The sequence below is a fragment of the Talpa europaea genome (assembly GCF_964194135.1).
Source record: "Talpa europaea genome assembly, chromosome: 10".
Taxonomy (NCBI): Eukaryota; Metazoa; Chordata; class Mammalia; order Eulipotyphla; family Talpidae; genus Talpa; species Talpa europaea.
The window spans coordinates 9,474,163-9,546,251 of NC_140077.1; the positions used below are offsets into that span (position 1 = coordinate 9,474,163).

The window sequence follows — 72,089 nt, forward strand, 5'->3', positions numbered from 1 at the left end:
TAAGTTGGATATCTTGTCTTTTGCAAGTAAAAGTATTGAGTTTTAAACAGTTTTATTTAACCTATTTTAAAACCTCAGATATATACTTTTCTCAGGAGTCCGCAGATGCAAAATTTTTGATGTTTCATCATGCACCTATTTTGTTCATTTCACAAATTGCCAAACGTAAGATTAGTGGTGTATTGTACAGGAATGCTTTGTCCACTTCTGTTCAAAGAAGGCTATGCATTTTGTTCATGTTCTGAACAAAAAGATTCAAGGCCATGTTAAAGAACTCATTATATCTATATTAGGCTATTAGAATCAGCCCTTACATTGATCATTATGATATCATTCTTCTTGACAAGCACCAGGAAACAATTCCTATTCTTAATTTATAACCAAAAGATTTGCATAATCTGTACCACATTCAAAAGCACAATTTACGACTAGAGATTAGAGCACTGCCAACTCATGATGACATGATTTCACTCTTTTGCAATATCATATTACACATCTATTGAATTAGACTTCTCAACTTACCTTGTGAAATTTTGATGTTGCAACTTTTCTATACACAAAGCCTCATTTTTGTTTCTTAACATAATCCAAACATAGTTCTGCTTTAAGCCATCTTATTTCCAGTGCACCTTTCCTTTTTATTGGAAATCCAAAATTTGTATACTAGGTTTTATGACAAAAAATATAAAAAAGGTAGCAACTAGTTTTTATTACAACTTACAGTCTAAATTAACTTTAGCATTTGCTAAAATGCACTAATAGATTCATGACACTGGTGCTCAACTTATATTTGTACTTGGGATCCTGCTAAATTTAAACATTGTATCTCATTTAATCTTAAAATAACCAAACTTGAAGCAAAGGAAAACATATGTAGGCCTTACTTTAACTGTAATCTTGCCTCAATTTCTCAGTCATAGTACCCATGGCCCCCCAAAAGTCCGTAATAGCTCTAGATGCTCTAGCACAATGAATAATAAATGAAAACTGAAGTTAGATTTTGGCACTGAAAGTTCACTTGATAAGCAGACCTCATGGACTCCCAATCAAGATTGTTAGTATAGCCCAATGAAAAACAGGGCCTGTAAGGATAAAAACTTACTATATTAAATATAATTAAGAAGGGCTAATCATTAAAACTGCTTCTCCATTTAACTACCCAATTTTGCCTGCTCTTAAATCTGGAAAAAATACAGAGCACCCCAAGGTGTGTTACTTTAACCTTAACATCTTGGTCCCATCCCTTAAGGCCCCATTCCCAATAGCTATTCTGATTAAAATTACCAAGCACATCCAGTCAACAACTCTAAAGGTTTGCTCTTGATCTGGCTAACGTGCCTCACAGAGCACCTCAAAGGCCCACGCCACCTCTGCCAGGTTGTTCAGGCGGTACTTCCACAACTTTGTCATCGCACACAACCTTTGCAGACTTAACGACATTCACCTTACTCCAGGAACACAGGCATGAGATTACATTGATGATGTCCTCCTCCTCCGAGATTAATCTGACACAATCACCTTTCTTTAATGAGAGACGTGATTGTTTTGGCTGCTGTGAGAGGCCAAATTCAGGTCAGGATCCCAGGGCCACAGCTGGCTACTGCTGCAGAAGCAAGGACGTTAGCCATGTTTTATTCTTCCCTATTATAAGGAACAAAAAAAATCCTCATTCCTGGCTTATGATCATAACCTTATTCCAGGTTATGATCCTTAGAGTAGCTCCCAATTAAAGTAGCCATTTATCTTCACTTATCTATGGCATGGGGAAGGGGAGGTCAAAGAAAGAATATGTCATGCCTTAATAGTTTGTAGAGTTTCTAGCATAGCATCATATTTATTTATTCAGTCATTTTTGTGCATTCATTTGTTTATATATAATCATTCACCGAGCGCTTTAGTCAACTGGTGAAACAATTGTTGGCTTGGCCATCCATGTACTGATATTTTCTGCCGATGTCATCTGGACACAGATCCGCGCCATGAATCCCACTGGGCCCGTTAGTGAGCACTTTCATTCTAAAAACTCATGTTCTCTAATTCTTGAACATTTTCTCTTCTGTTTTTCTCTGCTCTCGCCCTTTCTAAGCTCCCATTATTTAGAAGTGGGACAAAGTGAAAGGATTCCCTAATCTTACCTTTCTTCTCCATTTCTTCTCTTTTTGCTCTACTTTCTGAAAGACTTCTTCAACTTTAACTTTTCTTTTTTGAAAAAAAAAAATTCTTACTTTTTTTTTAATTTCGTGTTTGCATCCTTTAATAGTAAACGTCCTTAAAGATAGCAATGATTTTTAAGAATGTTTTCATACCCTTGCCAAATCCCAAGTTGCTCCCCCCCCAATTTGTCTGGATGGGCTCACTTCATGCTAACGGATTGTTGGCGTGGGTGGAGGTAAAGGTGTGTGTTCAATCGGGTCACCTTTAAGCGGAAGTTGCAAAAGTCTTTGGTACCTAACATACCGTGTTCCCAGACACTAACTATATCTCAGAATATAAAACAAATAGGATTTTCTTGAAAGCAACTGAACCATCCCCAAGAGTTCCATTAGGTTGTTCAGTTTCATGGCTTCAGACTGCAACTCCCCCAAAGCCAATTGTGACTTGGTCTGGGATACAAGTTCACATATGAAATTCTGGTGACTCAAAGCAAGAAATCAAAGTATATGAAGCTGTAAGTTCATCTCTGTGTATAAGGAGCACTGCTAAAAACATTACTTCCTTGCTATAGTGTTGATTTATTCTATGCTTCTGCCCAACAACAACTCAAATGTCTAGGAGTAGCTGAGCACACACCAAGTGTCAGAATTACACACACTCCCTTTTATACACCATCTCACAGAACCTTACAACAATAAAAAAAAATCAGGTATTTTATTCTTTCATTACTCATTAAGACACTGTAATCCAAAAGAGTTAAGTAACTAGTCTAAGGCCACACAGGAAGGTAGAGATAGAACAGGGTTACAGATATGCTTCATTCTAAAGCAACTGCATAGCCATTTTGAAATAAGGAGAGTTGAAAGTGAATAAATATATATTTTGAACACAAAACTCAAGCTGATTTCATTATGCAATAGAGGGTACTTAAATTTTTTACAGATTTGGATGACATTTTCTTTAAGTGTGACCAACATAGTATCTAGTAGAACAAACCCCCAAGAAGATGGGGGTTTAGATAGAAGACTGTTATATCCAGCTACCCTGAATAATGTCACGAGAACAGTTCATTCTAGATGATTGCAGGTATGTGTGGTTAAGTCACTAGCTGGGTTTCTGCCAAGGAATCAATAGGACAGAAAACCCTTCAAAGCCACATGGAAATTGTTACTTAACATTACTTTGCAACATCTTCTGTCTTTTTATATAAGAGCAAATTCTAAACATTTGAACCAAGAAGGTCGTTTTCCCAGAGGATACTTGGAGGGCTGATATTTGTGATATTTTTGTGTTTGTTTATGTAGGTCATGTTGAGCTTTTATATTCTTTAGGGAAACTTCCAAATGAAGATTTTTACAAGAAAGGGGAGACTCCACCAGGGAGTCCACATTAAGTTCAGACTTTAAAAATCTGCAAAGCAAAGGGAATACACTTTACTTACTAGCCAAGAGTGAAAGTAACCAGTGAAATAGAAAGACAAGATAAGGTGGGCAGCAAGAGGTGAAAAATAAGAGAAAATTTTACAAAAGTGTATCTGGGAGAAGTTCATAAAAGGAAAAGCAGAGATTTAACAATTAGGACAAGAGGGAGAAAAAGTACTGACCTAACTGTGCCCATGAAATGTCTTTGTTGTCAGGATAATATTTCCTGAGAGGAAAAACATCACTCATTGACATTATATTCTCATTCTGTTGCAGGTCAGGAGAATCATAAAAAGTAGAATGTCATTAACCAAGACTGAATTTTCCACTCAAGTTAAAAGGACATGGGAAGAAAACTAACACAAAAATGCACCACACATTGTAGAAGGCAGTCAAGCCTGTTTTGGGAACACAAATATTCCATCAATGCAGAAGGCAGAACAATGCTCTCCTCAAAGATGGCCACACCCTAAACTCAAAAACCTATGATTAAGTTCAATTACATGGCAAAGAGCATGAAATAAAGTTGCTGAGAGAATTAAGTCTGTTGATCAGGTGACCTTGAGGTGAGAAATTCTTCTGATTTGGTGGGCCCCAAATCACCACGGTCCTTAGACATGGAAGAGGAAGGCAGAAGAATGAATCAGAGACACGCAGATATTTTTACTACATGCTTCTTCCACTCCTTTTGAATTGTTTCCATATTAGGGAGTGTTCCCAATTTTCCTTTCGGCACCATCCAAGGGGCTACTATGAAAGGCAAATGTCAACTGGTTATATTGAGTGAACATCTGACTTTGGAGGGAAAAAATTGCCAGAATAAGCATTTGAAAAAGCAATAAAGGTAGGGCCTCAGTGTTTAAAAGTTAATATTAATTAAGCTGTTTAAATCTCAGAATAACTTCTTACCCAAGATATTGAAAATAATCTATAAAACATATTCAATCCATTAGGTATATAAAACAGAAGTTAATCACATGTGTGGATTCTTCCACATTTATTGGGTATCTGCTCTGTGCAAAGCACTCAGTGTGGATTCAAAAGGCAAAGATAAATTAATGAAAATTCTTGTCCTCATGTAGTCACAATTATACCTCTGCTGGATAATACTGTAACACACATGCAGAAAAGAGTTCTGTGGGGATGGGGGTGTGCTCCATTCATCTGGTGATACCAGAAGACATCTAGCAGAGGAGGGAACACTTGCGCAAAATCTGAAGGGAATGAAAATTCCTGTCCGATGACCTCTGCACTTGCACACGTGATGAGAAGGAAAAGTAGAGGCTTTCATTGGGGAAGGGAAGGAAGTTTAAACATCCTGACACTTAGAAAACTGCTCTCTCCATCAATGAGAGAAATGGCTCTTGGCTGCGCATCTAAACCCAAGCAATTCAGTCTTTATGTATTCTGAAATGGGTATTGCAGCATTTATGCGCAAGCACTGAGTTCAGGTAGCCCTGGGTTCCATCTGTTTGGAAACTGATGTTGCATTTATTATCTTGGTTATTTGCTTAGCTGTACAGCCTCTGCTTCCTTGGCTGTAAAACAATCATCAATATTCCCATCTTTTAGGACAATGGTGAAGATGTGAGATGATTCATACAAAGCACCTACCATGAGAGGCTGGGGTTAGAATTCTGAATTTGGACTCTCTAACACCAATACACATACAAGTCATGTGTTTACCAAACAGGAAATGTACAGAACTCCTTAGAATCACTGCCCACTTTCACTGATGTCCTCAAAAAAATTAAGCAAAATGCAACCAAACTGTCATTGAAGAAAAAACCAACATCTCTGGGTCTGAAATGTTTTGTCATTTCATAACAACTCCTTGGGGAGGAGAAGTATAAGTGTTGCAAATCCAAGAGCTATGTCCTAGGCTCCATGGCGCCCACACCATGGCTATGATATCCTGTTTGGTTGGTGCTCATTTTTCACCTTCAAAAATAATGAGATATAGTCAAACTGAGTGTATTAAATGATGGCAAGATTATACTTATTTGGACATCATAATTTAGAGTTGACAGAAGCACCAAGAATATGTCCTTAACAATATGATTTATAAAATATTTTATTTAAGAAAAAGGACAATCACTCAAAGCAAACCCATCCAGTTAAGAAATGTTATTTGAATACACGCTATGCATCAGGCACTGTTCTAGGCACTGGGAAGACAGCAGTGAAAAAGAGACAAAAATCCTTGCCCTTATGACGGAAGTTCATATTCTAGTCTGAAGGATAGATAGCAAATATAACTAAATTGGTAAGTAAAATGTATAGGTAAGTGCTAGGAAGTAAACAAAGCAGAAAAGAGAGAAAGGAAGTGTCAGGGACTCGCCCCAGGCAGTAGTCATGCTGTGGTAAGTAGAGTTTCCATATCCTGCTTCTATTTCAAAGCAGAAACAGCAAGTTTTGCTGAGGGATTGCCCATGTAAGGGACAGACAATTCATTCAACCATTAGGATATTGTTGGAGTCAACACAGATTCACCTCAACTTCATGTACAGAATTGCTAGAAAATACTTTGATCACTTAACTCACAAAGCAACATAAATTCCATAGATGTCATATGCTAAAAATATAGGGATTTTAAGTAAGGAAAGCTTTAAAGGAAACAAATATCTGGTGATCAAGCTGATTGGCAGGGCAATTACAAAAGATTCTAAGCAGAGTGACCTTGCTTGATTTGATTCAGGAATGAGTCTTTGAAAACTAAAGACAAACACTAGGTAATCAAGGTTAACACACTCAGACATTATATAATCAACAACTTGAAGTGACACTACTATTTCATGTGGTCTCATGTCAGAAGTCTCTAACTTATGGTCATTAATTCACAAAAAAGGAAAACATACTGATTAAATCAGTCAGGCTCTTTTAAATTTAGTAAAAGTAGAAACAAGGCTATAATATTTCTAATATTATAAAAATATCTAGATATAAAAGATATAAAAATATCTATAATATTTTAAACTTATTTCTTCCTCAGATATATGTGATGCTATTTGAAAATTAGTATTAAATACATAATTAAAAACTACATAGGGAACAGTTGAAATTTATATAGAGACAGGGGAAGGAAGGAAGTCCTGATATTTTATAGCCATTTGTCGTTCACAAATTCGCTTTCATTTTGTCTATCAGGTTCAATGGCATACCAGAGAAATCCAGCAGATGGCACTCAGATGGTACTGAATAAAAGGATTGCTGAAACTTTGTATTTCGGGCCAGAAAATCCAAATAAATCAGAGTCAGAAGCAAATGCATTTCAAAATTTTCTATTACCATGGAGAAATAATGCTTTTAAGCTACTCTAATGTGCATTCATAGCTTGCAAGCAACTTACAATTTTCACTTCCTATTCTAGCAGCTGGTGGAAAGTAAGCATGCATAACCATTACCTGCCAATCAGCAGTCTGATAATAGAAAGCTGTCAGTGACCACCGCCAAGAGAGCCACGGACTTTTTCCATGATGGAAGATGGGATCATTATTTTTCTTCACTTTCTTTGCAATGCTTTTATTGGTTGATCTACATAGGCTGAAACAATTAACAAACATTACTACGATTTTTCAGCCAACTAAACAGAGGCTTAAGAGTAAGAAAGGGGAGAACAGAGTAATTCACCAAGAAAGAGAATCAACAATAAATGGATCCAGTTTCTTTAAGTAGAGAATAATTTATACTTGAATCCTCATTGAATATGGGTTAAATGAACAAGTTAATTCAAGCCGTATTTCAACACACATTTATTGAATACTTTTTATATGTTGATGCAAAAAGAATAATGCATCAGACACATCGCTCCTCTCATGGAACTAGGTTTTAGTGGTGATAAACAGAAAAGGCAAAGAAACAAGAAAGATATCAGGAATAAGGAGTCTGAAGATTAAACTAGAATGCGTGACAATGTGACAACTGTAAATTGACTGTAAGAAGGCTCCCCAGAGGAGGTGATCTTTCAGCTGATACCTGAAGGACACCAGCAGGCAGCCATGCAGAGCTTAGGAAGAGGAGCATCCCAGGGAGAGGGAAAGCAGCTGGAGAAATGAGACCGGAGCCAGTCAGACCTATTTGGAGACAGGGTGGCTGGAGGGTAGGATAATGGTAGTTTTGGGAGGTAGACTGGAGTCAGGATGGCAGGACAGATGGCTGGATGAAAGGATAAGGTGGGGGGGCCTCCCTGGTAGCAAATGGGCTATGAAGTTATCAGCAGTGGCTATGAAGTTATCAGCAGCCACTGCAGCATGAGTTTGATCTCTGGCCAGGGAGCTACCCACATGGTGCAGCAGACCTCTCCTGACTCGCCCGCTGTTCCCCTCAGCAGTGTATTTCAGTGAGTTTGCCTGTTCTGTTCCCCACTCTGTCTCACCACCAAGCCCTCCCCCCCAACCTCTGGCCTACACCCCAGTTCTTGTATGCATAAATAAATAAAAATCTTTAAAAAAAAAAAGAAAGTATGAGTGGCAGGAAGAACAGAGAGAGGAAAGAAAGAAATGAGCAAGAGTGTTAATTTCAGATTAACTAGAGATTATTCTATATGTTGATGCATCTGGAAATGTTCCATTAGTCCATAGTCCTGCCTTAGCAAGTACTGAAGAATGAACATAACTTTTATTATTTGATATTTTAAGAAGATGCCATCCTTCAGGTTATCATCTCACATGTCAATGACCACAGGGCAGTAATGAAAAAAATACATCTGTATAAAGCATAGCAAAGTGGGATGAACAGGAATTAATTTCAAGAGATACCCAGAAGGTGAATATTCAACGGTACTTGATTTGAGTCTATTTTGTGCTGATTTGCCCCTTTTCCACTCAAGGAGTATATAAAAGATACTCTTAGCTAATTAAAGATTCACATTCACTGATTCTAATTAATCAGTGTTTTCTGGTACCAAAAGGGTGATTTCAATTATTCCCAAATTTCTCCTATTTTCTAATATTTACCTGTTGTGAAAGATTTTATTATAAGCAAATTTTCAAAAGAAATATATCTTTAAGGTTGATATAACTGAGGCCCAAGCAACAGAATTGTAAATAAAGAGGCCGACTGCCCTCTGTGACCTCACAGGAATCAGAATGTTGATCAAAAGCTCAGCATCTCTTGCAAAAACTAGGGCAAATGCTTGATCTCCAACCATAAACTCAATAAAGAACTTTGATTTTATTGGATAAAAATATGTTCATAAATATAACCTTGCTATTTTATAAACTCTAATTGCCCCCAGATTTTAGAGCTGACATCATACTCCCTCTATGACATCCCCAAGTCACCCATTCCCAATCAGGGGTTGCTTTGTCCACAGTTCCAACCCCCAAATTGTCAACATCTACACCATTAAATGGTGGCTTGAATTTGCAAATACTTTCAGCAATCACAAAGTCATATCCAGAAGAATTCATTAGTAATTGTATTTGCATCTATTAACAGTAGATTAAGAAGATTTTATTTTAACAAGATTTTATTTACCAACTAATTAGAATGACAATTTATTACAAGTATGAAATAATTAATTCAGAATAGCTGAGGAGCCTAAGCTCCTCTGGTTGTAAGTAAAAACTGAAATCATTTTCTCCCACTCTGTGAGCCTCATTTTGCACAGCTTCTTATATCAGTCATTGTTACTAATTTCACATTTTTACTTACTCTTTATTTTCCCAGACACTAGAATTCTGGAGCTGTCAATTTCATAAAGGCCTTTTAAAGACAACTTTTCTGTGTATCAAAAGCAGTTGTTTAAATAAGCATTCGGTTCTGACAGCTTTGCTCTTGACATTTTTCATAGCAGCTAAGGGAGCATTTTACCATCCATCATGGCTTTGTCATTCTCTCTTTTTTTCCCTCCAATCAAAGTAAATATGTTCTTACACCAAGCATTAACTTGCACGTTTTCTCTGATGTTTGTGAAATGTGACCCTCAGTATACTGAATAACAGCAAACAAATGAAATCCTGATTCTTCCTAAAAATCATGGAGAATGTATTACATTCTTTCCTTCCTATCTGATCAATGCTGTCACAATATTATTTTATGTCAAATGTCAGTAAAATAAATAAGAAAATAAACCTTCTTCACTGGTATGATGACTTGATCATTAGTAGATTAAGCAAAAACTTAAGAGTAATGTAATATTTGGAAAGCCCAAATGCAACGATACACTCCTACCTCCACATTTTTCAAAGATAACTATATTCTTCCCATGCTTCCATTTAAAAAAAAAAATCTGTTGTCTTAAGATAAAAGGGACACAAAACTCCAAGACTTAATCCCTGCTTCAGGCTAATGACAAAAAATTTATATATATATATATATATATATATATATATATATTTCATTTTTACTTCACATTCTGAAAATAGTCCCTTGACAGAAAATGTTCTGAACTAGACTCTGAAAGGCAAATAAATGTATTTGCTTCACTTAAGTTTGCAGGATGACAAACGAGAGAAAAGCAGTCAAAAAGAAACATAAAAGTTGACCTAAAATAGATAGGCTTCGAATGTTTTAAAACACTTCCTAGTGCACTGAACAACTTCTAATTTTTTGCTATGCTATTTTTATTTTTTAAAGAAGTAACAAAAATTTTACAAATTTTGAATGATAGAACACCTTGCCCTCCTACACTTCTGATTAAAAATTGCATCATAGGGGCCTCCCCGGTGGTGCAGCGGTTTAGCGCTGGGTTGCGAAGCTGCCCGTAGCCTCTGCAGTGCCAGTTCGATCCCTGGCTGCTCCCCAGCCACCGGAAGAGGGTCCCACATGGCGCGCAGATCTCTCCTGCCGCCCGCTGTTCCCCTCAGCAGTGTACTTCGGTCCTTCTGCCTGCTCTGCTCCCCGCTCTGGCTCTGGTGAATTCTCTCACCCGCGCTTCTGACTATACCCAGTGCTTGTATAATTAAATAAATAAATCTTAAAAAAAAATTGCATCATATTAATTTCTAATCATGTCACTGAACGTCTGCTTTCTGAAATGTAGATAAATGCAGATAATACACAGTAATGTATGATTGATTGGTATGAAACAGAAAGAGACTGTCCTCAGCCTAAGCTTAGCACAAGCCCTGTCCAACACATGCTGCCTGTCCATCTGCAGCCGGCCAGCTGAATTACTGACTGCCCTTCTGGTAAGAGACTCGACAGATTTTTCACAGCTTAATTTCTATTCTACAATAAATTACCAATTCCCGTTGACTAAGTCTTAAGACATTTCTAGATTTCAATTCAATACAAAACAATGACTTCAACCTTATCTTGGGCTTCAAGAAATCTCATCATGATTTTTCAAACTTCAAGGGAAAAAAAAAGACAAAGCACTTCAATTTCTGTTTCCTTTATAGAAGAAAACACTACTACTGACAAAACAATGACTAGCATAGGCGTCTTCCTGACTAGGCCTACCTTACAGTGTCTCCTTTTCTTTGCTTTTCCTTCTCATCTCAGTAACTAGGCCTGCGAAGGAGGAGAGAATTGATAGCCCAACAGTCACACTGCACTTTCTCTAGCTTTATTGCGCTTTCTCCCCTAGTCAAACAGTCCTGTTAAGCAGCAGGAAAAAACATGCAGCCAACAAGCTTAACATCCCAATCTTTCCCTAACAGAGAGCTGAGAATGCAAAAATTGCTTCTGAAGGAACTTCTGTCCGGTAAGGACAATGGGGCCTGGCCAGGAAGCTCAGGGCAGTGTCAGCAATATTGTGGGTTAGTCTGAGCTGTGGTTATATATAGGTACAGGGAAAATTTAGTGATGGTTCATGAATGAGCCTTCATTTAAAAATTGCCTTTCTAAAATAAATAAATAAATAAATAAATAATAAAATAAAAATTGCCTTTCTGTATAACCAAAGTCTTACTTTTAGAGTAACTGAGGTCAGTCTGAAGCACATTTCTACCCAGATAGTTCCAGTTATTTTTCCTACTGAAATTTTTATGTATTATTTATTCTTAAAAAAAACTAAAAGTAGACTGAATCCACCACTGGCACTCTTTGTTGACAGGTTCACACACTGATTTCTATTGATTGTTTTATTTCCTTTGTTTGGTGAACTTGTGCTTTTGATTACATGGGTTCTAACAGTTCCTTATTTTGATTGGTATCATATGGGTAGTGCCTGTATTATTTTATCATGCAGTGCTAAAATAATCATTCATTAACTGCTTGAAAACTAGTTTAAATCTTAAAATATGCATTTTGAAATAAAGAAACTACTGAACCTTATGTTTTTTTCCAATTCAATTCCCATGAATCCTGATTCCATTACTGAATAGTTTATCCAGATACTCTACATGACCTACACACGAAAAGACAGTTGTATCAGTAAGAATTTATCCTGCATATATGCCATTGTGTGCTATTTATGCAATTAAGTGGCAGACCTCCAGATCACATTAATATTTTACCTACAAAACAAATAATAAACAAAAATTACTGGTAAGTGAAAAAGGCTTTATGTGTAAACTTAATCTGCATATTAATGATACGATACACTGTAATAGTCAAAAAAACTTAGAACTTAGCATGTGAGTAGATAAATGGAGTAAAATAAGGCAGAACTGAAGTTGTGACTAATCCCAATAACTATTTCCCACTTTGTATTTGCATATAAAATAGATTACAATTCCCTGGTACCATTAATTTCTTCCTTCTTAAGCAAAAATAATTTACTATTATATATTTAAATAATCAAAATAGAAATCTCTTCTGAAAATGCAAATTATTTAAACAGATGGAACTGCTACACATCTCAAAGGAGATATTTAACTTTGCTAATTTTTTAAAAATAAGGGTATAAAACAACACATACAAAAAAAGCTATGCAAAACCAGACTTGCTCTGAAAATAGACCTAAACACTCTTCCTTAACATTCACAGATACATTTGTAAACATCTCATATTTGATGTTAAACTAATTCAACTGCAACCACAAAAGAAAACATGATTTTAACATTTGCATTCAGTACTTTAAAATACTTCCCTAAATAGTTCTTGTTCTCCTCTCCCACCTGCCACGACCTAGGGCCTCGATGAACAGTTTTAATACACTTTTTAAGAAACTAGTGAAAATACAATCTTTCCTCCTAATCAGGATTGCAAACAGCAGAAAGGTACACAATGTTGGAAATTCAGTGGCAGTGCCAAGTTTGATCCAAACATAAACCCACACTTGCAATGTTTCAGGCCACCAGTGGCAATGAATACTGATGGCTGTGAGAAGATTATGTGCTCTCCAAGTGGAAGACTTATTTCATTCTAACCAACACTGGCATTAAGAAAACTGGCAGGCACCAACTGCTGCAAATGGCTAAAGGTATCCCAGACTTAAGTCTAGAGACACACCCAGAGAAAGTGAAAAAAACTGGCTTTTGCAAAAGGAAGGCCTCAAAGGACCCCCGTCAACAAATACCTTGTAGTTAGAAAAAGAGTGAAATGAAAGTAAGCATCTTTGTTGGTAAAAATGGCACTGAAAAAATGGGGTCAATCATCTAAGCATTTCTTTCTACATGTGTTTGGCTGAAACCAAGGTAAGCTGAAACAAAGAATGAACAACATCAGAAAGCATAGATCAACTTAAGGGTCAGGGGGCTGAAGGAACCGGAGAACACACTATCTATTCCTTTCTATTCCTTTTGAAAGAAAATCGAAGAACCTTAAAGTAACATGGAAGAACCTTAAAGTAACAGCAAGCAGCAAGAAAAAAAATATATTATCTTTTAGTGCGAATAAACCAGTTCTAGGTATCAACGACTTTAAACATTCTGGACCTCACATTTTCCACAAGAATCTGTTGCAATGGATATCACAAAGATTTGATTCCAAGATGTTCTGATCAGATCTCGGCTAATGAATCAATTCTCTGCAAATTATTTGTTTTACTGAAGATCTTTGTGTGCCAATGTCTGAAAAGAAGATGTACAGTAATTATTCATGAGGAAAATAAAATTCTTGATAAAGAAATTACATAAAATGTATATAAATTTAGTGTGATAACTGGTTATTTAGAAATCTTATTTTTGAAAGTTTTTAAAATATAAATCCTAATATAACCTATTGAAACACATATATGTATACATACATACATATATATAATTGGAATTTGCAAAAACAAAAATCTTGGTTGGCTAAGGAACAAAAATATTTACAGAATAAAAGTATGAAAAAATGTATTACACTGAAATTATATTTTAACATACCTTAAAGCTAGCTACATAAGTCTTCAATTAAAATAGAGCAAGGCTAGTACTGTGTTCATTTTATAAACAACCAAATTAAGAGGTTAAAAGTAATTTAAAGAGCTCCCACAGAATATGGAAGTAAATTTCCAATAATTTAATCCATAGTTCTTGAGATCATAAAAATCTGTAATAACAAAGTTTTAGGATAAAACTAATAAAAGTATAATTTATACCTATCAAAAACAAAAAGCTTTTAAACATTACGATAGTTAAAATCCTTCAAGGCCAATCCATTAATAACTGTTTCAGTCAAGGGAAGGTTGTAAAGTCAGTTTTTGAATGTTGTTTTTTTTAGCTATGTTTGAAATTATTTTTGAATATGACTTGCTTGATGCAGCACCTAACTCTTCAGGAACTCAAAAACACTTTGCGGATTTATATCTTGTTTTAGTTTTGTTCACTGTACCTGCTTTGCTTTTTGTGCAAATCCCTGTGAAGGGCAAAATACTTGCTCAATGATATATTTACAGTAAAACTAGCCATTCTTACCAGTCTGTAAAATAATGTTGAACAGAAAGGAAAGAATCAATATGCTTACCAACTCCAAAAACTCTATTTCTGTTTGGAGAGCTTCATAAACACTTTGCATGTCATCTTCCTTGTAAAGTTCTAATTCTTTTTTCAGTCTATTTCAAAGGAAATATTAACCCCATTAATTAGTCAGCAATAAATGTTTATAATTTAAATTTTTTATTACATGGATAGAGGCAGGTTTGCAACTTCTATCATCAGAATTTCAAGTAAACACTAAAGAATTTGTAATATATTTTGATTCCTCTTTGAATCAATTTTTTAATGTGTCAAACTAATAGAACTACATATTTAAAAGGGGGAATTTTATTATAAATTTATACTTCAACAAGTCCTTTGTAATCCAGGTTCCTATAGGGTAATGCCAACCACCTAAATAAAAACATTTTTCAATTAGAAGATTCTAATCTTCAATTAGAAGATTGAATACCTATAAGCTATACTTACAAAAAACTCAGAAACAGAGGATATTATAAATTTGAAGTTATATGTAGGAGAACCATTGCTGGCATGGAGAAAGTTTTCAAAGAACTGTACTATCAATAAAAGAGAAAAGACACTTTCAGAGATCAGATAACCTCAATACTATTTAAGTTAACTCAGCATATAAAAAATAAGAAAACAGTCAATCTATTTTCTAACTCGACAATAACACTGATTAACTAAACCTGATAAAGAAACTGCATGCACACACATCAATCTACAAATACTGGTACTGTATTCCTAAGTAAAATACTACCAAAAAGAATCCCATATCAGCTTAAGTAAATAATATATTACAGCCAATTAGGATCTACTCTAGGAATTAATGTATAGTTCAATATTAGAAATTCATTAATGTAAATTGAGCATATTAATATTTCCAAGGAGAAAAAAATATGATTATCTCCAGAGGTGCTGAACGGAGCTTTGAAATATTCAAAACTTACTCCTTCATAAAAATCAAAATAATAGATATACCTCTTCCCTTATAAAATACAAACGTCCATCTTTAGGTAAGCATTTTGCTATTGAGGTAACTCTAGAGTTAATTCCCTTAAGATCAAAAACAAGACTGTCTGCCATCTCTATTACTACTTAATATACCAATGTAGGAAATAGTCATTGGAACAGGAATTTGAAGTAAGAAATAAAGCTACTTCACTGTTCAAGTTGTTCAAGTGATTTGACAATATACCTGGAAAATCTGCATATCTATAATAAAATCAACCCAAACAATACAATAATTTAATAGGGTAACAAGATACAAAATTAGCAAACAAAAAACACTGTTATTTAATTATCCCCAAATTAAATAAATGAAATTTGATCCTCATAAACATATTAACACTCCTACCCCTGGTTTTGATAAAACTGATTGTAAAGTTCATATTAAAAAACAATAAACATTATAGGACGGTCCTTGAATAGTTTTTCTTTTTTGGGAAAATCCCTGAAAGAAGAAAATCCAAAGAAGAGTGGCTAGTCTTACCAGATAGTAAATCATACGATTAATCCTTCATAACTCAAACAGTGTAATGAGGTTCTGTAAGATCTTTCAAGACTATCAAAAAGAGATGGCGATCCCTTTTACTTTGCTTACAATAAGAATGAGAGCCTAGTGAAACGAAGGAGGGCATTTAGAGAGAATTTTAGGAAGTATTTCTCTATTCAGCACATAATCAAGCTATAGAATTTAGATTTGTACTTAAATAACATTTTTGCTAGCTTTGAAAGAGGCTAGAGGATAATGGTATGAATATTAATCTACTTGCTGTTACCCAAAACTACATACTGGTAAGCAGAGCTCATGTTTCAGTGCATAGACTGATTGCCTACAGGAGTTAAGAAGGACTGCCTTCCCCTACTGTTTGATAACTAAGGGCAGTTTGCTTTGGTCGTTGTTACCTGTCCCTGATTCACCAAATCACAAGAAAGATGGGCCGGGCCTCCCCGGTGGCGCAGCGGTTGAGCGCTGGGTTGCGAAGCTGCCGGCGACCTCTGTGGCGCCGGTTCGATCCCCAGCTGCTCCCCGGCCACCAGAGGAGGGTCCCACATGGCGCGCAGACCTCTCCTGCCGCCCGCTGCTCCCCTCAGCAGTGTACTTCGGTCCTTCTGCCTGCTCTGCTCCCCGCTCTGGCTCTGGTGAATTCTCTCACCCTCCCGCGCTTCTGACTGTACCCAGTGCTTGTATAAACAAAACAAACAAACAAACAAATAAATAAATAAAAACATGCCTCTATAAATTAAAAAAAAAAAAAAAAGAAAGATGGGCCAACATTGCCAGTTAGTTTAGCAAAACTTATTCCCGTGCGTTTGTATGATTTTCTGCAGCATTCCAATTTTTTCCCATTACTTCTTTGTGCCACAGAAAAGCCTTAACTGAAATAACACTCTTTTAAACTATATAAGTATACAACATAGAAAGAACAAAAAATTTCACCTGAAGTTCTAGTGAGTGCAAAAAATAAAATACTACTATAATTTAGGTATATTTCATTGCAATCTTTTGTCTCCATATCATAGATTATTCAATTTTGCCTCCTAGTATTTTCTTTGCTAGTGCTATTCCACACAGTTCTGTCAGTTAACCACAGCTGGACAGCTGCCAATTAATATCAATTAAGATGAATACATGATTATACCACAACTTAATCATTTATGGTACAGCCTTTGTTCCTACTTTCTTCTAGCACAAATAATCTCATTATGAACACCTTTGTGCATAATTTCTTCTCTACTTAGAATTACTTTCCCTGGGATAATGCTCCTAAGTGGAAATGGCACAAACATTTTTTTAAGAAGCTTACTATAAATTTATATATTACTAAATGTCATTCCAAATAGATGCACCGTTTACTGCCACCAGCAATGTAGGAACCATCTCTGCACTACAAACTTGCCAATTTCTATTATGGTTATTAAGAATGTCTCTCAAATTTTGTTTAAAAATTGATATTCAGTGGTTTTAATTTGCATTTCAGCAGCAAGTAATATAGGTGAACGATCTTGTTTATTCATCCCGGTGTCCCTAGCGGCTAAGTACATGGCACAAGGCAGGCTTTTACTGTATGTTGGTTGGACAAATACATGAATAAAAAATTATTGATTTGAATGTTTTCTTACTGATTTTTAATTAGTTGATTATTTAATAAACTAGTCCTTTATTTGTCTTAATTACTGCAAATTTCTCTCATTTGTCACTTCATGTTGATGACATTTTGATGCATGGAATTTTAAATCTTACATGTTAATCATCCTTTTTGATTTCCTTAATCACACAAGAGGTTTGAGAAGTAGTCCTTTCCATTTTCTAGTTCTCTCATACATTTCTTAATATTATTTCTAAGTTTTAATTCATATGAAAATTATTTTAGTGCCATCTAAATACAAAAATAGTATTTTTTAAAGACATATAGGTCACCCTCTTTCCTATACTGCTTATTTATAAGTGGGTTTGAAAGTTTAATGTGTGAAAATAGAATTATCAGTTTTCTAATTATGCTTTCTTCAGCCTAGAGCACCCACAGACAGACAGGCAGGAACCTTTACAGATTAAGTAAAGGCTGAACCAGAGACACGTGCTGAGAAGAAGGAAGACTAGAGAGGGGTCACATCAGCATTTTTGTTACTCCAAATATGGGGTTGGTTTAGTTATATTAACTTCTACCACATATTTACTATCAACTTACCATCTCCAAAGCAAAAGGGGCTGTTTATAAAGGTAAATATGTAAAATGGAAAAAAAACCCTGTATGATGATAGCAAAGATACCAATGAATTTTGGAAATCATTAATATTATATATGGCTTGCACAATAAATAAAATTATTTCAAAGTTCAGGACACAAATAGGCACGTTTACATCAGCATAGAACTTTTATGATAATCAATTGATACCACCATCAAAATTTCCCCTGTATTTACTTAGAAGCTTTAATAACTATAGTACGTGCCAAGAATTCACAAAACAGGGGATTTCTATTAGCTCAAAGGCTACACAATCGATGCTGCAGAGACACTTCTGTTAGTGAATAAATGATGAAGTTTTACCAGAAAAGATGCAGAGTCAACAGAAATACTCAAAAAATGCATAACTAAGAACAACCCTGGAATTAAATGGGGATTTTCATATTTTATAAATGTTAAAAAAGGAGAGATACTATGGATCGGGCACAAATGTATAATTAATTTCTAGTATTCTCCAGAAACTCTAAAACTGAGATCTTGTTACACTGGCCCACTTTAGTTCATTTTGTTGATTACACAGAGAACTGCAAAGAGAATGTGGATTATTTTCTCAATACAGTCTCGATAATGCCTATTATTTTACTAGATGATGTTTATTCTAAATAATGTTTCAGAAACACTCCCACAAGTATTTAAGACACGTTTATAAAAATGCTTTTTACTATGAATATTTAGAAACTCTTGTACATTGGTGAATGGGAGAAAGCTTACATAAATATGGGATTTCCACACATTAGCATTTAAGAGAATGGAGTTAATCAGTACAAACTAACATGGGGAATGTCTAATATTTTGCTAAGTAATAAAGCAAATTACAGACCAGTATGTATTATCCTATGATTATAATTTTCATCAAACACACACATACACACATACACAGATAAATAAACTCTAAATAAATAAGTAAACATGTCAAATTTCTAAGAATGTCACACAGAGAGTTTCTGGAGTGGGGTGATAAAGGGAGAATTTGATGTTCTACATTTTCATAGTACTTAAATTTTTTTTAAATCACCATAGCATACTCTCATAATTCAAAAATATCTGCATATTTGGTAAAATGAAAATATACATGTATAAATATATACATTTGTGTATCTTTTAGAGAGGTTAGAAATATTTTAATACCATCTTATTTATAACTTCTTATAAATCTAAGGGCCATCAATGTGACCTCTGTGACCAACTAACTGAATGACTTTTTCAAGTAAGAGGCAACAGCACTGATTTACTTCATATAAATACATTTAGTCTCTCAGTAAGAGATGTGTATTAACTTCTGTGCAGTTTCTATTGCAAATATGCTCTGCACAAAACCACGCTATCTTCAAAAGTTCAAAGGAAACCCCCGTGTTGTTGACTATGCAGCTTCATTTCTGAAACAAACCTCCTGTTGTAGTAAATACATATTGGTTATAAAAAATTTAAAGCATTCTAGAAGGAAGGTGTGTGGGTAATGGAAATGCCTGAAAGATTTCAAGATGTCTATTGTTACGACTTAGAATAAATAAAAAGTCATGCTCAACAACTGTATTTCGGTGACCCTGTTGTTGGATAATAAAAAATAATATGTGCTGAGTTTGAAGGGGACTGATAAGACACACGTTTCTTTTCTGTCTGAATTCTTCCCGATTGAGGAATTAGAAGGCAGAGGGAGGTCAAGATGTTACACTTACTACTGTTGTAGCAGATGATAGGGAATGTGATTTATATTGGTAGGCCAGGAGATTACTAATACTGGCCCCCAGAATTAGACTAATTTAACTCATACCATTATAGGTAGAAGGGCATACCATAAGCTTTCTCTCATGGAGTCAAATCTCTGTAAAAATTCAGGAATGGGGGAGCATTATGGAACACTTGCTATCTGAGGCAGGTCAACTTCCAAAGCGATCGGCAAGAGGAAAGGGGTAGACTCCAGCAACCCGTCCACACTCGCCAATCATACTGAGGATGAAATGGGGGTGCAGAGGGAAAGTGAGAGCTTTTTCTATATAGAAGAAAAATTTGGATTGGAAATTAAGAATTCTACCAGGTTATCTAAATGGCATTGAAAATGTGAAGAACTTTTGTCTTCTTTGTAGTAAAAATAAAATTGTATGTAGACTCAATCACTGGGTCAAAGGTTTATTGAACTTATGTGCCCATGACTGTGCTCAATGTAGAGGTTGATTTTTTAAAAAATCAAGAAGTAGAGAGAGATGATCAAGAGTCTGGTGGGATAAACTGATAGACATAACTACCACAGGATATGATGAATGATACAGCAGAATCACAAACATATTCTATGCGAATACAGAGAAAGGAACCATAGAGGAAATAATTTCTTAAATCTACTTTTTCCTCCACTTATTTATTCAACACCTACTATATGCCAAGCTCTGCAACAAAGTATTAAACCATGAGTATACAATGGCAGACAAAGAAGACAAGCTCCCTCCTCTCATTGAGCATTCCTCTTTCTGTTGAGGCAGAAATGGACCAAAAAGTACATAAGTACATAATTACAAACTTTTTTTTTTTTAGAGGCATGTTATTTATTTATTTATTTTGTTTTGTTTGTTTGTTTGTTTATACATGCACTGGGTACAGTCAGAAGCGCGGGAGGGTGAGAGAATTCACCAGAGCCAGAGCGGGGAGCAGAGCAGGCAGAAGGACCAAAGTACACTGCTGAGGGGAGCAGCGGGCGGCAGGAGAGGTCTGCGCGCCACGTGGGACCCTCCTCTGGTGGCCGGGGAGCAGCTGGGGATCGAACCAGCGCCGAAGAGGCCACAAACTGGAATATGTGCTGTAAAGGAAATATGCAGGAGACAGTTGCAGACCATACTGTGATGTCATAGAGGCCTTATTAAGAACTTTAAGTTTTATTGTGTTCATCATGAAGTTTTTGAATGATTTTAATAAGGGGATAGAATGATACAATTTATAATGGATGTGAGGGTGCAAAGTGGATGAGGAAAAAGAAGAAAAGAGATTATATGGTTATCCAGGTGAGAGAGGCCAGTGGTTAGAAGTGGGGTATTTGCAATGTAGATGAAGCGGGGGAGGATTCAAGAAAGATTTTGGAGGTTAAAGCCACAAAACTTGATGATAAACTGTGGGAGGCTGAGAATTATGAGATTTGAGAACATGTCAAAAATGCCTCAAATTTTAAATTTGAGCAACATCCTGATAAAAATGAAATGTGAATTGGACCTTGAGGAATAAGCTGAATTTTAGCTGAGAGAAAGAGAGAAGGATACAGATGTATGAAGACCTGTGGCATATGGAATTTTACAAACAGCACTCAGAGGCACTAGGGTATGTGATAGAACTGCGGAGGAAAATGGACAGGCACGGATGAAGTAGGCTTTTGACTTTCTGATAAGATATTTTTGGTTTTCTTTGTTAAGCTGGGCAGCATCCCTTCAGATCTATTTCTGTGTTGATATTAAACTGTTAGGAATTCAGCACTGGTATTTAGGAAAGAGGGATTAGGCACAAAGATTTGAAAATTATCTGTAGACCATGATGAAATCCCATGGAGAGCACAAAAGAAGAAGACAATCAATGATTAGCTTTAGGGAGCCTTTGCATTGAGAGAGCCCCCAGAAGAAAAACTGAAAAAGAATTTTAAAAAGTTTGATATCCTCAGGGAGAGTATGAAATAGAAGTTAATGCTAAGTGAGACCAAAACTATAATTATACATAATATCTCTATAGATATACTCAATAGATGCACTGTGCCAATCACTGTTCTAAGGATTTTATATATTATAAAGTCATTTATTTTGTAGTATAATCTTGCAGAGTAGTCACTAGATTAAGCTTTTGTAGATGCAGAGACTGAGGCAAGTGGAATCACTTGCCCAAGGTCACTAATTTAGCAAATAGCAGAGCTAGGGCTCAAAGGGGTTTATAATCTTAAAACTCTGTGCTTACTGCTTCTCATGGCCCTGAGCTTTATCACTGCATCCTCCCTAGATTGTCTGAAAAAACTAGCTCAGTGTAGTTATATAGCCTCTGAGAGGCTTCTTATGAATTAACCCAACTTCTGGTTTAAGTGTGAATCATAGCTGCCTTAACATGTGTGAACTGATGATCCCATACTCTTTAAAACAGAAACTGTAAATAAACAAACATCTTGGTATTTATAAATAGGGGAAGATTACCTACAGCAGAGACCACCAGACCAGTGTGAATGTAGGTACTGGTTCTCTACGTTAATGATGGATCAAGATTGAGTATAACAACCAAACATGGTAGATTAACTAAAACAAATCATTATAAAATAATTCAATAATAGAATAAAATATGTGGTTTTTTTGTAATTACAAAAAGAAGAAACAATAAGCTCATTGAGATAAACTAGTATTAGTTTTTTATAATTGCTTCTTACTGGTTAAAGTTAATGAAAGAAGTACAATTATAATGACCTTAAAATAAAACTGGCTCTCAACCAAAGACAATTTTGCCCACCCCTCTCCACCCAGGGGACATCTGGAAGTGTCTGGAGACATTTTTGGTTGGCAAAACTCTGGGACAGGGCTGCTACTGGCATCTAGTGGGCAGAGATCACTGCAAAACACCTGGATGAAGATGACAATTCTATTCCAAAACGTAGGGACAAAACCAACTTGATCTTGGCCTTCATGATGAAGCTGAATAAACACCGTATCATTTCTTGCCATCGTTAGCTTCTTGTTGCCGCACTAGTTACAAGGCTGATGATCCTCTTTCCTTAAATCTTTCTACTCGGTACTTTGACCCTGCTCTTCACACTTGAAATTACTTTAATGGAACTATCAATAGGGAAACTAAGCTACATATACATAAAATAATTTAAAATGAGAATTGATCAATATTGGCATCTCATTTAACACCTGCTAAAATGTAAAGACTAGACTATGTTTATGGATTGATGTTTCTTTCTATCCAAATTTCCTCTATCACCATCTGTGAAGGAAAGAGCACTCTCTAACAGACTTTGTGTGTTTAATTTTAACCCAGGGCAAATTTTTATAACTGAGTGATAAACCACAAAACTGAAGTTCATATTGGAAGCCTTATACTACCAATTATAATGATACCAGTGGGCATTACCATTTATAAAAGTGTAAAAAAATCAATGAGCAGATTGTCATTACAGAAACTCATTCTGCATCACACATATCACCCAAGAGATTGATATTTCATGCTTATAAAACTTAACATAAAATTAAATTGCAAATATTTTCTCACAATCTACTAAAATTATGGCCTAAGGCAATACACTGCTAATATGAAGCATTTGTTCAGCTCTGGTGGACATATTTCCTATATGATTTATGTGAAAAGAGGCTTCATTAGTTTCTTCATAGATTTGGTAATGAGATTTCTTATATCAAGTCTAGAAAGCATAGGAACTTCTTTAAAATTAAGCCGGCAAATATAACATTGAATTATTAATAAATAATAGTCAAATTAATAAACCAGGGGGTTTCTCCTTGTATATGACTACGCACTTCAAACATCAACCATTCTTTCACTATCCATATGCATACAAAACATCTAAATATTTCATGCAGAAAATGCATTTTCATTCCCTAGGCACAAAATCAGAGTAATAAATTTCAAGTAAAATAGCAGATTGTGATTTTTTTTCCTCCTGAAATGCAGAAAGATAAAAAATAATTTTAATCATTACCCCTCCCTCCCCCTTCAAAATTAGTAATAACAGAAAGGAGAGTTGTGAGACCACTACTTGGTCATAATCTACTAGGATATGAATAATACTGAGTCCATGAGGTATAAGAAAAGACAAAATTAACTTCAGTCTTATCAGCCTAATGCATTGTGAGACTCATGTGTAGCACTTTCTAGCCAGTGAAGCATTTGCTTATTAGCATGTTTTTGAACACACACAGACTTCCCCTGGAACTTAAAGTAAAAACCTATGCATTTAGTTTTATGCTAAAATACATTTGACAACTTAAAAAATCATCAGACTTTATATCAAAGTATAGCAGGCAACTCTTACCTTAAGCATTCAGGATCATTTTGTGGCTTTTCATTGATTTTTATTTTTTCTGCTTCTAAGTATTTGGTAGTACAGATGGCTTCATTTGTCTTATCTTCAAAAACTAAACAATTAAAAACATTATTACAATCTCTTAAAAATTGCACATAAAGGGAGCGCAGAGAAAAAAGTATGGAGGGTACCCAAGGGACCATGGTAGGGGATTATGGGTACACTGATGATGGGTGTGATTTGATAACATATATCTGAAGAGGTGTGAGCCCATATTTCTGAATCATATACAGGGTTGTAACCCAATGATGCCCCAATAAAAAATAAACTAATAAAAAAACAAAAATAAACCAAGTTTATGTTTATTCATTCATAAGAACAATACTCTAATTTTTGTGCCTCATATAAAATATTTGAACTAATGGCTTTTTTTACTTTTATTTAGCAAATAAAGGCCCCCAAAACCTTAACATTTGTGACATTACAAGTATGAGCTCTAACACTGATGAACTCAATAGTTTACCTATTCCTTTTTTATATCAAATTAGAGCACTACACCCCACTTTGAAACAATATGACCCTAGCATATAAATGTAACTATATTTGCTGGCAAACTAAAACAACTCATAAAGGTAGTACCTTTAAGTTTTCCCTGTAGTACAAATAATTCTTGTAATAATTCACTCTTTTGTTTTTGAAATTTATTTAACTGGATACTATCATGTTCCATTAACTTCATTTCTAGAAAAAATGAACAAAAAACATTTTAAGTATTTGGGCTTTGCATTAAATACATCAGTATATTAAAATATGGTCAATTTTAAGCCCCAAATGGCTTTCCTTGGCCATTTAGGAACAGTTTCTAACAAATTGACCAAGATTCATTAAGCACTAAATGGATACAAAAGAATAAGTTAGCTGACGGTCAAACTATCAAAAAAGATTTCAAATAATGTAATATTGTCAAATAAAACAAGCTTCTCAACAGGAAAATATGAAACTCTCTCATAACTAAAGCATATTCAAAATGACCTTTCAAAGCACTCACTATACAGCTATAAGATTCTACAATAGATCTAATAGCCATTCTTCTTTCTTTCTTCCTTCCTTTCATTCCCACAACAAACTTTAATTCAGTCTTTAAATTAATCTTCTAATTTTTTAAATTTTTTTCTTTTACACTTTTCCTTCTAGGACTCCATTTGGACAGTTCTATGGGCTAAAGGTTTGAGCTAGGCCAAAATTCATATGTAGAAGCCTAATCTCCAATGTGATACTATTTGGAGGTAGGGATTTGGGGGACATAATTAGTTCATAAGGGTGGAACCCTCATGGATGGCATTAGTGCCCTTATAATAAGAGACCAGAGCACTTGCTCTCCTTCTTTCTCCCCTCTGCTAATAAAATTGCTGTGAATTCATGTACAAGGAAAAGACGGTCATCTGTAAACTAGGAAGCATGTCTTTCCCAGACACAGGATCCATTGGCATGCTGATCTCTGACTTCCCACCTTCTACAACTATAAGAAATAAATGTCTGTTGTTTAAGCCACCCAGTCTGTGGTACTTGGTTTATAGCAATCCAAAATGACCAAGAGATAAATATAGTAGACTATTTGATATCTTCCCACAGGTCTCTGAAGAACTTTTCAGCTTTTTGAAGACTTTTATTTCCCTCAGTTTCAGTTTTAGTATTATCTCATTTACTGATTTTTTTTATTTCCTGCAGTGCCTGATCTATTAATACTTCCAGGAAATATTTTATACTGATAGTGATTTTTTTAAAAGATTTATTTATTTATGCAACAAGAGCTGGGTGTAGGCCAGAGATGCAGGCGGAGTGAGAGGATTCACCAGAGATAGAGTAGGGAGCAGAACAGGCAGATTGACTGAAATACACTGCAGAGGGGAGCAGCAGGTAAGACAGGAGAGGTCTGCTGCGCCATGTGGGTAAGCTCCCTGGCTGGGGATCAAACTCCTGCTGCAATGGCTGCAGATTGTTTGATAGTGCTGAGATTTAACTCCTCGAGCCACCAGGGAGGCACCAGATAGTGAATTTTTTATGCTACAGAAACTTTTTCTTTTTATAAAACAATTTTTATTGGGATGTAATGCACATACCATAAAATTCACCCTTTTAAAATGGGTTTTAGTATATTCACAGATGTGTACCTATATTACCACTATAGAATTTGAAACATTTTTTGTCACCCCAAAAGGAGACTCCTTCCCCATTATTAGTCACTCCTCATTTTTCCTGTTTACCTAGCCCTAGGCAACCACTAATCTACTTTCTGGCTCTATGCGTTTTCCTGTTTTGGACATTGCACAAAAACTGAAGCATGCAATAGAGTTTTCTATGTCTACCACAAAGATTTCAAGGTTCATTCATGTGGTAGCATGCATCAGAACTCCATATGTTTTTATGTCTGAATAAAATTCTACTGTATAGATAAATTTTGTTTTTGCATTCTTCAGTTGATAGACAATAGGGTTGGTTCCACTTTTTGGTTACTATGAATAATATTACTATAAACATTCACATATAAAGTTCTTGCATGGACATGTGTTTTCAATCTCTTGAAATACCTATGAGTAGAATTGATGGAGTATACAGTCTAGGTTTAACATTTTGAGAGACTGTCACACTGTTTTCCAAAGCAGTTGTATCATTTTATTTTCCTACCAGCAATGCGAGGTTTCCATATTTTCCAGTTTTCACAGTACTCTTATTGGATACTTTTTATTGGATACCAGACAATGTGTTTTGTTGAATGTGTGATTTTTGCTACCTTCTCCTAAAACATGCTGATGTTTTCTATTTAACAGGAAGTAGAGTTATTGATGGCTCTAGTTCAAACCTTGCTAAGATTTTTTAAGAATGGATCTAGACTACCCTTTAATCCAAGAATAACCCAGTCCTACTATTAAGCAGGACTCTGCTGTTTAATGATCATGCCCATTCTCACAGTGTGGAACATGAATGTCTCAGTCTTGGTATGCTTTTAGAATTGTTTACCTTATCATTCTTTAGCAGTTTTTCTTTACTCCACCTACTGCGGTTTTCTCTGTTTGAACAGGATAATACACAAAGACTCACAACAACCCGCGTGCAGATTTCTGGAGGTTTTCTCTCTGTACTCTTTTTTTTTTTTTTTTTTAACAGAGGCATGCTTCATTCATCTATTTGTTTGCTTGTTTGCCCTGTCTACACATGCACTGGGTACAGTCAGAAGCGCGGGAGGGCGAGAGAATTCACCAGAGCCAGAGCGGGGAGCAGAGCAGGCAGAAGGACCGAAGTACACTGCTGAGGGGAGCAGCGGGCGGCAGGAGAGGTCTGCGCACCATGTGGGACCCTCCTCCAGTGGTCGGGGAGCAGCCGGGGATCGAACCGGCGCCGCAGAGGCCGCGGGCAGCCTCGCAACCCAGCGCTCAACCGCTGCGCCACCGGGGAGGCCCTCTCTCTGTACTCTTTCCTCTCAAGTACATTGTCCTGAAAATTCCAGATGACTTGGTCTCTTGGAACTCCATCTTTGTGTCCCTAACTCAAGCAGAACACTTAAGTTCCTCCCTTAGTGTAGCTTTTCAAAAACTGATGAGGTAGAAAGCTGTGGCGGTCATAGGGTTCACAGATAACATTTCTCTTCTCTCAAGGATTACAGTTTTGCACCAACTCTTGTCCTCAGAATTGAAAAATAGTGGAAGTTTTTTGTGTATATTTTCTTCAATCCTTTGTCATTTGGATTGGGAAGGAAAATGTGTTAAAACATGTTTGAAGAGGCATGAACCTGTGGAGCTACTTTGTCCTTTCTGCTATGTGCGGATATAGCAAAGAGACAGTCTATGATGAGATACCAGATTGTCATTAGACAATGATTGTGTGGCACACAGATCTTGGACTTTCCACCCTCCAGGACTGCGAATTAGTACATTTGTGTTTCTTATAAGCCACCCAGTCTATGATACTCTGTGATTGCAACATAAATAGATTAATACTGTCTTTATCATTTAATAGTGTTCTATAAGTGCCAGCCAATTAAATTAGATTTTTAAATGTAATAAGTGCTAGAAAACAAAGACAAAACTATCAGTAGTTAAAGATGACATTGAAAAGCTCAGTGAGTCAAGCACACAATAAAATAATTCAGTTTGGTGACTTGCTAGAAAATTAGAATATGAAACAGTATCTTACCTATAAATAACCAACAACCAGTAAAAAAATATAAAAGATGGTAAAATTCCATTTATATTAGTTAGCAAGAAATATTCAAAAAAGTAAAGACTTGATTGAAATATATATTTGTTTTTGGATAAAAAGACTCAGGATTTTGAGCTTATCAACTCTTTCTTGTTTTAGCTATTTGGGATCCTTTGGAATTCCATATGAAATTTAGAATGGAGTTTTCTATTCATAAAAAATATCTACTGAGATTTTAATAGGAATTGCATGGAATCTATAGATCACTATAGATAATAATGTCATCTTAACAATAGTAACTTTTCCAATCCATGAAGATGGGATGTCTTTCCATTTATTTTGTTTCCTCTAACTTTCTATAGCAATGTTTTATAGTTTTTAGTATATAATTCTTTTACCTCCTTGGTTAATTTATTCTTAAGTATTTTATTCTTAGGATATAAATATTTAGATATTCTACATGTAATATGTCATGTGAAAATAGCAATAATTTTACTTCTTCCTTTCCAAATTGGGCACTGTTTATTTCTTTTTCTTGCCTAGTTGATTTGGCTAGAATTCCAATGCTATGTTGAATGGAAGACATGGTGATATCCATGACATTATGGAGAAAGCTAATTTCAGAGTATCCCCTAAAGTTAACACTTATTTAACTTTTCATTCTATACCGTGATTAGTAAAGAATGGCACACATTAATCCCACTTAAGGAACATGAAAAAAAATGTGTTCCCAATTTTTACCAACATAAATCCTATTCAAGAGGTCTGGGATGAAATTCAAGTAGTTAATTTTTTTTAAAGTTTTACCTATTTGTACATCTATGAATAAGAACCTCTGTCCTATATTTTCTGCCCAAAATAAATTTATCTCCGAACCTTATTTTCTTCATCTATAAAATAAGTCTAATCGGAAAATATAATCCCACTTGTATATTCCAGATATATCCAACTAAAAATATATGAAATTCAATCTTTTTGTTCAAAAAAGGGTATTGTTCAGACAAGTTTTTCTACTTCTGTTTTTCTGCCTGGTGCCATATTCTACACAATCTCCAAAGTTTGAAAACTGTGATTCATCCCTAACTTACTTTATTTCTGTTCACATGAATCAGTGATAAAGTCCTACCATTCTTTGTAAACATCTCTAATTCACCCTTTCCTCTCTCTGGCAATGTCTTTATTTTAGGATCTTATTACAGACTACAACACTCTGCATCCTGGTGTTCCTGAAATGAAATACTCCCATCCCTCTGTGTCTCCTAATTTAAACTGAATTTATGGTAAAATGAGGATCATAGCACCTATTATAATGTCTATTATCTTGTACTATACAAATCTGCTTACATGTATGATTCCTCCACTAGAACTGTGTTTATCACATAATAGGAAGTAAAAAAAATTTGCTTATTGAATGAATGAACATTCATACTACACCTACTTCTAAAGAATTTGAGACTGTCACAATAAAAAAAAAAATCCATTACAATAATTAAGAAAAAATATTAGGCAATAATCTAATTTGTTTAAGGCAAAGTTAACTTTCTGAAAGATTCAGAGATTCAGAATAAGTTATTTTCATTAGTGTCAGATAAATAAGGTGTTACTATATATCATACCCCTTTTCAAAATGTTTGCCTGGCTTTCCAAGTCAGATATTTCAATCTTGACATTTTCTTTCATTGAAAGTTCTCTTTTCTTTATTATTTCATATTCTTTATTGAAGTCTGTAACTTCCTTAGTAAATTTTTCCTCCTCTTCTGTGACCTTTTTCTTTGTATTCTCCTAAAAAAAACAAGGTCAATATAGATTAAAAATTGCAGGAATAGTTTTCTTTAGTCATTTAAAATGCAGTCATTTGGAATTCTTAACAACAAAAGTAAATATTTATCCTTCCCAGTGCTATCACAAAATGCTTTATTTTTCCAGTAATATTAATAAAAACTGAAGCTCTTACACAATAATGATCAACTCTCTTCATCTTAAAGAGTTATCCTTAATGTTTTAGGAGAATTATTAATGTAGATATTAATCTGTGTTTGTAGATTAATCTTATAACCCTATATACTACTTTGTCCTTGCAATATAAAATCAGGTGGTAAAATAATTAAAAGACCAAGTTTAAAAATGAAAATAAATATCTGCTTTAAAGGAAAATAAACAATAAAATCCAAGGAAACATTTTTTAAAATGCAGACCATGGTTGTAAAATTACATATGCATTTCAAATTCAGTTCCAAATAATAGTTTACATTTTATGACATATCAACATGGAGTAGAAAAAAGAATTTCCAAAAGCAGCACTAGAACCTAAACTTTTTAATAATGATGAAACTGAAACATCACTGTATTTCTCTATTTTTTTCTAAGAAATGTCAACTAATTATGAACTACACTGGAAACTGGCCATACGATTCAAAACCATAAAGTCTAGATATATATTTATATATATACAGATATATAGATACTCTCTAGATATATATAGATACTCTAGATATATACAGATACTCTCTCTATATATATTTTTTAACATTTTGAATGTATTTTCTTAAAAATTTTAATTAATTACAAGTTTTATTCCTAACTTAGCCTTGTCATTTAAAACTACCAAGCCTGTTGGTTCTGGCTTACAGTGATGACAAGACAAACAAAATCTATCTTTTAGTTCACATCCATAAATATGTCAAAAGTGTAGATCTCCCTGCCTTTCAGAAGTATTAAAACCTAAGGTCTCTAAGTCTCAGCAGTTCAAATCAATTTCACTCTTCCTTACATGCTTATTACAGTTGCAAATAATTTCTATATCGCATCACTGCCAATAGAAATCTTACAAATGATATTACTCTACAAACTGGTTTTAAATAGCACTTAATACTTTTCCCTATCTGAACAGGACTATCCTGCCAATACGCATACAAATAATTTTCTAAAAGTACACCGAAGTATATTTAAATACTTTTGACACAGAGAAATAGATTTTTCTAAGTGGTTGGAGACTTACAAAGGATTGGAGAAGCATATTTCTTTGGTTTGTAATTTCACTGCACTGTCTTTCTAAGGCATTTTCATGAATTTTCAAAAGTTGTAAGAGGAAGGATTGTTCAGAAAACTGTTGAACCTTTAATGTGAAAAAACAAATCAGAATGAAACACATAATTTGACATTTTGGGTATCACCTAGTTAATAGAACAGATGTGTAGTGTAAAGACATTTTCTTTAAGATGCAAAGCAAAATTCACATTAAACATGTTATACATACTTTGTAAGTACTTTATAATTAAAATTTTTTAGAATATCTTCACCCAATGAGGGCAGAGAACATGTTTCCTTTTATTTTCCAATATCTAGCACATTTCTTAACTTAGGTACTAAAGCCTTTTGACAACACATTAAAATTTACTTCAGGATAGCTTGTTTTAAAGAATGTTTCTATTATCACTTTAAGGAGGATATGGATGAATAACTCATCTATACAGTATGACTAATAAAACAATAAGATAAAAAGCTATAAAACTAACGTTAAAAGCCAGTCATCTGACTAGTTATAATAAATAAAGCATAAATCTGCTATGTTCTCAAATGGGCTTTAAGAACTTATTTTTAATTTTAGCGCCTCCTTTGGTTCTAACTAGCAAAAGATAAAATAAACAGTAATATTAGAAATGAAACTGTTATTTCATTTTGATCATAAAGAATAACATCTTCTCAGACCATGAATATTAAAATGAAAGTCAGGAAGCTTTAACATCGAAAAACTGAAAGTGATGCCACACTGGAAATAATCTTTCCACTACATTCATTGCTGGCCCTCATAAGCAAGCATCACTTCTAGTTTGGGGCTGTTCCCATCTCCACAGAGAAAAGAAAAAGGAAATAAATTCAACTTAAATTGTAGAAAGTAAGATTTATGTTCGCTATAAGAACTTCCTCAAGGTGAGAGACAGGTTGTGAAATCTCTGTCCCAGAAGATACTGAATAGTAAAGAGTTTAAGAATAGCCTAGTCCGGAGGCAAAGGGTTGGTGTAAAAGACATTTTGAAATGACATGGCTAAGAAATCCTGGAAATACTGACATTTTAAAAAGTAGCCAAAATAAAACAGAAAATATGATATTACATTTATATCAAATTATTATGCATCTGCCCACACCTTCAGTATCTGGCACTGTTCTCATCAAGTCCATCTTAAGAATGACAGCAACAGAGAAAGATAGAAAGGTACAATTTACATGATCAAAGAAATTCAGAAAATACTTTTAAAACTGGGAGAAGGGAGAGTAGGGCTGTTAGTCATTTTACTGTCTAAGACAGAAATTAAAAAAATACATGGTCAGATCTATAAAATCATCTAGGCATTTGTAATAATGGCAAACTAGAGCATGATTATGAATTCTATCACATTTAGAATAAGAAAATACTTCAGGACTCTTATTTATTATATAAATTAGAGTAAGATGAATTCCACATAAATTAAGAAACTTTACAAAGGTTATATAGCTAATTAGAGGCAAACCTGGGACTAAATCCAGGTCTTCTGACAACCTTTCTTCTAAATCATATTAACACGAAAATATTAGAACTCTTTCAAAGTAATATAGAGATATTTCCTGAATTAAAAGAGACTTAGTCTCAGATCAAAGTAGAAGTAAAAAGTTTGTAAGGTTAGCAAACAAAAATTCTTGAATACTCCCCCTGCTCATGGATTGGAAGAATTAACATTATTAAAATGTCCATCCTACCAAAAGCAATATACAGATTCAAAGCTATTCCAATAAAAATTTCAATGATATTCTTCAAAGAAATAGAACAAATACTGATGAAATTCATATGGAACCACAAAAAGCCATGAATAGCCAAAGCCCTGCTGATGAAAACAAAAGAGAAAGGAGGTATCACACTTCCAAACTTCAAGCTATTCTACAAAGCCATAATAATTAAAACAGTTTGGTATTGGAACAAAAACAGATACACAGACCGATGGAACTGAATAGAGTGCCCAGAAATAAAACCACACTTACATGGACAACTGATCTTTGACAAAGGAGCAAAGACTACACAATAGAACACAGACAGTTTGTTCAATAAATGGTGCTGGGAAAATCGAGCCACCACATGCAAAAAAATGAAACTAGACCACTATCTTTTACCATGCACAAAAACCAACTCAAAATGGATAAAAGACTGGACGTAAGGCTAAAACCATAAAATATACAGAAGAAAATATAGGTAAAACACTACCAGACATACATTGTAATAACATCTTTAAAGACTCATCAGCCAAAGCAAAGAAAGTCAAGGAAAAGATAAACACCTGGGATTACATTAAACTGAAAAGCTTAAGCACAGCAAAAGAGACATTAACTAAAACAGAGACACCCCACTGTCTTTAGGATGATAAGTAATGAGGACATTCCTTAGTCATAATTTATTCATGTATCATTTATTCATTTGTCATGTAACAGAAAGCTGGTGCGTAGTAGTCAAGAAAAAAAAAAACTAGAAATAATAGAGAAAACTCAAGCATCAGATGCAGTTTGGACTTAGTAACTTAAAAGATTGGTCCTGGGCTTCCCCGGTGGCGCAGCGGTTGAGCGCTGGGTTGCGAAGCTGCCCGCGGCCTCTGCCGTGCCGGTTCGATCCCCGGCTGCTCCCCGGCCACCAGAGGAGGGTCCCGCATGGCGCGCAGACCTCTCCTGCCGCCTGCTGCTCCCCTCAGCAGTGTACTTTGGTCCTTCTGCCTGCTCTGCCTCCCGCTCTGGCTCTGGTGAATTCTCTCACCCTCCCGCGCTTCTGACTGTACCCAGTGCATGTATAAACAAACAAACAAATAAATAAATAAAACATGCCTCTATCAAAAAAAAAAATAATAAAAGATTGGTCCAAACACTGAAATGCTGTGCTTTGTGCTAGGACGGTGATGCTTAAGATCCACAGGCAGCTGTGCACAGAAGGAGGAAGGATTTTATGCTACTTGAAAAAAAAATGCTCTTCTCAATAAAATGCTCTTCTGATTTAAAAAAAAAAAATCTTGAATACAACTAGGTCCATCACACCTTACTGAGACAAGGTTGCTTATAGTATATTCCCAGCTCTCAAAATTATTATGGATATGAATGCCCACAAAGTGATTTGAGACCAAATATTGGGCTAAATAAATTCTGGTTTAAACGAATAAGATAATTCACATATTTTGCCTTTCAGAAATAGTTCCTAAATTCTTATTCTGTTTTTGACACCAATCTATTGCAGAAGATTTGGGTCAAAACCTGAAAATGGAGAAAATACTATTTATCCAACTAAGGAAGTTTTTAAAGTCTTTAGCAAATGTACTATTCAAGTTCAGAAAAGTCTTATGTAAAGGAATTAAGAAAGTAAGATGTTCGGTTGCAGCTTTCACCAACTAAGACCTAAAATTACTACTGAGCTCACATCCTCTTTCTTGAAATATTAAAGTTATTAAACATGCTGGCACTGAATTGGAATATTCTACCACAATCTAAAGATTGAAACCTAAATACCCCAAACTGAAAAGTATACAAAAGTTCAGATGATTGTTAAGCAGGTATAGCTATAATTTTCATCTTTCCCTAAAATTCTGTGTAAGTGATCCATCTTCAATCTCTTTTCTTTCTTTGTTTTAATTGTTACTCTACTTCACTTCCCACTGTCTTACACTATCTTTACCTTCTACTTCCACTTCTTCCTCTTCCAATCAACCAAAATAATTCCAGAGAGCCAAAACCTACAAATTACAGTAACATTAATTTTTAAATTCACTTAGGATCTGTGAGGAAAACATTAACACAAAAAGGAATTGGCAAGTAGGAGATACATCATGACAGAGGATGAGGCAAGAATTTGGGTAAGCTCAAATTAGGAAGATAAAAGAAAGAACCGATGCCTGCAATATGTAGTGAATTAGGGTTGCAGAACCCACATGGGGTGTAATATTACTAGCAGAGTCTTCATATATTAGTGGAGCTAAAGGACAACAACTTTTGGATTTACCCAGCTCCTTCCTGCTAAGTATAAAGTAGGAACTAAAATAGTTTTTCATGTCTAGGTACCTATTTGCAGAATGCATCTCTCATTGCACCCCTTGTTCTTTCTATTACCCCAACACACTTCTTAAATATTCTTATGTTTCAAAACAACATCATAGAATGTGTAATATTTAAGTAAATATTCCAAATATAACCCTGCACGTATTGACAGGATCACAAAATGAAGTAATTTCACAGGATAAATTTTCAGCAAGAATCTCTCTTTTGCTGCAAAAGTGATGGATGAGGATCAGAATTAAGAAAATACTAGAAGAGAAATGAAACTGGATTAGAAGTATTTTTGAACATATCTCTGAGTCAGGTTTGAATTGAAGCATTATCATATCCATGGTAGCTTGAATATCTTATAAATAAAACTTGAACTACAATCTCCTAAATTACCCAGGGATCCTAGGAGGTACAGACAATAAAAAGGGTGGAAGGTTTCCCACAGGAGTAATACAAATTTCTCTTTCTCATCTCTCTTGTTCCTCTGACTAAAAATGAAAAGAAATATTTGCATGTGGTCTTAAAGTTACAATCCAGAATCAAACAGCCAAGCTTTGTCAAAAAATGTTGCTGTTTTGAAATTTTTAACTTACTGCAGTGCCAACTCTCTGCCTAATCTGCTTCTCTCAGCAATAAAGATTATTTCTTCCCTTCCTTGTTTTATTCCTCTTGGGATATTTGATTTTTCAATAGAGCTTATAGTAAGCAGTCTTATATGGTCAACTAGGTCAGTTTCAGCATAGTCATGATTTGTGCCTCTTCACTACTCCTATTGCTGGGTGCTTTTAGGTATTTCTCTACTGGAAAAACCTGAAAATTGAAAATGACTAAGGGTTTTAAATTAATGTTTGGGTCTAAGAAAGCAAAGTACAAAGTTCCTCTGTGTTGTGTTTGCTGTTGTTTAAAATAACCTTAGTCTTTAGGAACTGACATTTTGCTGATTAAAAATGATCTGCCCAGGGCCTCCCTGGTGGCTCAAGGGGATAAGTCTCAGCACTATGAAGCTACCTGCAGCCTCTGCTGAATGAGTTCCATTCCCGGCCAGGGAACTGACCCACATGGTGCACATGGTCTCGCCCGCCGCTCTCTCAGTAGTGTGTTTCAGTTGGTCTGACTGTTCTGCTCCCCATTCTGTCTCTGGTGAATCCTCTCACCACCCCCAGCACTTCTGGCCTACACCCAGCTTTTGTATGCATAAATAAATAAATCTTTAAAAAAAATGATTTGCCCTATAGTGCAATAGGCAACTTTACATAAGAAAACAGACTTGTATAGATACCACACTCACAAGGTACAGTAAATGGGAGAAAGAATGTGTTTGTTATGACTGTAATAAAAATCATTTTAAACATGCGAACACATCAATGAATACGGTATCAATAGCAGATATTAAGGTTTTAAGAAACATGAATCTTTTTTCATAAATACATTTTTCATCCACAGATGTCATGCTCAAAGAGTAACACACTATGTTAAAATGAACTTAATACAGCAAACCAGGAAGGTTCAACACAGGACATTTTTGTTAGATTTACATGGTTTCAAGGCTTTAATATGACCTGTACCCCTTTATTCCCTCTTGAGCTTACATTCTACCAATCTCTTCCTCTACCACCCCTCTTCTGCCTGGTTATTGCACAGATATATCTGGCACACTGCGTCCAAAAGGAACCTGCATTGGCTATTCTCTACCCCATATGCCTCAGGGCTCATTCCTTCACTCCATTCAAGTTTTATCTCTCCCCTTTTCTCTGAGGATCATCAGAATGGCAGATAAAACCACTACTATTTAAGTCATTCTAGCAGTCCTTGTTAATACAAAAATGGCAATAAAAGGGAATAGAGATATAATTACAAAATATTTGACATACAATTCTCTCTTTAGCTTGGACAAACGCCATTATTAATACCTAATAAATCCAAGAAAATCTATGAAGAAACTATTAGAAATAAAGAGCTCAGTCAAGAATATGATGAAATGAATACCAAAAAGTTAGCATCTTTTCCAATTAGCAACAATAAATAGAAAAAAGCATGAAAAGGATCCTATCCATAAGAGCAAAAAGAAAATAACAAGTAGGGGCCTCCCTGGTGATGCAGGCGATTAAGCACAGCACTGTGAAGCTGTCCACAGCCTCTGCAGTGCCGGTTCAATCCCCGCAGGCCTCGGAGCAACCCACATGGTGAGCAGACCTCTCCTGTCTCGCCTGCTGTTCCCCTCAGCAGTGTACTTCGTCAGTCTGCCTGTTCTGCTCCCTGCTCTGTCTCTGGTGTATCCTCTCACCCTCCCGCGCATCTGGCCTGTACTCCAGCACTTGTATAAATAAAATAAATCTTTAAAAAAAACCCCAAATATCTGAAACCTATAGGAAACAGCCTATAATGAAAACACAAGAGAAGACACATATAGAAAGATATGCTATATTCTGGAACGTGAAGCTTCAATTGTAAAAACATCAACTCCGCCCAAATTACCACATGAATTTAGTAACTAAAATCCCAATAATTTTTGTTTTGCTATATTGGAATTTGATGAAATAATTCTCAAATTTATGTAGAAAAACAAAATAAAAACTTTGAAAAGAATCATGAAAATTCTGATTCTTTAGAATTCTCTGGGAAGAATCTTCCTTCCAGAAAGTCAAAGCTATTTTAGCACAATGTAATGAGATAAGATACTGGTGCCAAAACAAATAGTTTAGAATACCTAGAAATAGACAAACACATCTGATATATATACATGCTATATCCTGGATATCTCAGTAAATATACAATTATATATCATATATATATGTGTGTGTGTGTGTGCACATGTATATTACTTATAAATATGGTGCCTTTAGTCAATGGAGAATACGTGATATTTACTCTGGCAAAAATGAATAGGGATTTGTATTTAAATATATTAAAGAAAAAGAAAACACTGGAAAAGTCCTGGGGAAAATATTGTTTAAAATCTTGGAGTGGGCCAGGTTTTCCCAAGCATGAAATGGATTTCAGAAACAAACCAAAAAACAAGTATTAAAAATTCTAACAATGTAAACATTTGAAACTTTGACAGGAAAAGAATATGTACAAAACCTCAAGCTACAAATAATAAAATGTGTAACAAATGGCAGAAAGAGTAATATCCATAATGTATAGAAGTCTAGGAGTCACTAAGAAAAAGAAAAGGATATAACAGATAAATCACAAAGTAAATATGAACAATTTATGAGCAAATGAAAAAAATCAGTAAGCAAAATAGTTCAAATTAAAACTCTAAAAAGATGTCATTTTTCTTATATTTGCAATAAAACTGGTCATTTCTATTGTATGAGTAGCAAAATTATAGAAATATAAACTGAAACAACTTTCCTGGAGGACAATTTAGACATCACCAAAAGCCTCACATACATTTTGATTTCTAGGACTTTATCATAAAAATGAGTAAAGCTCAAAAGCACAAGCCTGGCATCATGATAATATTAGTAAGAGTAACTTACTGAGAATATAGAAGATATTTATTATAAAAAATAACTAAAATATGCTAATCATTTAATAGAATACCTTGCAACCATTAAGAAAAACTTACTTACATAATTAATTACTGAGGCAGGATATAGTAAATGTAAAAAGCAAGTCACTTAAAAATAAACATGCACTTAAACAATTCTGAAAGAAAATCTATGAAAATATTAACTGTTGTGTGGAACTATGCTGCCCATTTTGGGAATAATCTACAATAAGCATGCATTATTTTTATGAAAAGTCAAAACAATAAAGCTAGTTCAAATCTGCAAAAACAAAAAAAGTACCACATATTCATCCAATATAATAGAAGGCAGGTCCTCAGATGTTCCTGGAAATATAACCACTCTTCCGGGAGGGATACAAGCAAGCACATCTAATAAAGATGGAGAGGGGCAGGGTTCATAATAAAGAGAAGACTACCGTTCTGGAGTTACAATCTGATCTATTTTCCTACTGTGATGGTCACACATCTCCCATCCTTATTCTTTTCTGTCTTCTCTTGGGAGGAATTGATTAGAATTTTAACTAGGAGAAACTGACTACATTTAAAGCCATGGAGCTAGTCTGAATCAAAGAAGCTGACGTAGGCAGCCTTTCAACTTATCTTGAAATATTAATTCAGGCAATAACAATTCATAAGACCACATTAGCACCAAAGGTTGTATAAAAAATTCCAGCAGCATCAAGATCACAGGCAGAGCTGTAAGTAGCCAGTTTGCCTTTGACCTTTTCCACCCACCCTTTCTTCATCTTTCTGGTATTCCAAAGTCCATAAATCTACCCTTCTCAAAAGTTACCCCCATATTCCAAAATTATTCTTCCCCTTTTCCTCAAACAAAAGTCCAACTCCTGGGGAAAGGCTGAGTCAGCTAGATATTAATCTGATTAGGGAAAGAGCAGTAAAGAACAAATACTGATAGGCCAAGAATAGTTTGTCATGATACTTCTGAATCTAAAAGACTCTCCTGAGGCGACACATGAAATAAGGTGACTTCTGTACTATCTGACAACTCAGGAGGCAGCACCTTATCTTATCCACATTCTGTCTGCATGTAGAACAATGGAATGCTGAGGTAGTGGCTTTTCATGCCCTCTTTTTAATGGAGCAACTATAAAATGTTACAGATTCTTTAAAACATACATTTTCCTCCTTATAATAAGAAAATTTGGCAAGTGAGGAAGAAAAAATAATATGACACATATAAATACACTATGAGAATACCAGAAACTGGATTGGGGCTATTCACATCAACTTGCAAACCAGCAACTTTAGCTGTAGAAGACAGCTCATTCTTTAAGAACTCACGAAAACAAAAGTAGGACAAAGAAAAACTTACATATTGTATCTGTAGGCAAATGTAAGTCTGAAAAATTCTCATAAAGTAACAACATAAACTCTATTCAAGAACACTGTAACAGAAGAGAAAGAGGGAATTACCCAAAGGATTACAGAGAAAGAGTACTGTGTATCCTTATGACTTTTTACTACAGGGTACAAAAAAAGTTGTCACTCAATACCTTGAGATCCTCAAGAGGATACAAAACAAAGATGTCCACTAAGAAACAAGAGCAAGTAAGGACATAAGAGGATAAGATAAAAATATGAGCTGAGGATAAAAAAATGTGAAAAAGAAAAGTGCTAAGGCAAAATGAAATTTATTATTTTTTTCTGAGGTAGTGGTTTATAACACTGTATAGTTCAGAGGTGTAGGTCCACACCTCTTCAAAGGTATGTTCCAGTACTATACCCACCACCGCACCCCACAAGGTTAGTGGAGTTCCTTGCCCCCTTTGCTCCCTCTTGTAGCCTCAGCTCTGGTCAGATCTCTAGGGTTCATTTTGGTTTAGTTTTATTTGTTCCTTTGCTTTGTTTCCTTGTTGTCTATGCGTTAATGAAATCATCCAGCATTTGTTTCTCTTTCTGACTTATTGCACTTAGCATAATTCCCTTCAGGTCTATCCATGTTATTGACAATGGCAAGATTTCATCTTTTTTGTATTTTCAAGTAGTATTCAATTTGTAAATATACCATAGCTACTTAATCCACTCACCTGTCATTGGGCACATAGGTTGTTAACACGGATTAGTTATTGTAAATAGAGCTGCCATGAATATATCCCTTCAAATATTGGGACTGTTAGATCACATGGTAGATCCATTTTTAATGCTTCAAGACACCTCTATACTATTTTCCATAAGGGTTAAATGACATTACATCCCCACAATAGAGTCAAGGATTTCTTTTCCTCTATACCCTCATCAATAACTGTTTGTTTTCTGGTCTTTGTGATATGAAACATTCGCAGGGTTGTGAGGTGGCATCTCATTGTGGTTTTCATTTGCATTTCCCTTATGATTAGTGCTCTTGAGCATATTTCATGTGCCTGTTGGCCATCTGTATATCTTATTTGATCTATTTAGCTGTTCTGCACATTGTTTGATTAGGTTATTTGCTTTAATTTTGTTGAGTTGTATGAGTTCTTCATAGATCTTGGTGATCAGCCCCTTCTCAGATGTATGATGTAGAAATATTTTCTCCCATTCAGTAGGCTGTTTTTTGTTTTAATAATAGGTTCTTTAACTATGCAGAAGCTTTTTACTTTGATGTAGTCCCATTATTTTATATTTTTTCTTGATTTCCTTGCCATTATAGCTGAGTCCCCTGAAACCAGTGTCACAGAGTATTTGGCAACACATAATTTAAATTTGTAGTCTTAAATAACTAACACTACAAAAGATGGAATCAGTGATATAAAATATAAAGAGTTCTTTTTAAGACTGCAAAACAGAAGATAACAGATTCAAAGAACAAAGATCTGAGCATAAGAAATTGGGATAGGGCCTCCCCTGGTGGCGCAGCAGTTGAGTGCTGGGCTGCGAAGCTGCCTGCAGCCTCTGCAGTGCCGGTTCGATCCCCCGCCACCAGCGAGGGTCCCACATGGTGCACAGACCTCTCCTGCCACCCTCTGCTCCCCTCAGCAGTGTACTTTGTTAGTCTGCCTGCTCTGCTCTCCCCTCTGGCTCTAGTGAATTCTCTCACTCTCCTGCGCTTCTGACTGTACCCAGTGCTTATATAAATAAATAAATAAATCTTTAATTTTTTTTTTAAATTAAAAAAAGAAATTGGGATACTTGCAAAAGAAATCAAAAGATAACAGTCCAAGTTATAGACTAAATTAGATACATCAGTGTACAAATCTGGAATTATAAGGATAAAAAAATAATTTCTACAAGCAACCAGGGAAGAAAAATGAAACAAAACAGATTACCTAAAAGGAATTAAAAAAAAAAACAGACTAACTTCAATATTTCTGCATTAATAAATTTCAGAAGACAACAGTGCTAGATCTACAAAATTTTCTAAGAAAGATTTGAATCAATAATTTTGTATATAATTTTTCATTCAAGTATAAAATGAGTAAAAATAAATTTCAGATACTAATGGCTCAGAAAATTCATCACGCGCATATTCTTTCTGAAAAATGAGAGCAGATAAATCAAAGGATAAATCAAAATAAAACCTCAAGAATGAGGAACTTAGTTTTGGTTAATATGGCTGTCTAAGCCCCTTTGGGAAGGACCTATTTTCTACTAAATATAAAGAAATGTTGAACAACATATAATTACACTTAAAAACATATCATTTACATAACTAATCCTAAAGTAAGAGAGAAAATCATCACACCAGGAAAAAAAGGTAAGTCAGGGTAAGAATAATATAGATGACTTTGTACTATTTGTGGAATTTGCATTCCACTGTGGTGGGGGTATAAAGGGACAATTAATAAACAGATCAACATAAAATATGTTAAGCGATGGTAAGAGCTACAGAGAAAAATAAAGCAGAATAAAGGACAGACAAGGAAGAATGCTATTTTACATATGGATGTCAATTTGGTCTTATGATTATTTGGTCGTTGAGATGCTTGCCTTAAAAATTATTGAGGACAGGGCCTCCCTGGTGGCGCAGCGGTTGAGCGCTGGGTTGCGAAGCTGCCCGCAGCCTCTGCAGCGCCGGTTCGATCCCCGGCTGTTCCCCGGTCCCACATAGTGCGCAGACCTCTCCTGCCGCCCACTGCTCCCCTCAGCAGTGTACCTTGGTCCTTCTGCCTGCTCTGCACCCTGCTCTGGCTCTGGTGAATTCTCTCGCCCTCCCGCGCTTCTGACTGTACCCAGTGCTTGTATAAATAAATAAATAAATAAATAAAAATAAATAAATAAATCTTTAAAAAAAATTATTGAGGACATTTTCATTTGTTTTGTGAGCTATAGCTATTCAATATTTTCTGCATAAAATATTAAAACAGAAATTTTAAAAACATTGAAAAATAACAATAAACCCATTGCATGTTAAAATACACCTATTTTTATGAAAAATATTTTCTAAAACAAAAAAAAAATAGCAAGAAGTGTTGCATTTACAAATCTCTTTTAATATCTGGCTTAAGAGAAGATAGTAGAGTCTCATATCTGCTTCTTTATTTAATCTTTTGCAATGTGTTTTTGGTTTCAGTGTCTGAAGAAAATCTGTCCTCATAAGATATGCTGTTGCAAAGGAGAAGGGTATTTTAATCCCTTTTCAAGTGATTGTGCATATTCTTCTTTGATACTACATCTGAACTCAAATGGTTCCTTAAAGGTTATTTAATGTGAGGAATCTGAAACCATTTCAATGAACTTTTCATTCTGTTACAATAAAATCCAATTGGTCTATCTGCACTTCGAGTGGATCTTTTATCTGTGCATGGTTTTATAACAGTATGTGCTGGTCATTTAGAAAATATAGCTTCACTAAATTATTCAGCTCCTCCAAATGCTGACATGTTTCATAATATGATATTAAAAAGTAACATTCATTAATATCACTGACAAAGTGGCAAAATCTTTGAAATGTAAAAAAAATCTTTCAGTATTAGGAAGGTATCAAGCTGATAGTGACAGATCTAGCCTTCCAAATTTCTAGCTTTTGTTTGAAAGGTTGAGTATCATCACTGGAAAAATAACAAAAGTTGTCTGCCTTGAGATATCAGGCTTCCTTCATTCAGTTTTGAGAAAATTTGCCCAATACTCGAATCTAAATAACTACAGTTTGTCAATTATTCTGAAAAGAATGGTGTTCCAGAAAAAGAATAGCTAGTTCATACAATTGTACAAATGGTTGCCCCTGAGACAATCAGTGTACACTGAAACAGAAGTTCTTTATGTGAACTTCCCATTTCATCACACACGTTAAAGATATATATATATGCAACGGTCAGTTTCAAAACAACTCAATATTTTTTTTTTACATTTCAATCAAGAGCATACAATGAAACTGGTGGGTTTTGTGTTTTTACTGAGAGTGCAAGGCAGTGAAAAATGTAATGACGGGTATAGTTCGGCACAACTGCCTTGACTTGTGCTAAGGCAGTTTTACTCAACACTGTCTTTGCACCATTAATAAGCATGCCAGGACAGTGAAAATGGAAAATAATACCTCCATAATATTTAGAATATAGTTTGACCTCACAGACCTTTTCAAAGAATCTCGGTGACTACTACAAATTGGCAGATCACACTTTGAGAACCATTGCTTTAAAGTGGCAACTGAATAGAGATCTAAAGTAACCAACATCAAAATTTGCATGGGGCTGTCTTGATGTTAGAAATTAAAGTCTCGTATTTAAGTTAATCATCCTGTGGGAGACACCTAAATAAAATGAATGTGCATAAAACACTAATAGCTGAGGAAAGAAGCATTTCAGGCAGAAAAGAGAGCAAGTGCAAAGGCCCCAAGGTTGGTTGTTTGGTATATTCCTGAGCAAAAGAAACTGTTACAAAGGTATACACCCCTAGAGAAGAGATTGCCCCCAGGCAGGCAGGCTGCTGGAACATACCCTACACTAAACTCAGCCAACATCCAGTGACCTTCTCTAGTCACATTTTGGATAATTAATCATTAAGTGTAATAAGGTTTTCTTCCTAGACTACAAAGAGAAAATTAAAAGTAATTACAAACTTTTTCTTTAAATGACAATGAAGAATTTTGAGTTTACAGTAAGGTTTTTATAGTTGCAGCTGCTTGTCCTCAACCCTCTAATTTAGGCAGAAAGTTGTTTATTTGCCAATTATTCATGGTGTGATTTAGAAGCTGCTCGATGAATGTTTGTTGAATGAATAATTACCCAATGCATGATTGGAGGTATTTAAGAGAAGGGCTGCAGCTAATTGATTTTCCAAGAAATCATAAAATCAAAAGGCAACATTTTTAAAAGGCATTCTTTTGTGCTGTTAAGTCTTACAAGTCTAGCAAACTAAATTTTAACCTCAAGCTTTAGGCAGACTGAGTCAGAACTGTACTGACTTACTGTTCTTTAATTAGTGGACCATTCTCTCAGTTCCTGGAAAGGAAACATTTTTTTTTTTCTGTTTGAAACATTTCTAACATTTCAGGCTAAACAATCTATTTAAAGTCATCCTTTAAAAGAAAAAAAAAAAGATTTGAGATACACTGGTAGGTTTTACAATTAGAAACAGTGCAGTAGATTTTCCACTTTGTGAACTGAAGCCAGAAGTCTGCAACTTTTGTGATTTATAAGCACTTGCAAACAGAAAGGCTATCTAGCATACTATTATGGTGTTTGCTCAAAACTGTGATTACCATGAAATATTCTTTGGATTTTTTAAATCATGAAAACAACATTGAGAAAAAGGAGTACAATAAATGCTGTAATATTTTTCACTTCACTCAGAGATGCAACCATTTCAGTTCTACTATATGAAGAGAGATTGCTAATTCTCAGAGACCAGGCTGGGCCCCATAGAAGAATCATTACAGGTACATGTCCATTAATCAAGCAGCTCATTTTAAGAACAGATGTGGCAAACGGCCAAGTAACACCTAACAAGACATACAACATCAGTCATTAAGGAACTGGAAATATAAACTACAATGTCACCTCACACCCAGTAAAATGGCTGGAAAAAAAAGAAACAAGAACTCCCAGAAAATAACAAGTGTTGGTGAGGATACAGAGAAAATGAACTCTCATACACTGCTGCTACAAATGTGAAATGGGGCTGCCACTATGGAAACAGTCTTCATAAATGCAAAAAGTTAAACCTAGAAAAGTCATATGCCTCAGATCTACTCCTAGATGGACTACCCAAGAGAAGTGAAAACATATGTTCCTGCAAAACCTTGTACATAAATGTTCAAAGCAACATTACTCTGAGTAATGAATGGATAAGCATGTATGTTCATACAATGGAATATTATTTGTTTGTTAAAAAAAGACTAATGTGCCGATACATGCTACAACATTGATGAACCTGGAAAACATGCTGAGTAACAGAAGTTAGCCACATAAGGTCACATCTTGTCTGACTGCATTTATATAAAATGGTCACAGGCAGAAAGTAATTAGTAGAAACCTTGGGTCAGTGGGGTTTGAGGAGGATGGGGGGGTACCTGCTATAGGTATAGAGTTTCTTTTGGGGGTGATAAAAATATTCTGAAATGAGACAGAGATGACTACACCCATCACTTGAATACACTAAAAGGCACTTCTTTGTAAAATGTTTTAAATGCATCATTATTTTTTAAAGTACCATAGGGGCTATGTCCCCAACCCCCAACTTAAGAAATAAAACAGTGCACGTACAGCTGAAGTAAGTGCCTTGTATACCCTTCCCTGATTACATTTATCTTCTACCTCCATCAGAGATAATCATTATCTTGAGGCACTATTTATCATTCCCATGTATGTCATTATACTTTCACTATACATTTATAAATCTCTTACAAGATATGTTTATTGTTACATATTTTTAAGTGGTATCATTCTCTCATTCCATCTCCAGGTAGCTTTGTAACCACAGTAATAGTTTTAGGGATTTATGATTGTTTTTTTACAGTGGCATCTAGCACTTGGAATTCTGAGGTCATATTCTCAGGAAAAATAAACAAATCTGCTGAATAATAACTAAATTATAAATTTTTACCTTTATTTTTATCAATTCAGATGATTTTTCCAAGCATCCCAAGCCATCAGAGTTCTTATTCAAAATAAAGGAATTTAAAGTATATTTTATAACATACTGAGAAAAATAAAATACCTACCTTAAAATATTTCAATCAACAAACAGGGATGTTCTACATGGCCATTTCGGTTTTAACTGCCAAAAGCTTTGTTTCAGACACTGCTCACCTTCCTAACAAGCAACTCTCCTTATCTTGAAAACTAATTCATTGTTTTTTGGAATTCTGTGTCATCCTCAGACAGTTCACTGAATTTGGGAGGTTACTATCACTTGACCACAATCATTGCTTCAATGGTAGTCACATGTCACAATTCATGGAAATGAGATGGAAGAAGGCATCTGATGAGGCTCTGGTAAAGAAATTCCCCTACTTTTCTGGAAACATCTCTCTCTCCCCCACTGATTTCAAAAAGAAAGCAAGTGACCATAAGAGTTGTGAATAAGTATTTAGGGAACACAAGGGCAACCAGTCATCCTACCATTCTTTTATCTTAATAAAACTACATTTTGTTCAGAGAAATTATACAGTAAGTTCAAAATAGTCACATTACAACATTCCACTTCTAAAGTTAAACCCTTGAGACACAGGCCTAAGTGCTAGAGAAGACTTCCCTTCCATCAAAGCAATGACAAAGACACATGAGAAGCTTTCTGATCTCACCCTTTCTTCTTCATTTCAGCTGGAATTCAGATACAAAGGTTGGGGACAGAACAGTGCTGGTGACTATGAGAATAAAAGTTACATGCTAAGGATGGTGGAACAGAAATTTAGAAATGTTCTGGGGTCTTTTAAGATTTCCTTGATGAACCTTAATAAATGGTCCTGGATTGCATATTTCCAGACTTCCTTTTATATGAGGAAAAATAAACCCTTATTTGGTAAAGCCATCATGGTTAGATTTTTATTATCAAAAACCTAATCAATTCCAGCTGATATTAGTACTGAATCAAATGTTGAGTTTCATATATATATATAGATAGATAGATAGATAAGTGTAATCAGGGAAGGGCATATGAGGCACTTACTTCAGCTGTACATATGGTATTTTATTTCTTAAGTTGGGGGGTAGGCACATAGCCCCTATGCTACTTTAAAAAATAATGATGCATTTAAAACGTTTTACAAAGAAGTGCCTTTTAGTGTATTCAAGTGATGGGTGTAGTCATCTGTGTCTCATTTTGGAATATTTTTATCACCCCCAAAAGAAACTCTATACCTATAGCAGGTACCCCCCCCATTCTCCTCAAACCCCACCTGTCCTGTAAGAAGGACTGTTCATCTCCTCTTTTTTTTTTTTGTTTTTTGTTTTTTGTTTTATAGAGGCATGTTTTATTTATTTGTTTGTTTGTTTGTTTTGTTTTGTTTATACAAGCACTGGGTACAGTCAGAAGCTCGGGAGGGTGAGAGAATTCACCAGAGCCAGAGCGGGGAGCAGAGCAGGCAGAAGGACTGAAGAACACTGCTGAGGGGAGCAGCGGGTGGCAGGAGAGGTCTGCGCACCAAGTGGGACCCTCCTCTGGTGGCCGGGGAGCAGCCGGGGATCGAACCGGCGCCGCAGAGATGGCGGGCATCTTCGCAACCCAGTGCTCAACCGCTGCGCCACCGGGGAGGCCCCTCATCTCCTCTTTAATAAGAAGGAAAGGAGAGAAGATGGGGCTTCACTTAGGTAAGTATTAAGATTCATAGAAGAGAAAATAAAAATTTACTACTAGATGTTATTTTCTTTTTAAAGTAAGAAGCCAGGTTATCATTTGAGCGTTAAATAGTTTAACAGAGAAGACTGTAGGTATGAGAAGAGTGAAGGTTTACAACTATCATTGCAGAATGAGAAAAAATGTAGTGGTATTTCTAGGCCATGTAGAAGTTCTGGGTGAGGCCAAGGTTACTGTCCCTGAGTGCTAGATCCAACCCCTCCTGAAAGTGCCAGAGTGCTGGCATGCTAGCAGACAACTGGTCCACCCACAAGTGGAGTCTTGCCAGGGGTGGTGGTGGGGGCAGGGGAGAGTGCAAGGAAAGAGGAGGGGAATCAGAGGAAAGGGCGGAATAATCAATCATGAAACGTAAGAATAAAGAAGGAAATGAATACAGATACAAAAGCAGGCACTCATGGAGAAAACCAGATAGAAATGACTTGAGGACCTGGTGACAATGGAGGACAATTCCAGTGGGTGAAAAGTAAAATGCTTGATTGGTTTTGAAAGTGAAGTGGTTTTAGATGGTGGTAAAGCCCAGAAAGTATGATTATGGAAATCGGTGGCTGAGGCAGAATGGAGTAAAAGGTTGCTAAAAAAAGCAGAGACCAAAGAATGAATAGGCCAGGGTGGCAGCTAACTAGACCATACAGTGACATCATTCAGGATAATGGTGACAGTTGAGATAAAGTGGAAGCCAGGGAGCTAGGTGCGAAACTCTGAAGAACAAAGGAGAGTTTCATGGGTGACAGAAAAAAGGAGGGGGAAGAGATGGTACAGTTCAGGGTAAAACATGAGTCACCACAAACGGGTAAAGAAGTAAAGGCCAGGAAGGAGACCAAGGGAGTGAAGAGGATGTCCATCAAACCTCCAAGTAGAAGGTGTCTCGCGTGAAAGAATCAGTTTACAACTTTAAACAATTACCTTAATATGTTCAGGACAGAGAGATTTAGTTTAAAAGAATTTAATACAAAAGAGTCATAGAGACTCTTAAGAAGCTAACTGTATCTACCTTCAAAACTGTCTTGGCCACAATTAATGTAACCATAGGTGTGAATTAAATTGTGGTAAGCAGAATTTCTACTTTATTTTCTAAAATTAATATTAAATAATTCACATGCACTGCTATTTAAACACATCTTAACTAGAGGGAAGAAATAATGCCTATTTTTTAAGCAACTTTTAATCATCCTAAAATTAAAGTAGGATCTAAATTTTTCTTTCATTATACTAAAAAAACTCTCAATTGCAAAACTCCATTTCAATATTATAAATGAAAATAATTCATGATTTTGTTCTTTCCCTACTTAGAGTGTAGATTACTAAAGGATATGACTTTGCCTGCTGTTCTGAGAGGCTTCCTAATTTGATCAATTAAAAAAAGGAGTGTGTACATTATAAAGAAGTAAAAGAAGCCATTGTAAGTTACATGTCTAGATCAATATAATTTCCCTTTAAAAATTCATGAAATATTATTTTATTATAGTTAAGATGTTTATGTAGTACGTTAAAATGGGAAGAAGAAGAAATAATCTCAGACTTTCCTCCATTTACTTCATATGTTGGGTTTTATGTAATATGGTGATAAACACTAAATGCCCAAATTTTAACTATATATTACTTTTTAAAACAGGGGAAAACCTCAATCAGATGCTTAAAAGAAACTGCAAGTATTCTGTGATTCTACAATTTTTATTTGCTCTGTCACCAATACTATGCAACCTTTCCTTGAATATCAGAAGCTTTGGGTATCCTGGTAAGCATTAATGCAAATCCAGGGCATGTTCTTGTCTTTCTGTTTTCATATTACCAAACCTAACCAGGCATACGATAGCTGTCCAATTCACAAAGTACTCATACTATATAATCAGAGGCTTTTGCAACCATATATTTTAAAGGACTCATCGAGCCCTGAAAGGCAAATGCTATCACTCAAGTTCTAATTACATGCTACCTGAGTTTTACAGAACAGGAAAGAAAAAATGAATACTGTACTGCCTAAATACATTTTTTTGACCACAAGCAACTTCCAAAATAAATGCCCAAAATATTTTCTGAATGTATCACTGTACAAATAACTCAAGCAACTGGCCTATTCAAATTATGTTCTAGTTTCGCTTTATGCTGCTTCCACTTGATAAATTGGTCAATAAATGCCAAGTCAAATACTCAAGTCAATATATTTTCATTGTTATTGGCAGACATATAATTAACTCTGAGAATAAAAGAAACAAGAAATCAATTTATGATTACTTCTTCAGTTTTTCCCATTAGTCATTTACATTATAATTGTGGTTCCACTTTTAAAATCTTTATACACACACATACAAACACACACACCATTTTGACTATATTATAAATCAACTTATTTCAATTACAAATTAGTATTGACTGAACAGTGAACCTCATATGTTAGTTTTATTAGTATGATACGGTTGTGTTATTAGTCATATGTAGGAGCTGATTAAAAAGCAATGAATTTATGAGCCTATATTAATTAGTAATTTCAGCAAATGTTCCTAAACAATGTAAAGGATTTGTTCTGTCTTCCCTCAAGTATAAATATTTTTATCAACATTTTTATGCATTTGTCTATAACAACAAATTACGTTTCCATTTTCAGCAAAATAGGCTAACAAAGAAAATATTACAAAGTAAACTTGTTTTTTTGTTCAAAGAAGATATTCAAAGAGTCCATCATTTTCATTTAAACATTTGTTACCTGTCAGGTCAGTACTTTCACCAATTCAGGAAAAACATATTTTGTACAAAATACCTTTTGTATGTAGGTACCCTCTGTATGACCCTTTAAAAACATTGCTCAAAAAAAAAAGATGCAAAAGCTTCAGATACATGATCATATGTGAACTTCATGAAGAAAAAAGTTTAAGATGAGCTCAAAATATCTGTTTTGATATCCCTACAAAGAAGCAATAGTGTTATAGAGCAGCCCCGATATTGAACGGATTCCTGGCTGTGGGTCCTCACCCGCGCGCTTTAAAGGGACTTATTAATACTCTACTACAGACACACACAAAAGGTTAATAAAAGGTTTATTTACAAGAGAAAAGGAAATAAGGAAAATGTACAACTCAGGGAGAAAATAGGGAAATAAAGTCTTTAATGCGTCCTACCCGATCCGACAACCTGGAAACCCAAAGTCACTCTCAGAGCTGGCCAGACGCTGCAAGCTGGCAGAGAGCCAAAATGGGGGGCCCCCAAAGCCCACATATCTGCCTTTTATATCCACCTGGCTGCTTAACCCCACCCTCAGGTCCCAGCCACCTTCCCTTTGGTGGTGATGGGATTTGGAGTTTCCAGTGTCTTTGGCTTTGGCCTGGGGTGGGAGTGGAGTCCACAAAGCCTGTATGGAATTAGCTTTAGGACAGCCTTTTCCCCCTAACAATAGGATTCCTAGCAGAATTAAAGGTGTTAACACAGGTGAAGTATTTAGAATTATGTTCAGCATACAATAAGTGCTCAAGAAGTGTTAGCTCTTGGGGCCTCCCCGTGGCACAGCGGTTGAGCACTGGGTTGGGAAGCACCAGTTCTATCCCCGGCTGTTCCCCGGCCACCAGAGGAGGATCCCACATGGCGCGCGTAGACCTCTCCCGCCGCACCCGCTGCTCCCCTCAGCAGTGTACCTCGGTCCTTCTGCCTGTTCTGCTCCCCGCTCTGGCTCTGGTGAATTCTCTCACCCTCCGGCGTTTCTGACTGTACCCAGTGCTTGTATAAATAAATAAATAAATCTTAAAAAAAAATGATTAAAAAAAAAAGAAGTGTTAGCTCTTTTTTTTTTGTGGGACCCTTGAAGGCGGCCAGGGAACAAACCGCACTGCAGAGGCTGTGGGCAGTCACAGCCCAGGGCTCAACCGCTGCACCACCAGGGGAGGCTCTCAAGAAGTGTTAGCTCTGCACTACCTAATTGTATATGCTTTGCCTATTAACTTCTATTAGCGTCTAGTTACCAAACCTGGAAGTAGCTAAGTTATTTTTAACCAAAAAAAGAAAGCTACATTATGATATTCTGAACCCATTCCATCAACTAGTCATCCCATCATCCCCATCAGCAGCTAGTTTGTCAGCTCTCCACAGTCAAAACAGGATCTTGGGTCTCACTGAATGACAGTTCCAAATTCTAATTTAAAAGACAGCACTCACCCTATTAGTACTCTTTAATTCATTCCAAACACGAATATATACTGTGTACTATGCATTAGCATTGAATACAGGCTGTGAAAATAAAAGATGGATAAGCAAAAAATCCCTGACATGTTGCTTATGAGCAATACAAATAAAAACACAAATTTATGTCGTTGTTTAATTGTAAGGTGGTGTACTGAAAATCATGATAAAGTTTTCCAGGAGGTCTGCATAGATAATATCTGAGCAAGATTTGGTAGAAAGAACAGAAGGTCACCAGCTAGAGCAGAGTTATTTTATTCACAAAGAGAACTGGAAATTCCTCACAGTGATAAGTTAAAATATATTCAAGCAAATAGACTTCCTCAAACAGATTTCCCATTGCACAATGCCTGCTTATTTTATCTTTAGGAGTTGAATAAATATTTTGTATAACTGTGTGCTCCTCCGCCCCTAACCACTCCCTCCCTCCCCATAAAGGGGTGTTCACTGTGACTTATTTGGATGATGTTCTTAGCTCCCATTCTCCCGGGGCTCCAAGAGATCTTCCTAAAACCACTTTTATCACACCGCTCCTTGATCAGAAACCTGCAGTGGTTTCCTCCAATTCCCAGATTATCCGCCCTCTGCTTTGACTAGATTTCTCTCCCAATATGCCTTGGGCATGTCTGCCTTTTGTTCATCTTCCCCTTGCCCTGAATGCTTTTTTCCTTCTATTTCTCTTTGTTTCTCTAAAATTCTACCCTCCCTTCAAAATCCTCCTTCAAGAAGCCATCATATTCCCCTGATTCTATTTAAAATAATAGAATTTTATATATGCTACAGGAAAAAAAATAAAACTGCTCCTTGAAAAATTATACTGTGAGATGAAAGGCATGTCTAAAATGTGGTAGAAGGTTGGAAAATAAAAGACAGTGACTCATTTGAAAGCTACATTCAGTTATTACATCAGCATAGTACACTTCCTAAATTTATTATTTGAAATGTATAAACTGCTCCAATTACTTGCACAATTTATTTTTCCATTGACATTGTGCTATTTTAAAACATTAACCATCCCACAACATGGCCGAGGAATTGTTCATTATTTAAAATGGTTTGTTTAGGAACTGTTCATATTAGAACGGAAGGTAACCAATGGATTCAACACAGAGCTACACGAACCAGCACAGTACTGTGCTTCCTACTTGAAGGACAACTAGTCAAATAGAGAAATACCTTCAAAAACTCAAGTTAAAAGACTTTTTTAAATGATAATGAACAAGCTCTACATGTCAATTACCTTGGCTTCTAATCTGATTTTCTCTTCACTCAGCTTCTCCGCTGCTTCCCTAATTTTTTCACGACATCTGTTTATATCCAATCTCACTGTAAAACAAATTAAATCCTTAAACACATCAGTCTTCCTAAAGCCCCCCTATCTGTAGCCTTTGATAACAGAGCCGGATCCTCTAGCTGATCTGACCACAGCATTAGGAATTCCCTCTGGATCCAAGTCCCCAGCTCAGGAAGACGAAGGCCTGGTGGGATGGCCTGGGGCACCCACCTTCTCTCATCAGGCGCCTACTCTCCTCGGCCTGATGCTCCGAGAAGATGATGTGCTGAAGCAAGGATTCTAAACTCATCGTGGCTGGGGCTCCGAGGACCTTTTTTTCACCTTTAAATATTTTATAACTGAGTCTGAGGATCCTGGAAAGCACAATAAAGAAGGAATATTCCAGGATTGTTCCAGATGGACCTCGCGCTCCCTGTCCCCCACCCGCAGGCAGCATGGGGCGAGGGCCCAACGTCTGGGGGCGCTTCGCAAGCAGCAGCGGCTCTTGGCTGTTCCCCTGTTTCAACGGCCAACCCCGCCTTTCTCCCTCGCACCTCCTCCTGCCCCTGAAAAGTCTCACAGGCTGCTGGATAAACGCTGCTCCCCTCAGACGAGGGCTCAGCCCTTCTCAGGCTAGTTGTTGTTTTGGTGGCAAATAAAAATGGAGTTGGAGGGCCTCCCTGGTGGCGCAAGAGGTTAAGAAGCAAACTATGAAGCTGTCCACAGCCTCTGCAGCACGAGTTCGAACCCCGGCCGCCCAGGGGGCTACCCACATGGCACAGCAGACCCCTCCTGTCTCACCCGCTGCTCCCCTCAGCAGTGTGTTTCAGTCAGTCTGCCTGTTCTGTTCCCCACTCTATCTCTGGTGAATCCTCTCACCCCGGGGCCCCCACATCTCTGGCCTGTACCCCAGCTCTTGTATGCATAAATAAATCTTAAAAAAAAAAAAAGGAGTTCGGGCCATGGCTTGCTGGCAGTCTGGGCAGGCCCCTTTCACCTGCGCCCCCCCTTTTTACTGAGTTCCCTTCGAACGCTTGGTTTCCGGGTAAAAGGAGTGAACAGACGAACCCCGCGAGCACAACACCCCCCTGAAGCTGTGGCCAGGGCCTGTGGCCAGGGCCTGTGGTCGGCTGGGGGAGGGGAGGGAGGCGGGGGGTGGGGGTGGGGGGGAGAAGCTACGGTGGCTCGCTGGGGCCTGGGCGCGCGGCCGGCCGCATCGCGCAGCGCCCTGAAGTGCAGGCCTTCCCCAGCCCAGGTGCCTGCACCGCTTGGGGAGGTGCAAAGTGGCCGTGATTCTAAATATAAACTTCTGCAAACTCTTCTCCTTTGACTACGACAAAGACTGTTCTAAATGTGCAATGTCTGACATTCCGCCTTAATCATTCCTTTGTAATCAGGGCATATCTTTTTGTCTGCTTTAAAATTAATCATTGCCTTTTGTAATCAAGCTGCAGTAATATTAACACTTCAGTATCTGCACAATATGTGTCAGAGACCAAAGTGGTTGCTAATTAAAGTTTAAACATGAAAGGCACCTTTGGGATTCTTGCCTGGGATTTTTTAAATTAAAAAATAAAATATTTTTAGTTTTAGTGGGTCAAAATATTAAGATTATAATAAACATTTGACTTTACTTCTGCATGTTTAATTGGCATTGGTTAAACTTTAAAAAGTAATTTTGAGTTAGAGTGAATTTAGAATTAAGTGAAATAAGATAAATGTATGTTTTGTCACATCATCTGAATAATAGACTTAATTAATATTTAATTAATGGTGTAGTATAGTTGGTTTTAAATTTTAACCTATTCCAAATTTCCACCCTCATTTCCATCAAGCCATCTATGCCTAAAACTTAATTTTTAAACTATATTATAGAAGCATGCCTACTGAAAAGTATAATGTAGCAGAAACCATAAGAAGCCCATAAACATCATTCAAAAGCAAATATTAATGACATTTTGGCTATTGCCTTCCAGGTGCTTCTTCTCACCTTGCATTTTTTCTTTATATAAATTTGAAGTTATTGTAAAAAAAATCATGTTTTTGAGTATTTATCAGGCACTATTTAAAATAGTATATATCATTTGGAAATTCTTTCTGCTATTACCATATATAGTCGAGGAAACCAAGACACAGAGAGTTAAATGTTTGGCCAAGATTGCAGACCTAGTATATAGCAACAGGAGATCTAAAACTAAAATATCTGAAATCGGAGATGATGAATTTAATTTTGGTTTCTACTGATTTTCCTCTTATTACATCACCAACATTTTGCCATTTCATTGAAAACTCTTCATAAATACATTTTTATCACTTCATAATCCTCCATCATGTGGATGTAGGTGAAAAATTTAGATATACTGAAATAAATTTGACTCTTTTATAGCTATTCAAGGATGGAAAACAAAGCTAAAATTGTGGTTTGAACCATTTTCTTTGAGCACTCATTTGGAGGCTTATGAACTGTGCCACGGCATCCATCAAAGGAAAGGGCTTCCAGAAGATAAATTATATTACTAATTAATATCACTCCCTTCAGAATTATTTCCCGTGGACCTACACCAGGAGCATCCTCATAAGGAGGCTGGTTTTCAAAAGCATGCTGCTTTTTAACATTCCAATTTTATTAGTTACACTCAAACTCACATTTATTTATTATTTAACATGCTCTTTCTGTATTGAAACTTGGCAGAGTGGAATTTGGGCAGCCTTTGGGGAGCCCAATTTCCACACTCACAGAAGAATATGGAAGAAAGAACTGCTAGAAATTCTGGAAAGAGGGTGTGGGGATAAATGGCTTCATCTTCCACAGTCTTTTTCTTCACATCCCAGAATATGTTGGTGCATTTAAATCTCAAGTTCAAGTCTTGTCAGATATCCCATATCTATAAACATTAGCAAGATTTTTAATTTTATATTATTTGTTGAAGCTAACATGATTATGGAAGCCCACAATTCAAATTTTCAGTGTTTTGTAATAATGAGTAAAAGTAGCACTGAGATACTGCAATATTGCCATCATATATCTAGCTTTATTCATATATTTTCTATAGTGTTAAGGTTTTTTTCTTATAGATATAAATGCTGATTACATTCTATAATGCTCAGTGCAAGAGTAGCATTACTTAAATTTATGCCAAATAAAAATGGTATATGGCACAGTAAAACTAAGGCATACTATTTTCTGAAAATATATCTTATCAGTCTAATAAAAAGAAGTGATTCATTCAACAACTGTTTAATGTGTCTCTGCTATTCATTCCACATTCATTCCACAAATATTATTGAGCATCTCCTATGTGCCATATTAGAGACACAACAACAGGATTTAATAAAAACAGAACTACATAAAAAGTATTTTTCTTCCCCCGGATATTTCTAACCTCACTGGAGAATTATTATATTTTTCAACATTTTGGCAGCAGTATAAACAACTGCTTTCAGATGTTTCAACAGATGTTCTTTAGAAAGAAAGCCAATTATTTGTATTGTGATACCCACATATGATTCTCAGATCTAAACTTTCCATCTGTACATGTTTCATTGAATTGCATACCTATGGAATATAAAAGTTAAGATCACTCATTGTCTCTCAACTTGAGACTTTTGTTCGTAATAGCACTAGCACCTGGGTGACTGAGCCATCAGTAAATGCTTTGCTGGAAGGTCCTATATAAGGCTATATTGCTCCTGTGATTTAAAATGCATTTCTTCTCCTTTCTTAGATTGATGACTTCCCTAAGTTCTAAACCAGACTTGCAAATACCCACTAGCCCAGGGCATATATATTGCAATGAAAAGAAGAAACATAATTCATTTATTTTATGTTTTTCTGAGGGCATCTGCCAACAAGAAAAAAAAAATGTGGGTTCAACTAAGTTTAACAGCCATTTATTGAATATCTACTAAGTGTAAAAATCTCTGCTAGGTACTATAGGGAGATACAAAATTGAAAGATACAGGCCTTGTCCTCCTGGAGGTCATCATTTATCAAGTGGCACATGGCATGCACAAATAACTCCAGGCAGGCAGTGTGCTGTGGGAAAACAGCAGAGGGAGAAAGGAAAAAGTCTCATATAGGTGAGGTGGGAAAACCTACTGGTGGCGGATAATCTCTCAGCTGGGTTTTCAAGGAGGATGGGGCCTCAATAGATAGTGAGAATGGGAGAAAAACTGGACAAATTTGATGATGTCAACATTTGCAGGGTATTTAACATTTTCATCTACAGGGTGGAGGACCATGTAATGTTTTCTAGCAGGTGAGTTGCATGTCAGAGTTGCTTTGTAGAGCTAATTTGTGGCAGTGGGTAAGAACTCCTAAAAAGAAAGACTGGTGGCTAACATGCACTAATAAATTATTATGTGCTACCACCATCTGAGAGCTTGGCATGTCTTAGTTCTTCTAATCAACCCAACAAGCCAGTGAGCTCCATGCTTTATTTCCACACTGCAATCGGGAAACTATGAGAGAGCTGTCCACTGTCACATTCAGTAGCTGGGAACCAACGGAATCAGGACTTGAATCCTGAGAGCCTCTCAGTTTCCTTTACTGCTTCCCAAAACTAGTGGATGGAGAAAATGAGACTATTTCAGCAGTTGTGTTTTATTTCAAAGCTCATACAGTTCCTAAAATTGCTTATTAATAACAAATTAATATTTTTTTCTAAAGACATTTTCAGACTTTCGAATTTGGATTAATAATGCAGTGTATCTGAAACGAATGGAAGTCAGATGTGATCTAAGGAAGAATAATTGAGAATGGATTGTGCCTTGTAAATGCTTATTTAACTGGCAACATATCTAATAAAAAAACTAAAAATGTAATTTGTATACAACATATTATACTGGTTTCTTTTTTAAATGTTATAAATACATTCAATTCATTTTTATCTATTTTTCTCTATTTCTTTTCTTTTAATTGAGGTAATATTGGTTTACAATACTGCATTTGATTTAGGGAAATAGGTTCACACCTCTTCAGATGTATGCCACCAGACCTCACACCCACCACCAGAGCACTCATAATCCTTTGCCATAGATGATTGGGCATCTACCCCTTTTTGCCACCCCCCCCTTTCCTTCTAGTAGCCTCAATTCTGCAGTCATATTTCTAGGTTTTATTTTGGTTAAGTTTTGTCGATTCCTTTGTTTCTCTATATTCCACATAGGAGTGAAACCATCAGTATTTGTCTTTCTGCTTGTGAGTTCTTCCACTTGGCATTATTCTGGCCAGTTCCATCTATGGCAAGATGGATGAAGAGTTGAAGAGTTTAGAGTTGAAGAGTACTCAGTTGTGTACATATACCACATTTAATCTGCTCCTGTTCTTGGGCACTTAGGTTGTTTCCATAATTTAGTTACTGTAAATAGTGCTGCAATGGACATAGGAGTGCACACAGCCCTTCAAGTTAGTGCTTTTTGCCTTTTTTTAGATAGATAACTAGGAGCGGAATTGCTAGGTCATATGGTAGGTCTTTCTTAAATATTTTGAGGTATCTTCATATTCATAGGTATCTTCATTTTTCATAGGGCCTAGACAAGCCTACATTCTCATCAAGAGTATACAAGTGTTCCTCTTTCTCCACACCCTCAAAAATTATTGTTTTTTGTTTTTTTGTTTGTTTGTTTTTGGGTTTTTGGGTTTGTTTTTGGGTTTTTTTGTTTGTTTGTTTTATATGGGCCATTCTTTGTGGTGTGAGGGGTAGATTTTGATTTGCATTACCCTGATGATAAGCAATATTAAACACCTTTTCCTGTGCTGTTCGCCATCTGTTTGTCTTCTTTGGAGAAGTGTCTATTTAACTCTTTTGCCCATTTTTTAATTGGGTTCTCAGTTGTTGGTTTTTTTGTTTTTTTAGTTTTTTTGTCAGTTATACATGTTCTTTGTACATCTTGGCTATCAGACCCTTGTCAGATTATGTACCTATCTACCTACTCCCCTTTGGTAGATGGGAGAAATTTTAATACTTTTTAAAATTTTCTATTTTACTGATACTTTCTCTACGCAGAAGCTATTAGTTTGATATAGTCCCATTTGTTTATTTTTTTGCTTTTTTTTCCTTGCACTGGTTTCTTAATATTAGATTACTTTCCTAGTTCTGCTACAAACAAGTATATCAACTAATTGATTTCAGACAACAGAAATTTATTCTCTACATTTCCCAGAGGCCAGAAGTCTGAATCAAGGTGTTGGCTCCTTATGGGCTCTCCGAGGAAGAATCTGGTTTGCCTCTTCCTGACTTCTGGTCTTGCTGGTTATTTTTGGTGTCTCTTTGATTATAGACGCATCCCTCCAATCTCTGGCTTCACTGTCCCTCAAATTCTCTTCCCTTTTGTCTCCACCGCTTTGTCTCTTCACCTCTCCTTATAAGGATACTAGCCATACAGGATAAAGAGACTGCCCTACTCCAGATGACCTCATCTTAATGAATTACAGCATGTCCTTGGATAGCATCGTTCCATTCAACATCATTCATTTCATTATAATATTGATGAGAAATAAACAATTGCAGCTGTTGTACAAAATGACTTATGTGAGGATCTGCTTTCCTTACACGTTGCTTTGCTTGAAGTTGCGATTTCCAAGAACCTATGGACAATGTTAAGTGAGGACTTACTGTACATCTGTTATGACCTTATTTCCAAATAAGGTCATGTTCTGAGCTACGGGGGTTAGGACTTAACATATCTTTTTTGAAGACACTATTCAAGTCATAACAGAACTTAAAAGCTAAGTTGTGGGAAATAGTTATGCTTAAAAAAAAATTTAATGATTGATTTCTATTATAACCAAAGCATTTTTAGTGGTTTAATGGACTTTAGAAAAACATCTTGCACAGTCCTTTTATTTTATAAATGTTAACACTGGCCGTGGCAGTTGATGGATTTCCCTAACACTGCACAGGCAATTAATGTCAGAGCTAAGTCTAGAACTCCCTCCTAATTCCTTCTGCTCCAATAGAAGATCTGTTTTCTTCACCACTGCTTTCAACAGCTTTAGTTAAAACAACTTCTCTTTTATCTTTTTTCTCTATTGAAATTTCTAGTAAGAGTTTGAAGAAAAGATATAACAGAGAGGGTGTAAAGCCTGCCTGGGGCGATTCATCTACTACAGGGACTTTTCCCCAGTAAGTAGATAGTTAGATAGATAGATAGATAGATAGATAGATAGATAGATAGATAGATAGACTGATAGATAGATAGAGATACACAGAGAGCTAGGTAGATAACTTACCTATCTTCTTCATATAACCTATCAACACTTGCATCAATGCAAGTGTTTCCTTGCATACTAACATATATATAGTTGCACACAATTATAAAATCATATCTATAAATATCAGTGCTTAAAGGTGTCAATTTTGTTTTCAGTCTTACACTTCTACAATATAAATAAACTGCCAATTTTTAATTACTAATTAAGAAAACCACATTTGTTTCAGTTGTGAAATAGATGATAATGTTCTACAAACACATTAGAAGTCATTAAGTATCAAATCTTTGGAAGAGAAAAGTTGTCACATAGCATACCTGCTACACTTGGATTTTCACAGCTCAAAGCCAAGAACAGGGTCCAGGAAGACTGCCATAGTTGCTCTCTCTAAAAAAAATTAGACTGTTGACCCCAGAAAAGACACAAAATAATCCAAACTTGAAAACCACTATTCTTCAATGTATATAATTAAGTTGTTTAATTAATATTTATGGGTGTATACTATGACATAAAGCAAGTAAGACTTTGGGATTACAAAGATGAACACACAAGGACCTAGAATTTGGTTATTTGAAGTTGTAGTTTCCATAATAAAAAATATAAGTGATTTGGGATTATGTAAAAGAAAATTAGAAGAAACTTAAGAGTATTTTTTTCTTAATAGTTATTTGGTTTAGTCATTTTCTTAGCCTACCTAGTAATACATGGTTACTCAGTAAGTAATTGAAACTCTTTAGTTGTTGACTAGATCCAAATTTACACCACCAATTAATAGATTCTCCTCCAGTCTCTTATTATAAAGTCTATGTGTATTTCTATTAATTTTAGTGAGTCATAGCGACTTTGGAAATTTGGGATAAATTTTACTATTGCTATTACTCTCTATGAATTACTCACATTGTCTCTTTAAAAAGTTTGTATGTAAGTAGAGTATACCATAAATCCTATTTCTCCTTAAAACAATTTGCAAAATTGCTCATTTATCAGGATAAAACTTCTTTATGCTTCCAATGTTTAAAATTATTTTAGTAGCCTTGCCTTGAAACAATAATTTTACATTATAAAAATCAGACACTGCCGTTTTTTTCCCTTCACGATACCACAGACAGTTCAAAATCTTTTATCATGGTTTACATGGCTCATGAACCTTATCTTTTATTTGACGTTGCAGGTGTGTGGATACCAGAATATGGAAACTTTGTAAGATGGTTAAAGGAAACAATTAATTAGCATTTAAATAGAAGAATCCACTGAGCATTTTAAACAGAGAATAAACTGATTATTTAATAGGTAATAAATAGCAAGAAGTCAGCTCCGGAATAGAATTGAAAGGAAAATAGAAAGAGAGTAAAAGGAATTTTAAAAATTGGGGAAAAATAAGGAAATATTGCAGAATATTAGAATTACTGAATCTGTGTATAAGTCATCACTAGAAATTTAATAGTCTTATAATTCTCTGCCTGTTCTTGCTGGTCTTTCTACTTACAGAATGTGCACATACATGGGTTTCCTAAAACACTTGATGATCTCCTTTTACCACATCCTTTTCAACATGTTAACACAGAGGAAAGCAGGCAGCAGCAAGGATCCTGCACTCCGCTGCGCCCTTGCCTCGTGAGTAAGTGCACAGAGTGTGTACCCGAGATCCAATAGCTCGTCTGCAAGATTCATAGTGATATTCTTAGAAGAAATTAGTGAAACCTAAGAGAACTTGTCAGAATGTCCTAAAGATGATTCTATTCAGCAATTGTTGTATTTAAAATGCCTTCATTTCCTTTTGCAATGTGTTTTATCTTACTTACAGATGCTATTATTCATAAAATATATTTCAGTCCAAAAGGCTATAACTGTAAATGAGACATAATATTCTCATCTAGATGTAGATAAGGGAATTCAAATCTCCTGCTTCAGAGTGAAAGCTGGTGACTGCAGAGGGCAGAAAGCTAGTTTTCTGCTTGCTGTAAGTGCCAGCAAAACTGACCAGACACCTGTGTGTATGCAGTCCCAGCACCTGGTTGCTACCTGTCTTGATGGTTGACAAGATGGACTCAGAATTCTGTGCCCTAACAGTGGCGGGATGACTTCAGGGCAACGCCATGAGCAATGACCACAGACGTCATCTGGGTGTCCAAATAAGTGTTCATTAAAGACCTGCTGTGCCTTGGGTTCTGCTGAGCCATGAACAAGATGAATGAGCACTCTGCACTGGAGTTGCCTGCAGGGGCAACAAGAAACGAAGCCCACACTTTCACTCATTCAATACACACCTAGTAGAAGTGGATGGAAAACTGAACAGTGTGGGCACAGAACTGCCATAGACAATGTGGACAGTACATCTATGCTTTCACCTCCTCCCTCAGGCTTTCACAGCACTGACATCTGGAGAATGGAGAGGAAGCTGGTGACATTGTTGCACACATGAGGTTGGTGAAATGGTCAGGTCCTGTCCATAAGGGGCCCTGAAGACACTGAAAGGAGCTCAGATTTTATTCAAAATGCAGCAGAAAGTCATACGAGGGTTCTGGAAGGCAGAGCATGGATTTTAAGATTAAGAAGATGCCCAGTAGACAATGTCCCCTTGATGGAGGAGTGCCTTTAACCACCATAGATTGGGATAGTGTGGGTTGAAGACAGCATCCAAGGCCCAGTTTGCCTAATAATCCACTATGTGATCTTGAGCAAGTCTCTTTGCCTTTATTTCATTTATTTTCAAATGGGAATGAAAGAGGCAGAGTCAAAGAAAATAAAAATAGGAAAAAGGAAAGAAAATAAAAACTCAGTATTACAGACGGGAAGATCAGATAACAAATTGAAAAAGTTAACAACTAAGAAATTTAGTTTAAAGCAACAACAACAACAACAAAAACCTTGATCAAGTTTTATATAAATGTGTGCACAATAGAAATTCACTGGTACACTATTCCGACTGTAAACATATTGAAACAATCCCACCCTGGTTAGTAAATAACCATGACCCCAGCCCTGCAGTGCCAGCTCCCACCACCATTTGCCCCACCTCCATGGCCACACAGATCTCCAATGAACTGGCAACTAAACAGTTAACTCCTGGCTTAGGAAAGGGCCTCAAAACATCTGCTCATAGTTCTGATTTCTTAGCGCCTGAGCCTAGAGGTATTTTTGTCTTACATGGTGATAATAAATCCTGCAAACTTAGTAGCTTAAAACAATACAAGTTTGTTATCTCACAGTTTTGGAGATCATTAGCCCAAATCGGTCTTACTGGGCTAAAATCAAGCTCAACAGTCCTTCAGGAGGTTCTAGGGGACAATTTCCTGCCTTTTCCAGTTTATAAAAGTTGCTTGCATCACTGGGCTTCTGGCCTCTTCCTTTATCTTCAAGCCAGAAATGTAGTATTCTCAAATTCCTCTCCTCTCACTTCCTTATCTCTTTCTTATAATGACCATTGCAATTCGGCTGGGTCTATATGGGTAAGTCAAGATTATCTCAGCTTCTCAAGATCTTTTACTCAATCATATCTTCAAAGTCTCTTTTGCCATGCAAGGTGATATTGTCACAGATTCAGGAGTTAGCATGTAAATAACATTGAGGGCATTATTTTGTCTACCATGGTGTTTAGATAGTTTTGGGTTTTTTTTTTAGGATTTATTTTTTTATGCACACAATTGCTGGGGCACAAGCCAGAGATGCAGGAGGTGAAAGGATTCACCAGGGATGGAGTGAGGAATAGAACAGGCCGATTGAATGAAATACACTGATGAGGGGAGCAGTGGACGAGACAGGAGAGGTCTGCTGCTCAATGTGGGTAGCTCCCTGGTGGGCCAGGGATCAACTCGTGCTGTAGAGGCTTCAGATTGCTTCATAGTGCGGTACTTAAGCCCTTGCGCCACCAGGGAGGCCCCTGTTTAGATACTTTAAACATCACACCTGGGTGTACAATAAGCTACTTAGGATCCTCATAAAAGGAAACACACTGCATCCCTGTCAAAAGATGAGCTATGAGTGCAAATAATCCGAGTTATGTAGAAAAAGCTTAAATAGGCCCACATCTCAAGAACTTTCTGCAATACAGAAGACTTAATTTTTCCCTTTGATATATTAGTTACCAGTAACAAGTAAAGCAAATAGTTAAGGGAAGAAAGAGTTAAAGCAATACAGAAAGAAGTGCCCACATCTCCTGGAAGGACTCAGGAGAGGAAGGACAGATGGACAGATCCCAGGAAGACAAGAAGAGACTCCAGATCAGACATCAAGGTGGTACTGCTTCATGCCTAACATTTCCAGGGTCAATTATTTCCCGATCTGGGGTCATGAGCTACAAAGGAAGTGAAAACAACTATTTGCATTTCCTCTGTGACTTAATGCTCATGGAACTATTTGGGATTAGTTAGATGAGATTTGAAGAAAATTCTAAGATGGGTATGGGGCAAGTATAATTTTATCTGCTTTTGAAAGACAGGACCTATTCTGATGGGTCTTTGTACAGCCAAGTGCCTTGTATGCAATGCAAGTAAATATCTGAGATAACATTCAGGAGGCTCGACACAATGCTCACCCCTCGAGGGTGAGCCTGTTGAGCTTTCCCACCCACCACTGCATCAGTCCCCGGCTCCTGGAACCCTGCCAGGATGACAGGTGCCCAGTAAGTCTGCGTTGACTGAATAGAGAAAAAATGAATATGGACAAAATTTTAAACAATATATTTTGGTGTTAACAACAAACATTTAAATGTTCCTTCCTATTACTAGAAAATACTGGAAATTAATACTCAGTTCAGTGTACTTACATTTTGATATATTATATCCATGCAAAGGGATCAAATGAACGCAAAGGTTTATATGCCCTTCTATAAATAAGGCTGCCAGATTTAGCAAATAAAAATACAGGATGCCCAGTTAAATTTGAATGTCAGATAAACTATGAGTCATTTTGTGTGTCCCGAATATTGCTTGACAACCTAGGTGGAAAGTCATGTGGTATTGTATTTTATATGGATTATAACTTTGTAAAGATGTTATGCTTGTAATAATGGTATTATTGAAGAAGAAAATGGGAGTGCTTTTACTACCTTGTGTTCAAAAGGGGGGTAGGGAACAGTGAAAACCATCTCTGCACTGTACTGTTTTAAAAGCATGCATTTCTCTGAGCCAGCGACCATGGCGAAGGACTGAAATTCAGCTTCTCATAAATTCTGCAGAGCTACGAGAGAGCAGTAATCAGCAAGGATAAAATCTGAAGGGAAGGTCAGTGAGGCAGGTAGGGGCTGCTGCATGCATATTACCTAAAGCACACCCAGCTCCGCTGAGCCAGGCCAGGAAAGGGACAGAGAGGAACGGAAGACTCGCCCCATGCCAGGCTCCTTTGATTGCCTTTAGGAAAAAGTCCTCCCACCCCCAACAGCTACTTTTATTTTTTATGTGTATTGTGCTTGTTTAGTCCATGAGCTCGAACTGAGCATGTTATTTGTACTTAGTGGTCTGTCTTCATAATGCCCTGTTGCTGGCAAAGTAAATCACTATTTTTCTTAGAAAGGGCATGATGTGGTTGTGTTCATTTATGCCTGATCTGAAGAATCTCTCTTGATGCTTTTTTTTCCACTAGGCATTTAGATGCTACCTGACTGTTAGGCCTGAAAATACCAGATGGAGCTTGGGAGCAGAACAGACATTGTTGTCATAGAAACGAGATGCTATCCCAGTTCTATGCAGCTGCCATCTTTTTTTTTTTTCTTTCACTGTGAAGAGGTCTGATAGGAACAAGTAGTGATAAAATAGAGAGATTCCTCCCACACTCCCCCCCCCCCCATACATACACAGATTCTTCCACCTTGGAAAATAGAGTTGCATTTCAAATGTTGCATAGATAATCCTTAATATGCCCCTCAGTTTACCAGAACCTGAAACTATGGAAAAATGATTTGATTTCCAGGTCCTTTCATCAATCATAACTGGGAAGCCCGTGGTTTTGACATCACATTCTTCCCCTAAATGCAGTGATGCACTATCCCGCAATGAGACAACATCCTCTGTAGCCAGGGTTTTGACATTCCTGGAAGTGCAACCTAAGTGCTTGTGATCATCTGCGATAGCTGTACTCAGCAGGAGAAGGGGGGGTGACCGCTCCTGGCTCTCTGGGTTCCCCAGGGTGGCCAGCAGGATGCTGAGCACATAGCAGGGGTGTGATGAAGTCTTGTGGCTGGATGTCCAACTAGAGGGAGGCCTGCATCCCTCAGTGATACCCTTTCACCTGGGGGCAGCACTGGCATCCTCTAGGGAGTATAACTGTGGGGTCAGTGCTTAACACAGATGGGGAAAGTGGACAGCAGTATTTTCTGGAAGCAAGATTGCTCCTGTGTTCCTTCACAGTTGGGGAAGAATTAAATCTTAGGGTCTTCAAGTCCTGGTTTTAAGAGGTTTGAAGAGTTGTACTTAGCAACTACGGACTATTGAAATTGAGATGATGAAGGGCAATGTTTCCTTTAGCAGTTTCCTGTGGTTCCTGTCAAAATGACCACCACTCCTGAGTTAAAGCAACACAAATTTATCCTTTTACAGTTCAAAAAGTTACAAGTCCAACATCTGTTTCACTGCACTAACATCAAGACGTCAGCAGAGCTTGTTCTCTCTGGAAGTTCTAAGAAGGAAGCCCTTAACTTGCCTTTTCCCATTCCTAGCCCTTGGACTAGGTTCCTTCTTGGACTCCTGGTTCCTTCTTTCATTTTCAAACCCAGAAATCCAGCACCTGGTCTCTGATGTCATTCTACCTTTTTCTCCTATAGTCCAATCACCCTCCTCTGCCTTCCTCTTAAAAGGACACTGGTGTCACATGTACAGCCCACCCAGATCATCCAGCTTAATCTTCTCTTTTCAGTAATCCTCCTTTAGTCACAACTATGCCTCCCTATCACCTCATAAGGCCACATTCACAGGCTCCAGGCAGTAGGACCTGGCCTGGTATCTCTGGGGGCTATTATTCAGTCTACTGCAGCTCCTAATCCAGGATGGTCATCACATTACTTGGAAAGCTTTTCAAAACCAGAGACTCCCAGGGCCTATACTAGAGCGATCCTATCAAAATTTTCTAAGGTGAGAACCCAAATATCTCTTTATAATATTCAGGTGATTCTGCCTCTAACTTTCTTAAAGATCTTCAGGCTCTTTCCCAGACAGGCACAGCAAAGACTTAGTATCCCCATGGTGGGGTTCTCAGGGTCACGTTCAAGGTCAGTGAGTGTGTAGGAGAGGTTAGTGAGTGCACTTGTTTGGAAGCACAGGCGGTCCCAGCATCCTCAGATCCCCTGCTGCTTCCACAGGACAGCTCTGCAACTGACTGTGTCACATGAACCGGACATAGCAATTCTTCCATTCAACAGGGAAAATAACAAAATTGCTTGCTAACACCTCCCTAGACCTTTAACCGTAGGAATTTTATATCTTGCTATCTGGGATCGCTGTTGTTTCTTTTCCTCACAGAATTTCCCACTTACCCTCTCAGAACATTTTCTTCCTTCATTGATGTTTCCATGTTGTTCTCAGAGCTCTTAAAGTTGCCTATTTTGCCTGCTTCAAGAAAAATGGCTGTGGCAGAGGAAAAAACCCATTCAGGATCTTTAGAACAACTGTAAATATTTCATCGTTTCTTACTAAACATACATTATTTACTCTGGAATGTAAATATTTTATGGTCTGCAACTGGCAATTTTGGAATATATTGGTATGTTTGGAGAATTGAGGTTCAGATAAAATCCAACACTGTACGCCTGGCTCATATTTAACTTACACAACTCTTTAAAACATGTTTAACTCTAGGAATTAAGGGAGTAATAGAATCTATTTTTCAAAAGGGCCTTGAGGACCAAATTCAGAACCTGAGACAACACATTTGCAAGGAAGGAGAAAGGACTTCCCTGCACCACAGTTGACAGCTTAATCTTGTCGCCTGAGCCCCACTAGGTCTAATTGAGCCGGTGGAGAGTAGGAGCAGACAGGCCCACAAGCAGCTCACTAGAATGTTCATAATCTGGCTGGAGTGGAATCTGAGAGGCAAAGTTTTACCACCTGTAAGAAGGCAGCAAATCTGCCCCAGCTCTGGGGTAAGAACTGGACTCTGTGCACAGGACAAGAATCTACTCACTTAATAAAATGGCTGCATGTTAGAGCATTTAAGCCAGATTTTCAAATATAAACCTATAATGTTGGGAGATTTTTTTTTTTTTTAATTCCAGTGACTCTCCCAATATAGAGGTCAGAGGAGCTGCCATCATTCTAAATTACAGCCCATTTCAAGGTTGGCAGTGATCCAGGAGGTTGCATTATTCCAAATTGCCTGTCAAAAAACTGTCAAAACACTGCCATTATCAAAAAGTAGTCCTTTTAAATAATTTTCTCACTCCTTTCCCAAAATTTTACTGGTATTGAGCCTTAATATCATAGCTTATAGGCATAGTAAGTGAAAACCTTTCCAATGAGAAATGGTAAAGAAATACACACACACACACACTAAGGAAACACCACCATACAAAATTTCTAGGCAGAAAATTGAGTCGTTTGCACATTCTGTATCCCTCAAAACAATAGCCATTGCTATACTACATGAAGTGATAATCAAAGAGGGCAGAAATTGTGCGTTGTGATGGTGAGTCTTCTGCCCCCACATAGAAATAATTCTAAAGTTAGTTGTAGACTCCATATCTGCATATTTTCCTTTCCTTCTGTGCCATTTTTCTAATAGGAAAGCTGCTTCTTGTGATTATTGATGTCTTTTCATTTCATGAATATGGAAATTGACACCAGGACAACTGCTTGATTTATCCAACTCTTCATGACAAATCTAGATCTGAACACTATCCTCTCTTTCATTCACTTTCCCCTTCTCCTTTTGACTTGGAAACCATCTCCTCTAACTTCTCTTCTTGATTTTATACCTGACCCTACATACTTTCCCTATTTGGATTAGAAAAAACTACCCTGAAACCTGCTTTCTCTTGGCTGTAGACCTTGCTGTCAAAACTTCAATTCTAGTGAAGAATTTCAGCAGCAACTCTTCTGTTTAAGACCATTTATCTTTCAGTGTAGGATGACAAAATATTTTAGAGAGACTGCTCTTATTTTGAGTCATTACAATTCAGACAACAAATTAGGAAATCAACAGGATAATTCAGTCCTACAATCACTTTGACAGTCATATTTGTCAACAACTAGTTTTCAAAAGAAATGCAACTCAAGGGAAATACATAGCTCCCAAATTCAGACAAAGAGATACACAAAAATATTTCTTTAAACTATCAGTGGTGTTTTATAGAGAAAATTTAATGTGCAGGTGAATTCCTTTAACAGAAAGACAATGCTTTGAACAAATGCAGCATAAAGATATTTCAAAATAGATCTGCAGCTGCTGAGGATGCCAGTAATATACGCAATGGTGCTTGATCTCATTAACAAGCAGCTCAAACTCTTCAAGTACCATAAAATACGAATCATCATCAGCACATTCTCAGGAGCAGTATATCTGTCTGACCCGACTTCTGCTCTGCAGTTAACAATTTTGTTTTAATCCATAAAAAAAGAAATTCCCATCATCTCTAAATTGTACAAATGGCTTCCCAAAAGAGCACACTTAAGAATAGTTTTCCTGGTCTACAGCAATCTTTAGGACTTGGGGAATGTTCTTTTTAAAACCACTGACAAGCTATAATGAACTCATTACCAACAAAGATAGCTTCAAGACCTTCTAGGGGAAATTAGTGCAATCTGCTCCCTGCCCCCAACACACACACACCAAAAAAGAGCATTTTGTTGAGTATTTTTGGTGCTTTATCATCCTGTTATTAAAAATTTACCATTCTGGGTCTCCCTGGTGGCGCAGGCAGTTGAGCGCTGCACTGTAAGGCTGTCCGCAGCCTCTGCAGCGCAGGTTCGATCCTGGCCGACGAGATTCCCACATGGTGAGGCAGACCTCTCCTGTCTTGCCCACTGCTCCCCTCAGCAGTGAATTTTGTCAGTCTGCCTGTTCTGTTCCCTGCTCTGTCTCTGGTGAATCCTCTCGCCCTCCCACGCATCTGGCCTGTGCCCTAGTTCTTGTATAAATAAATAAATCTTTAAAAAAAAATTACCATTCTGTTACTGAAATTTTATCAGCTAAAATACCAGATTTGAGAAAAATTACATAAGAAAGTGTTTCCCAAAATGCCTGAAGGAAACTCTAATATTCCTCAAGAATTTCAGAAGCTTTCTTTAAAAAACAATGATTCTATATGCATATATTTTGGGAAACTTCCTCCCCTACTTTCTTTAGAAACTCATAGTGGACAGTAGTTGATTAAATGTTCTAAGCACCCTACAAAGAGACCTAATTTATGTAGTTTAATGAAAGTTTCCCAAATATATTTGGCCATGACCTTTCATGAAACATACCTTTCAAATATAATTTATGATTCAAAGGCTGATATGTATTTCTGGGTAGGCCAGCATTTTGCTAATGTGCTGGTCACCAGGGAGATGGGGACATGAAGGTATGTTCTGAACAGAGGAAATCACCATTGACCATTTTATTGCTAAATACAAGTTCCCCTGGTGATTTTAAAAAATAGAACATTTATTATGCACTTATGACATGTAGAGACCTTATTCTCAGAATTTGTACTTTAAGTTAATATAACACACATGAACAAGCTTATATATATATTTTTCTTTCCAGATAAGAAAAATGAGACACAAGAAGATTAAGATTAAGTCACATGTCTGGATTACAACTAGTAAACTGTATTCAAATTTAAGTCATCTGGTTCCAGAACCCTGCTCTTAATACGTGTGTGTGCACCTGCACATTCACTAGTTTTTACAAATGTGTAGGTGGACTTATCTGTTCCATGCAGCATGGGAATAAAAATAGGTACAAAACAAATAAC

General features: G+C 36.3%; 1 protein-coding gene across 1 annotated transcript; it reads right to left on the minus strand.

The window, feature by feature from the left end:
- Positions 1 to 13,980: 13,980 nt before the first annotated feature.
- CCDC172 (coiled-coil domain containing 172) lies at positions 13,981 to 54,301 on the minus strand (the record flags this gene model as incomplete). The annotated part of the gene is made up of 8 exons (XM_084244546.1): positions 13,981 to 13,986; positions 14,352 to 14,439; positions 24,071 to 24,173; positions 24,701 to 24,802; positions 29,875 to 30,040; positions 31,257 to 31,373; positions 53,959 to 54,044; positions 54,223 to 54,301. 8 exons carry the CDS (start codon positions 54,299 to 54,301, stop codon positions 13,981 to 13,983), a joined length of 747 nt encoding a protein of 248 aa, XP_084100672.1.
- Positions 54,302 to 72,089: the final 17,788 nt, after the last annotated feature.